General features: G+C 43.2%; 1 long non-coding RNA gene across 1 annotated transcript; it reads left to right on the top strand.

Annotated features, from left to right (window-relative positions):
* Positions 1-22,750: 22,750 nt before the first annotated feature.
* On the top strand, positions 22,751-66,208 carry LOC126100890 (uncharacterized). Its single transcript, XR_007522226.1, has 3 exons — positions 22,751-23,436; positions 23,531-23,588; positions 65,984-66,208. It is a non-coding gene; the product is annotated as an uncharacterized LOC126100890 (long non-coding RNA).
* The last annotated feature ends 5,881 nt before the right edge of the window (positions 66,209-72,089 follow it).

Raw genomic sequence — 72,089 nt, 5'->3', positions numbered from 1 at the left:
AGATGTTCAATTACCCGAAAGTTCCTAAATGCAATGTAACATATAGTGTACAGTTAAAAAGAGGTCACGCTTGATCAAGGTCCGCATCACTTTCCATTTTTAACCACACATAAAGTCTAGGAAAAGAAAGATAATAATATAGTGAATTCGGGTGGTGGCATCCAGGAGGACCACCCCTTTTCGAAGGACCGACACTTTGCGAGTGATCGACGGATTGCGAGGGATCGCCAAATTTCAAGGGAGCTATATTTTACGAGAAATCGAACTTTTCGAGGTATTGACATTTTCAGAGAGATTGACAATATTCGAGAGATCCAAAATATCCGAAGGATGAGATGGTTATTCTTCGAGAGCTCGATATTATTCCAAAAATCGGCATTCATCAGTGGGTCGATAGCCGTCGGGAGATTGATCTAGTTCGAGATATATATATATATATATTTCGGGCGGTAGATGCATGACACGGGATCAATATTTTTCGAGAGGTCTATATTTATCCAGCAGTCTGTATTATTTCGTGTGGTTGATATATAGATATATATTTCAGGCGAAGATATTTTCGGGAGGTCAATATATTTCGAAGGGGCTCTATATCTCGTTATAACGAATGGTTCGAGATATGGATATTTCTCAAGAGATCGATTTTTATCTGGAGAGAGATGTTCTTCTGGAGCACAACATATTTCAGGCGGTAGATGCATGACAAGGGATCAATATTTTTCGAGAGGTCTATATTTATCCAGCTGTCTGTATTATTTCGTGTGGTTGATATTTCTTGAGACGACGATATTAGTTCCGGCCGATAAGTGTTAGCTTACTTGAGAGAAAGGCTAGCAATGTGATGTTCTGGCAATATGTTAGTACGAAAACAAATGACAAAAACGGGAGGTTTACTTACGTTTTTAGTAGAAAAAAATACTTCTCGCGTTTTCTCGTGTAATGTGGTTGCTACACCTACTCTCGTGCAAAACCTTAAGGTCCTAGGTCAACTGCAAGACACTTCAAGCAGTCAGTAATTAAAATTTCGATAACTAAAATTTCGATAACTAAAACATGACCTGGATTACCTGTCGCCGGCCGGAGTGGCCGGGCAGTTCTAGGCGCTACAGTCTGGAACCGAGCGACCGCTATGGTCGCAGGTTCGAATCCTGCCTTGGGCATGGATGTGTGTGATGTCCTTAGGTTAGTTAGGTTTAATTAGTTCTAAGTTCTAGGCGACTGATGACCCCAGAAGTTAAGTCGCATAGTGCTCAGAGCCAATTTTTGGATTACTTGCCGATTACATTAACTTAGAACCTTCTATTTTCTACAGAATGAAGAAACTGGAATCCTCAGTACTTTCCATGAATTCCCAGGAAATGACTATAAACTTTCCCAAGAGAAAGGCGAGAAATTTGATAGTTTTGTGACATCGATAGTTTTCGAGTTATCAATGCCTTCCCCGAGGTCAGTGCTTTCCCAGAGGTCGGTACTTTTCGAGAGATCAACCTTTTTAAGAGATACCGATAAATATCAAGATACCGATAACTTTCGATGCATCGGTATTTTTCGATAGATAGACACGTTTTCCAAGTGATCATTGTATCGGAAAGATCGATTATTTTCGAGAGTTCGAATTTTTCGTGAGATTAATATCCATGGAGGGTTAGATGTGTTTCTAGATATCTACATATTTCGAGAGATCGGTATCTTTCGGAAGATAGATATATTTCTTGAGTTAAATATTCTTGACAGATCGATATTTTACTAGAGATCGATGCTTTTCATTTGACCGATACTCTTCGAGGGAGCGCTAATTGACATGGAACTGATACTCTTCGAGGGAGCGCTACTATTCAAGGGATCAATACTTTTTGGGTGCCAATGCTTTTCGAGAAATCGATACATTTAGTACATCGATATTTTCCTGTGAACAATATTCTTCGTTAGAACGATATTCTACTTGAGAGCTATATTCTTCAAGAGATCGATACACATCTTGAGGTCATTATTCTTCGAGAGATCGTCATTCTTCGAGAAATCTATATCATTATGGAGTACGACATTCTACTAGGGTTCTACATATCTAGAGATCGACATTCTTCTTTTGATCGACATTCTTCGAGGTACTGACATAATGTGATAGAACAACATCTTACGATAGTCTGACATATTTAGATAATCGACATATTTAGATTTACCGAATTTTCGATATATCATCATATTTCCAAATACAGACATTTTTCAATGGATCACGTATATCGATAGGACGAAGTATTCCGATAGATGGACGTAATCTCTGGAGGAGTTCGACATATTTTGATAGGTCGACATTGTTAGAGAGACCATGATCAATGTAATATCTACATGTCTCTAGAGACCGCCATTCCTCGAGAGACCGCCATCTCTCGATAGATCGATTGATTCCAGGAAATCGGCGTGTATCGAGAGATCGATATCACACGAATGGTCGATATACCTTGGGAGGACTGAATCCTTCGAGAGATCGGCATGCTTTGGCGTTCGGCTCCCTTCGAAAGACCCGCATCCTTCGAGAGATCGGCATCCTTCGAGAGATCACCGTACGTCGAGAGATCTACATCCTTCGAGAGATCGACGTCTTTCGAGAGAACGACGTCTTTCGAGAGATTGACATCCTTCGAAATATCGACATCCTTCGAGAAATCGACATCCTTCGAGATGTCGACATCCTACGAGAGGTCGACATCCTTCGAGAGGTCGACATCCTTCGAGAGGTTTTTCCTTTGGTAGTCTCTTTGATTACGGTTATTCCTTTGGTTACGGTTTTTCCTTTCGTCCTATTTTTAGCATTTGCTCTACTCTTCTCAGACTCATTTTGTAGTTTTCTGTTCTAAGATTGTCGATGTTTTCTGGAGAAATCAAAAACTCAGCCAAAGCCCTGGACTTCTTTCTTGCAGATGCAACTTTATCGAGGATGTTGTTGTTGTTGTGGTCTTCATTCCTGAGACTGGTTTGATGCAGCTCTCCATGCTACTCTACCCTTGCAAGCTTCTTCATCATCCAGTACCTGCGGCAACACACATCCATCTGTATCTGTTTAATGTATTCATCTCCAGGTCTCCCTCTACGATTTTTAACCCCCACGCTGCCCTTCAATACTAAATGGTGATCCCTTGATGCCTCAGAACATGTCCTACCAACCGATCCCTTCTTCTGGTCAAGTTGTGCCACAAACTTCTCTTCTCACCAATCCTATTAAATACCTCCTCATTAGTTATATGATCTACCCATCTAATCTTCAGCATTCGTCTGTAGCACCACATTTCGAAAGCTTCTATTCTCTTCTTGTCCAAACTAGTTATCGTCCATGTTTGACTTCCATACATGGCTACAATCCATACAAATAATTTCAGAAACGACTTCCTGACACTTGAATCTATACTTGATGTTAACAAATTTCTCATCTTCAGAAACGCTTTCCTTGCCATTGCCAGTCTACATTTTATATCCTCTCTACTTCGACAATCATCAGTTATTTTGCTCCCCAAATAGCAAAACTCCTTTACTACTTTAAGTGTCTCATTTCCTAATCTAATTCACTCAGCGTCACCCGACTTACTTCGACTACATTCCATTACCCTCGTTTTGCTGTTGTTGACGTTCATCTTATATCCTCCTTTCAAGACACCATCCATTCCGTTCAACTGCTCTTGCAAGTCCTTTGCTGTCTCTGACAGAATTACAATGCCATCGGCGAACCTCAAAGTTTTTATTTCTTCTCCATGGATTTTAATACCAACTCCGAATTTTTCTTTTGTTTCCTTTACTGCTTGCTCAATATACAGATTGAATAACATCTGGGAGAGGCTACAACCCTGTCTCACTCCCTTCTCAACCACTGCTTCCCTTTCATACCCCTCGACTCTTGTAAGTGCCATCTGGTTTCTGTACAAATTGTAAATAGCCATCTGCTCCCTGTATGTGACCTCTACCACCTTCAGAATTTGAAAGAGAGTATTCCAGTCAACATTGTCGAAAGCTTTCTCTAAGTCTACAAATGCTAGAAATGTAGGTTTACCTATTCTTAATTTAGCTTCTAAGAAAAGTCGTAGGGTCAGTATTGCCTCACGTGTTCCAATATTCCTACGGAATCGAAACTGATCTTACCCGAGGTCGGCTTCTACCAGTTTTTCCATTCGTCTTTTAAGTATTCACGTTAGTATTTTGCATCCGTGACTTATTAAACTGATTGTTCCGTAATTTTCGCATCTGTCAGCACCTGCTTTCTTTGGGATTGTAATTATTATATTCTTCTTGAAGTCTGAGGATCTACATCTTGCACACCAGATGGTAGAGTTTTGTCAGGACTGGCTCTCCCAAGGCTGTCAGTAGGTCCAATGGAATGTTGTCTACTCCCGGGGCATTGTTTCGACTTCATCTACATTCTTTTCCATTTCCATAATATTGTCCTTAAGTACATCGCCCTTGTATAGACCCTCCATATACTCCTGCCACCTTTCTGCTTTCTCTTTTTTGCTTAGAACTGGGTTTCCATCTGAGATCTTGATATTCATAGAAGTGGTACTCTTTTCTCCAAAGGTCTCTTTAATTTTCCTGTAGGCAGTATCAATCTTACCCCTAGTGAGATAATCCTCTATATCCTTACATTTGTCCTCTAGCCATCCCTACTTAGCCATTTTGCACTTCCTGTCGATCTCATTTTTGAGACGTTTGTATTCCTTTTTGCCTGCTTCATTTACTGTATTTTTATATTTTCTCCTTTCATCAGTTACATTTATTTCTTCTGTTACCCAAGGATTTCTACTAGCCCTCGTCTTTTTACCTACTTGATCCTCTGCTGCCTTCACCACTTCATCATCTCAAAGCTACCCATTCTTTTTCTACTGTATTTCTTTCCCCCATTCCTGTCAACTGTTCCGTTATGCTTCAGTTTTAATCTACGGTTCATAACCAATAGATTATGGTCAGACTCCACATCTGGCCCTGGAAATGTCTAACAATTTAATACCTATTTCCTAAATCTCTGTCTTACCATTATATAATCTATCTGAAACCTGTCAGTATCTCCAGGCTTCTTCCATGTAAACAACCTTATTTTATGGTTCTTGAACCAAGTGTTAGCTATGATTAAGTTGTGCTCTGTGCAAAATTCTACCAGGCGGCTTCCTCTTTCATTTCTTAGCCCCAATCCATATTCACCTACTACGTTTCCTTCTCTCCCTTTTCATACTATCGAATTCCAGTCACCCATGACTATTAAATGTTCGTCTCCCTTCACTATCTGAATAACTTCTTTTATTTCATCATACATTTCTTCAATTTCTTCGTCATCTGCAGAGCTAATTGGCACATAAACTTGTACTACTGTAGTAGGCGTGGGCTTCGTGTCTATCTTGGCCACAATAAGGCGTTCACTATGCTGTTTGTAGTAGCTTACCCGCACTCCTATTTTTTTATTTATTATTAAATCGACTCCTGCATTACCCCTATTTGATTTTGTATTTATAACTCTGTATTCGCCTGACCAAAAGTCTTGTTCCTCCTGCCACCGAACTTCACTAATTCCTACTATATCTAACTTTTTAACTTATTCATTTCCCTTTTTAAATTTTCTAACCTACCTGCCCGATTAAGGGATCTGACATTCCACGCTCCGATCCGTAGAACGCCAGTTTTCTTTCTCGTGATAACGACGTCCTCCTGATTATTCCACGCCCGGAGATCCAAATGGGGACTATTTTACCTCCGGAATATTTTACCCAAGAGGACGCCATCATCATTTAACCATACAGTAAAGCTGCATGCCCTCGGGAAAAATTACGGCTGTAGTTTCCCCTTGCTTTCAGCCGTTCGCAGTACCACGTTAGCAAGGCCATTTTCGTTAGTGTTATAATGCCAGATCAGTCAATCATCCAGACTGTTGCCCCTGCAACTACTGAAAAAGCTGCTGCCCCTCTTCAGGAACCACACGTTTGTCTGGCCTCTCAACAGATACCCCTCCGTTGTGGTTGCACCTACGGTACGGCTAACTGTATCGCTGAAGCACGCAACCCTCCCCACCAACGGCAAGGTCCATGGTTCTTGGGGGGGGTTGTCTAGGATAGGTATCGGCGAAATATGGTCCAAGAGTTTGCCAGACGTTATTTGAGATTCTTCTGTTGCCATTGTCGAGGTCATATCTGTTGCTTCTGATGGAGACTGCGTGTTTTCCTGTGGATTTTCCGCCTGTTGCGAACAGCCCATTTGTGGTGAAGCTTGTATGTGTTCAAGTCCCTGATCGTTATCCTCGTCGGCAGTTGCTTCTTCCGAGGGATTAGATATCTCCTGCCAGTGCGAAAAACTTGGTCGAGGTGAAGTAGGTTTGTTTTCATGTCGTTCGTTGTTTTCCTGATGTTGATCTGAAACTGATATTAAAAGACGCGTATTTTGGGATGACATCAGGATTAAACGGGATGATTTCTGTGCTTCTGAACCCCGATGTTGACTTCTCTGTCGTAGCTGCTTGTACCCATGCCGTTGTAAGCAGTCCTCCGAACACTAGTCTGGAAATTTTTCCATTTGGATTAATTTTAATGTACGGATTGCAAGCATTGTAATAATAGGATTTCAGAGTTTTAAAAAGTGCTCTGTCTAGCGGCTGCAGATAGTGTGTGGTGTGGCTGGGTAGAGAGAGCAAAATTATGTTTTTTTTTCTTCTGCAAACTCTAATGTATCCACATTGCTGCAATGGGAGCTGTGTCCATCCAAAATAAGCACGACTGTTCCCTCAGGCTTCCTCGGTACAAAATGGTTCCTTAGCCACAGAAGAAAAATATCAGTTGTTACGTACGCCGACTTTTGTGACATGCAAATCGTGGAACCCGGCGGCATACCGTCCTTGTATTCGGCCATTTCATTTTTTCCCTTCAAAACACAAGCTGGGGGTAAAAACACGCCCTCTCCATTGCAGCAAGCGATTACAGATATGGTTTCACCCTTTTCACCGGATGTTATCGCTGGAACGCTCTTAGACCCCTTTGCTGCCAACACGTAACCTGGTCTATTATTCACCTGAACTCCGGACTCATCTACGTTGAATATATATCCCGGCTTATTAAGGAGGTTATGCTCTACCAAGATGTTCTGCAGCAATGAAAAATAGTCTGAAACGTTTTTCGCACTTCAACCCCTTGACCGTGCTTGTGAAACTCCTTCCGATTTGCGGATTGAGAGTTCCGGATTTCTCTTCAAGAATAAATGTAGCCAGTCCATTCCAACAATTTCCTTTTTTCCGTTAAATTTGTGATGTTGGTTATATTTGTCAGTGCAAATCCGAAGTTTTGTAATTTTAAAACTATGTTTTAATAACTTTTTCTCACATTCTTGTGTTGGTACAGGCGGCGCACCCAAAGAGTTTTTCGTAAAGTACCCGTTTGCTAATCGTCTCTTCAGCGTTGACCATGGAACGTGAGACTCCTTTGAGGCTTTATTCATTCCATTTTGCACCGCTTTTACGGCGTTGTTAAGTTGCTCCTCTGTCCAATCAGCACGGCTGGATCCTTTTTAAAATGTAGGCATCTTTGCCTGGAACAGTGGCGATAGTTAGAACATTTACTTTTTTAATCACTGACAAACCAAACTGTACTTGCAAAAAATATATACGAAACTAATTTCTTAATTAACGATTGTATTGAGACATCGGATAAAACAGAATATAACTCTCGCATGGGATAGGAAACGCTAATATTTCATGACTTTTGAAAAACTCTGGTTGGGATGTATCTAAATAAAAGCTTTACACTTTACACATAAGAAAAGTCCTTCACCGTATCACCCTTGCCCGAGATCGCCATTTCTCCCATTTGCTGTGGGTGAAACGGTGACAAGCAGGGCAAGAACTTCAAAACACTAGACGCAATGATCTCTAGGTTATGTAGTACATAAGCAGTGTGAGAAGGCAGAATATATTAAAAAATACCCCGCGGACTACGCTACCTGAAGTAACATCTACAAATGCATGCAGCATATAAAAATTACTTAGCATCGAAAACAGTTTTGTACAAAGTACTTACGTTTTTTAAAACGGACTTGGTTTTACACACGGACACACTGCACAGATGATCAGAGACTGTTGGTATGCAGACATACAGAGGCATCTGTTTAACCAGTAAAGAATTTAAGAAATTCACGATTTCACCCGATTCACCATATCACCCTGACTTACCCTATAGAAAATCCAGGCAACGGTAAGAGATGGAAGACAGGCGTGGTTTAAAAGAGGGAGGGAGTGTGTAATATGACACTGACAGAAACGTTTCGCAGAAACTGTACTTCCTCGTATCGCAAATAACTACCACACGATAAAGACCTTTTGCCTACGGTTTCAGTAACTGTCCTCTGGATCAACAGGAACGTGGATTTTATTCGGTGGCAGCCATTTTCCGACATGGTGAGGTACCGCTAGCAGAAAACTTTTATGCCAACGGACTCAGGGCGCAGAAAGTTGCTCACTTGCAGGTGTAGTTTTCAATATAACAGCTCCACTATACATGTATAATAGTGAGGAGGCAGTGGAAAAAATGGAAAACAAAGTTATCATAGGATCAGTGTGCAATATTTTTGAACTTCACAGATGAAATTTTCTGCTGCTTTGACTGTGGCGAAGGATTTGCGTGACGTGGGGTTCGGGCTGGGGATTGTGAAGCCGTTTGGGCTGCAGGCACGGACCTTTAAAAACAATTGATTGAACATAAAATATTCTTCTCGAAATGGAGAAACAATAATAAACAGAATTTAATTTAGACCCAAATACAGTTCCTGAAGGCACGGTTTAACAACAAAGTAACATCATAAAATACCTTTAGCAGAATGAATACAAAATTCACAAGACTTCGCCCCAGCGAACAGAATCAGTTCAGCATGAGGCGTAGCGCCTACGCATCGCTCCTGTCACTTGTTAGGACGATACCGTTATAGGCATGAGTCATCGACAGATGTCACCAGCTGACATGGACCTGAGTTACAGAGCTGCACGTAGTTGTACTAGTAGGCGCCAGAGGTCAGCAGTTGACAGACAGTGCTAGCAGTCGCAGTCAAAACAATGTTGTAAAGTTACGTTTGATTAATATTTAATGTATTTGCATAATTATAATTGTTTTATATGTATAGTAATTAGCAGTGTGAGTGTTGTATGAGTGAAGAAGAACAGAAGTAAATGAAAATTTTTTTGTTTATTCATGAAGTAACTGTTAAACTATACAGGGGATTTACTATAATTAAATGTGCAGTCAGTTTATGGTACTAATAAATCGTGAGTAGAACTCAAATTAATCGGTAATTTCAGAAGGAGTAATTTTATATTTGATACTTTTCTAAATTTATTTATTTAGCAATTGCCATAGAAAGAAATGTTTTACTATGATTGGTCATTGAAGTAAAGCGCGGGTTAGCGCGGGATAATACTGCAACCTGATTTGCTGTTGGTGATATCAGCCAATCAGAAAAATGCAGGCTCGCGCCAATATATGCTGGGAACAAAGCCTTTGGTGTGATCTAGGTATGTCGGGGCTGAGGGTTCGAACTAGTAACATCTCATTGAAAGCAGCTCCGATGAAAGTACTGTAAAATCGCGGAAAAATGCTAATTACGAGTTCGCGAAGTAGTACAAAGTGTATTTAAGTGAACGGTATAGTGGAAGTCGTGTGGAATTTCGGACGGAATATCAAACTTATTGCTTTTGACTGTTAGTTAAAACCGCGTGGCGTGTTGTGCGATCTAAGACTGGAACAGGTATTACGTGCAGAGCAGAGTGCACAACATTTGAGAGAGCATTTTCATAACTAAACGATCCGGTGAACTCTATTAACTTCGGTAACGGGTGTAAATACCATAAACTGGCTACGTGTGTGATTGTGGTGGGCGTGTGAACTTTACATTGTGTTTCCACTTAGTACGGACTTGGCAGTATTAACTGTGATCTTTATCGTAAAAATACACCTGAAAATTTACATTGCCAAGCTAAAACTTTTATTTCAGTAGCTAGCCACATCCCATTTACTGGACAATTCTATGTATGTTGCGACCTGCAATAGACAGTAGTGGTCTAGTATTTTCTACTACAGCTTTTAGCTAGACAAATGAACACTGCTGGAGACTGGCAGCGCGGTAAAAAGTAACGTGCTGCGCCGCAAACAGCAGTAATAGTTGCTGTTATACATCTCACAGGTAGATGCTTGATAAGCAGTAGTAAAAAACAGGTAAATAAAAACCAAGATTTATTGCAACCACAATAGAGAGGTTTCATACCAAAGGAGAAACTCTCCTCAATAAAAGTAATACTACTTTTCAGACACTAACAGGCATATGCCTGAAACACTTAGTGAGTAAACGTAGTGAGACGTGAAGACTACGCCACTGATAATCCCCAACGATGGAGGTGGAGCGTTCTGCGTAGTCGTCTGACAGACAATTCTCGGGATAACGCTGGAAAGTCGTAGCTCCCGCTGCGATGGCTTATGACCACGCATGAATTGGCCCAGAGTTTCGGTGAAGCGAACTGTCGGCCTGTTGGCTTGCACCACCCTATATACAGCTAGACGCGGAGGAATTCCTGCCGATCCAGTTCCGCACACGTGACACGGTGGAGGAAATGGGTCCCTGGCACGGAGGACCTTTGGTGGCGCTTGTACTGCCGTCTGTCCACGAATCCGGGAAGGCAACGCCTGGTGCATATGCAACCACGTGATTCGTCAGTGTCTGAGGGGTTTCCGATAAGTTTGGGCGAACGTCGCGTACATGGCGGTTACATTATATGGTCCCTGGCTGGCTACAGGCAAGACGATGATGAAATTACAGCAATTAACAGCAGGACACCAAACCAAGAGACAACTTCTTCATTGCACTACCGTCTGGGTAAGTGCACTGTAGAGTGGGTCATGCGAAGGTGAAGGAAGTTTTCTACACGTTTGACAACCGTGTAACTAAGACGGGACTTGTGTACCAGCCCAGCATTCACCCAGTAAGTTGTGGGAAACCGCCAAAATCCACATCCAAGCTGAATGGCACACCGAGCCTCGTCGTCAATCCACTAGATGGCTTCGATCTAGGGATGGTGCACCTCCCTGTCCCATAAGCGGCACTTAAACACACATCGCTATCAGTGCAGGTAAATTAAGAGACAATTAATTAAGGCTACTTACGTTAGCACTCAACTTAATTTTTCTGTAAGAGCGCGCAAAAATTTAACAGGATATAGTGGATGCTCCACTGAACAATCTGTGGTAGGGAGCCTGGGGCTGGGGAAGCCAGCTTAAGGAGATAGAAGGAATACAATCACATTACTGTGTATTTACATTAGGTAACTGCAAATACCATCATTGACACAATGAACGTAACATTTGTACTGCATATGACAAAATATGCTGAAACTGGCGGAATTCAACCTCAAAGCAAGCACGACGTCGGCGAACAAGATTCTGACGCACCCTGAAAAATATCCCTGGTGTGTTTCGGGTCACATCAGACGCAGATACAATTCTGGCAACTAATTCCATCGGCGTATCCACTAGAGTCTTAAACAGAGGTGACGTTATATATCCTCATAGGAAATAATCAAGAGGATTCAGGTAAGGTGACCCCGCAGGCCTTCGAATAGGACCTCCAATTCAGCAACCAGGAAATACAGCACTGGGATGGTTGTGGACGTCCACGCTGAAGTGAGGCGGTGCACCGTCATGTGGTATCCACACCCTCTCACGAACAGCCAAGGGTACGTTCTCCAACAACTTAGTTAGAACTCTTTGCACGAACCTCAAGTACAGGTGGACATTCAGACTGCCAGGTAGAAGTTATGGGTGCATGAGATAGTCGCCTACAATAGTGGCACAGATATTCACAACAAAACGTACTTGATGGTGTGACGCCACTACAGCGTGAGGATTTTGCTCATCCCACACATGGCTATTCCCGGTGTTCGAAGTACCATCACGGTCAAATGAGGCCTCGCCAGTAAACAGTACAAATTGGGGGAAATCTGGTCGATCAATCCATTGTTGGAGCAACCACTGACACAATGCAACCCTTGCTGCAAAGTCAGTCACAAGCATTGCATGGACTCGTTGTGGGTGATATGGATGTAATTGTTGTTCGTGTGGTGTTCGCCACACGCTAGTATGTGCAGGCCCCATTTCACATTCAATACTACAGTAGTTGTAGTGGGGTCCGCTGCAACACATTCCAGCAAGAAAGTACATGTAAATAATCAGCTCAGTTTGTGTAAACTTGTATGCATGTTACATGTAAATAGGCTGGAAAACAGTAATACTAGACCAAGCGGTAGACAAGGTTACTTTTGTAACTGGGTGACCTCTTTTGATGTTAGTCAGTTGTCAGGATGAGCATTACTGCAAAGGGCATTTGATTCTAAAGCAGTATGTCAGGGTGAAAAACACTAAATAAATTACTTTTTCTCTCTTAACAATACGTGGGCAGGGTGGGTTCTTCCTTGGCTCGGGTATGAGGTAGAATGAAACAGCATTTTTACATAAGATAACTTTTATTGAAAGATTTGTACAATGGTTTCCTTACTGAATTGTTCTGGCTGGGAGAGCGGCAGCTGTGTCGTTTGCGAAGCCTTCTGCTGCATGAGCGGCGGTATCTGATTACGCCTGGTGCTGTGTATGTCGTGTAGCTGTTTCACCCAGTTGACTGGAGACGTGCATCGTGAGGTGGCCCGTTTAATTATTGAGAACGAAGTCGTGAATCGGATGGTGATGCCTTGGATGTGGCGTCCCAGTGTTTCTCTTCTCTATGAGGCCGTGTGTGTCAGTGTTGTGCGTCGGCCAGTGGAGTGGCGCGGCGGGGGAAGGCCAGTGTCCCGGACTCGAACAACGGACTCCAGCTTGCCAGTCTTCGGCTGTCAGATCTTCATCACCAGCTCACAGGTGACTGCTGATGCGAGGCCGTCTCCTTCCCGTCCTCACGAGTCATCTGCGTACGTAAAAATCAGTCTTCAAATACCTTCTAACTTCTGTCTTCTGGCGGCGAGGCTGCTGCTTGCTATTCCACTACAGCGGCGGACTTGGTGCTTCTGTGTACGATGTAGTGTCTTCCTGCATGACGGTCTTCAGCACCGACTGAACTGTACTGGAACTGAACTAGAACTGAACTAGAACCGAAACTGAACTGAAAACTACTGTCGGGTCCACTGTGTCTCCCGTATTTATTTACTTCAGTTCACCAGGTGAACGACTTCATGGTCATTGCCTCTTCTGTCACGTTGAAAAGCTTCTCGAAGAATCTTCTTGACATCGGTCATTGGCTCTTGGAATGTAAGCGAGGGCCTTTGATCACATGTGACAATTGAGAAACACGTGAGCCGGTCGGGCGATGCCCTGACGGCTGAATCGACAGCTTCCGCTTATGTGAGGAGGGCGATGGCTTCTGCTGAACTTGCTGACTTGCAAGCGCCGACCGTTGCCACTGCTGTTCTGCCCGCTGTTTGCCAGTGTGTAATTCTTCTAAACTAAACTAAGTTTTTCATTTATTTTCTAATTTCTACTTCACTTCACATTGATTTCACTAATTTATTTTCCTATATTAAGTACCACTCAACAATTTCATATCCCCTTAACCGACTTCTCCTACCCCAAATTGTTCAGTGGAGCACTTTATATGTCCTGTTACATTTTTGTTTGCGTTTATGGAAATACTGTGTATAGATCTACAATCACTCCGATCACCAAGTGATCATTAAAGGAAAGCTGCTTTCAACCATCTGCAGAGCTACCTACGCAAATTTCTCAATTCAGTTCCATGTACAATATCATATACCAAATGGATCACACTCACAAAGTAAAGTAACAAGACAATTTTTGTTAAAATGGCGTAAACAATACCATCCACCTACACAGCGTAACAATAAGATCACTATCTATACAAAAGCACATACTAAATCTATCACGCTGTGTAGTTGCTCCTCTAAACAACATTGCATACAAGCGAACTAGTTGCAACTTCTTCTGATATTGGCCGCAACTTAAGTGCTTGGGGTATGCATGGCAGCTGAAGCGAAATGGTTCGCTGTAATCATAGGGTCAGCCATGTATGTCTGCACTCATGCCCAGCAGCTAAGTGGCTGCAAATAATAATCTACAATTGTGATCCTGCAGTCAAGTAGTACATACATTGGCTCGAACTGTGAATTGATAGAATGCACAGAAATATAAAATAACAGACAAATGCATAATTTATTAAAAATAGTTCTGCTGTAACGTGTGTAATTGATATCGATGAGAGAGAATTGTGTTGAATAATGCTAATTCAATAAAGTGAAACTCAAATAAATGGCAAGTGGCCCTACGATAATGAAGGATAGCACAGACAGAAATACTCTAGTAAAATGCAGTAAAGTTACGCTGAGAGCATTAAGAGAAAGGTAACTGAATCTCGAAGCTAAATAGTCAGCAAAGATACTCGAAAATCATTTCGTGATCATAATTCACGAAATATTCACTAACTCAAAACAGTTCAGAGCTCATCATGGTTAGCACACGCGAGATAACGAGTAGAAACTCACACTTAGTCTATCTTCTATTCGGTAATGCAGTCGGAAAAAGTTAGAGTAACCACATCTACATCATACTGCGCAAGCCACCTAATGGTGTGGTGTGGCGGAGGGTACTTCCGGTACCACTATCTGATCCCTCCAACCATGTTCCACTGGCGAATAGTGCGTGGGAAGAATGACTGTCCGTAAGCCTCTGTATGGCTCTAATTTATCGAATTTTCTCCTCGTCGTCAATACGCTAGATGTATGTGGGGGGGGGGGGGAGGGGGGGGGGAGTAATATGTTGTCTGACTCCTTCTGGCAAGTGCTCGCCCGAACTTTCAATAGTAAATCTCTCCGTGATGCGCAAGGTCTCTCTTGTAACGTCCACCAGAGGAGTTTGTCCAGTATCTCCGTAACGCTCTCTTGCCAGCTGAACGATCCCGTGACGAAACACTCCGCTCTTCGTCGGAGCTTCTCCATCTCTTCTATCACTCCTACCAGATAGATGAACAATACTCAAGAATCGGGCGAACAAGTGCCTTATAAGCCACTTCTCTCGTGGGTGAGGTACATTTCCTGATTCTTCCGATGAACCTGAGTCTGGTGCCTGATTTTCCCACTATCTGTTTTATATGGTCATTCCACTTAAGGTCGCTTTCGATAATTACTCCTAGATATTTTACGGCAGACGCTGTCTCCAGCTGTTTGTCTTAAATAGTGTAGCTGTGCAGTAGTGGATTTCTTTTACTATGTATGCGCAATATTGCACTTATTTACGTTCAGAGTCAACGGCCAGAGTCTGCACCATTCATCAATTCTCTTTACGTAGTTCTGCAAATTCTTACTATCTTCTGGCGTTGCTACTTTGGTATAAACAACTGCATCATCTGCGAATAGCCTTAAAGAGCATCCGACGCTTTCTGCTAGATAATTTACATATATTGTGAACAGCAACGGTCCTATCACACTGCCCTGTTGTACTCCGGATATTACCTTTACATCTGTCGATTTTGTTCCGTAAAGAGCGACGTGGGGAGTTCTGTCTGCAAGAAAGTATTAAATCCAACCGCAGGTCTGCTCCAATACTCCGTAAGCTCGTATTTCTTTCATTAAAAGCAATGTGGGACGGTGTCAAATGCCTTACTGAAATCAAAGAACACGCCATCAACCTGAGCGCCGTTGTCCATTGCGCTATGGATCTCATGGAGGAACAGAGCGAGCTGAGCTGTTTGCGAAATCCTTGTTGGTTTTTATAGAGATGATCATTTTCCAAGAACGTCATAATTCTTAACCGTAAAACATGTTCTACAATTCTACAACAGATTGACGTCAACGATATAGGTCTATAATTGTGTCGATCTGTCTTACGGCCTTTCTTAGAAACTTGAATATCCTGCGCTTTTTTCGCACTGACCATTCAACGTGTAACGTCCCCATAGATAAATTTATCAATTACTGTACTGGTTAACCCCTTACGTTATTTGATTTCCAAACAGCTGAGTAGAACTGAAAGTACTCACACATTTCTCTCTTTACTTACTCTGATCATCACTAAACTGAAACACAATATTTTTTTAGCGCAACGCAATCTGACTTTCAATAATACCTACAAAAGAATGGCCCTGACTAACAATAACCTATATCTTTCATGAATCACTTACCTCACAAAAATCTTTGCTACTCGAACTACTGCAATACAGCGAGCGCCACTACTGCCAGCTAAATAAAAGATTCTAACTACTGAAGGCGCTAGCTACTGATAGGCATAGTTAGCAAATGAAGGATTTTGATAGAGAACAAACAATATATTTACCTAATAATGTTCAAAAGTCGTCATATATATATCAGTTCATTATATCCAGTATTAGAAATTTACTCTTTCTGATGGACACACGTGCAGATCGTCCGCTCTCAAAATTCTGCCATCTCTCTCCCCACATCCACCACTACTGGCGGCTCACTTTCAACTGCGCAACGCTATGCGCTGTTCACATCCAACTGCGCAACACTACAACAGCAAATATTCTAACACTGCAAGCCAGTCACAGACTTCACACAGCACAGTCAGCGATTTTCATATAGAGCGCTACGTGGCGTTACCAACATAAAAACCTAAACAGCTAACTTACATATTCGACTGACTCTGCTGTGGGTTTGCTCTGTTGTGGTCCATTACCTGTCTGCATGTCAAGAGTTAGCACTGTCTTTCTGTTGGAAGGACAACATTACTTCTTCAAGACTGTATGGAAAACACTACTTCCGTGTGCATTTTCTTTTACTGCCCATACCTTGTACTACTGTGATGAATGATCAAGACTGTCTTCATGCAGTGTGAGGACAATTTTTGCTTTAGTCCAACGTATATCAATAAGTGTGTGCATTTGATATCTTTGTTATTGTAATTATGAAAAATTTTATTAAATCATTATTGGCCGCTGCCCAAAACAATTTGTACAATTTTTTGTGGGGAGCATGGTGGCTATATAAGTAGGCTGTTTAGGTTTTTATGTTGGTAACGCCACGTAGCGCTCCATATGAAAATTTCTGACTGTGCTGTGTGAGGTCTATGGCTGGTTTGCATTGTTAGAATATTTGCTATTGTAGTGTTGGGCAGTTGGATGTGAACAGCGCATAGCGATGCCCAGTTTGAGGTGAGCCGCAAGCAGTGGTGGATGTGTGGAGAGAGATGGCAGAATTTTAAGAGCGGACGATCTGGACGTGTGTCGGCCAAAAGGAGTAAATTTGTAATACCGGATATAATGGACTGATATATATATATATATATATATATATATAAACTCCTGAAAATTGAAATAAGAACACCGTGAATTCATTGTCCCAGGAAGGGGAAACTTTATTGACACATTCCTGGGGTCAGATACATCACATGATCACACTGACAGAACCACAGGCACATAGACACAGGCAACAGAGCATGCACAATGTCGGCACTAGTACAGTGTATATCCACCTTTCGCAGCAATGCAGGCTGCTATTCTCCCATGGAGACGATCGTAGAGATGCTGGATGTATTCCTGTGGAACGGCTTGCCATGCCATTTCCACCTGGCGCCTCAGTTGGACCAGCGTTCGTGCTGGACGTGCAGACCGCGTGAGAGGACGCTTCATCCAGTCCCAAACATGCTCAATGGGGGACAGATCCGGAGATCTTGCTGGCCAGGGTAGTTGACTTACACCTTCTAGAGCACGTTGGGTGGCACGGGATACATGCGGACGTGCATTGTCCTGTTGGAACAGCAAGTTCCCTTGCCGGTCTAGGAATGGTAGAGCGATGGGTTCGATGACGGTTTGGATGTACCGTGCACTGTTCAGTGTCCCCTCGACGCTCACCAGTGGTGTACGGCCAGTGTAGGAGATCGCTCCCCACACCATGATGCCGGGTGTTGGCCCCGTGTGCCTCGGTCGTATGCAGTCCTGATTGTGGCGCTCACCTGCACGGCGCCAAACACGCATACGACCATCATTGGCACCAAGGCAGAAGCGACTCTCATCGCTGAAGACGACACGTCTCCATTCGTCCCTCCATTCACGCCTGTCGCGACACCACTGGAGGCGGGCTGTACGATGTTGGGGCGTGAGCGGAAGACGGCCTAACGGTGTGCGGGACCGTAGCCCAGCTTCATGGAGACGGTTTCGAATGGTCCTCGCCGATACCCCAGGAGCAACAGTGTCCCTAATTTGCTGGGAAGTGGCGGTGCGGTCCCCTACGGCACTGCGTAGGATCCTACGGTCTTGGCGTGCATCCGTGCGTCGCTGCGGTCCGGTCCCAGGTCGACGGGCACGTGCACCTTCCGCCGACCACTGGCGACAACATCGATGTACTGTGGAGACCTCACGCCCCACGTGTTGAGCAATGCGGCGGTACGTCCACCCGGCCTCCCGCATGCCCACTATACGCCCTCGCTCAAAGTCCGTCAACTGCACATACGGTTCACGTCCACGCTGTCGCGGCATGCTACCAGTGTTAAAGACTGCGATGGAGCTCCGTATGCCACGGCAAACTGGCTGACACTGACGGCGGCGGTGCACAAATGCTGCGCAGCTAGCGCCATTCGACGGCCAACACCGCGGTTCCTGGTGTGTCCGCTGTGCCGTGCGTGTGATCATTGCTTGTACAGCCCTCTCGCCGTGTCCGGAGCAAGTATGGTGGGTCGACCACACCGGTGTCAATGTGTTCTTTTTTCCATTTCCAGGAGTGTATATATATATATATATATATATATATATATATATATATATATATATATATATAATGACTTTTGAACATTAAATTATTATATCCCGATGCTTCTGCATTTGTGACTGGACTAACAGCTCCGACTAATTGTTCTTCCATTCTTGCTGGTTCAAAGGGGGTTAAAGAAAAACTATCACATGACATAAAAGCATTACAGTGCTTATCAGCATTAATATTATACCTTTGAATTACATTTTGAGCAGTACTTGTAATAGGAAAAATATCAACATTGGCTACTTTTGGAATTTTGAGAAAACCTAATGTTGGTGTATAAGTATAATCAACAATAACACTTCCTGTTCGTGCATCGGCAGCTACTTCAGAAACACAAGATTGTACACATTTCCAACCCCAATTATGTAAACCCTTATCTTTTGAGCTAGAAACACACGCATAATAATATTTCAAATTAATGGGTTGTCCAAATTGATGTGCAGGCACTTTAGTAAGAAAGTCTGCTTCATCATTTCTATAACCATACCATGACTTCCAAATGGAATCAAACTGTCGTTTATTATCTATGGCAGTTGTTTCCATAGGTGCATTTGCAGTAAATGCTGTAGGCTTTACATTAATACCCGGTATTTTCAAATTAATCCCCACACTTGTAATCATATTCTTATTTTGATTTAATGTTGCAAGTACTGTATCACTTGAATTAGTCGGAAAAGCAATTCTAGGATTTCGTGCAATTACTTTTACAGAACAATGAACAATTCTACTACCATCAGGTAATAAATCGAATTCAGAAGGTGTCATATACAAAAATGGCCCAGCAACGGGAATTTCTGCCAAAGGAGTAACCATGCATACTACCTTTTCATGTTCAATCACTTTATATGCTAAACCATATGTGAAAAATCTATGTACTTTGCGATATCTTGTAATATTACCAGTACCTAATATAGAAGGAGCAGGCAACGGATCAACACGAGTATTAGGAGAATCACCCAAGTTAGCAGATGGTGCTGCAGTGCCTGTTAACGTTTTTTTTTTTTTTTCCTTAGATCCACCAGATTGACCTGCTGCAGCCTGACGTTTACCTGAATCTACCTGCATTGGCGAACTCATACCTTCGTCACTATCAGAATATGGTACTAAACGTTGTGATTCAGAATGTTGTTGTGTTTCTTCTGGTCCTTGTTCGTCTTCGTCTTCTTCGCTGTCTGATACCTCGTGGTCGACGTGATGTTCGTCTACAGAACTTGTTCCAGTGGCTGAACCAGATGTTGATGGACGGTCGTAATCTATAGGCAAACCACGGCGAACACGAGACATTAGCCATTGTTCATAGGCATAGCGTTTCTGGCCTTCATGCATGAACTCCCAATTAGGCCGTTCCCACGGTGGAATATCATAATTCTGAAGGCAAGAAACGTTAAAATCAAACAATGAAAACCAAAAATATATGATACACAACAAAAGTTATATTTACACACCTGTTTTTTTGGCATTTGGTTGTTGCGGATACAAAGTTTTTCCAATACGTTGTTCAACAGCTGTCTTCAATTTCAAGCCGTATTTTCCCACAAATGAATGCCAATTTCGTGTATGACTCCAGTCAATAGCGAAATCAATTATAGCTTTTGCATCCAACTGTTGAACTCGTTGTCTAAACTCTTCTTCTGTAAATGGTCGTTCTCTTGCTTCCTTTAACAGATTATCGTATCCTACGTCGTGCTCTTTAGCAATGGCATCTGCACCACTGCGCGGTGCGTCTATATTTATAGGACTTCCCGGTCCTACGTAATCACTGCCAGGTAAAGTATATCCCTTGTTCTGTACACGTTCAACTAGTTTTTTAACGCCGTAAGCAGCACCTGCGGCGGCAGCGGTTGTCGCGCCAGCCGCTAACGCTATCTGCCCCGAACTTGTAACACCAGCTGTGCTAATTGCGGCCCCGTCCGTGGCACTTTCAGGTAACAAGGGCACTGTTTCGCTAGCAGTTGCTATATCTGCACTCTGGTGACCTCGTCCACGATTTCGTGGTCTACACTCCTGGAAATTGAAATAAGAACACCGTGAATTCATTGTCCCAGGAAGGGGAAACTTTATTGACACATTCCTGGGGTCAGATACATCACATGATCACACTGACAGAACCACAGACACATAGACACAGGCAACAGAGCATGCACAATGTCGGCACTAGTACAGTGTATATCCACCTTTCGCAGCAATGCAGGCTGCTATTCTCCCATGGAGAAGATCGTAGAGATGCTGGATGTAGTCCTGTGGAACGGCTTGCCATGCCATTTCCACCTGGCGCCTCAGTTGGACCAGCGTTCGTGCTGGACGTGCAGACCGCGTGAGACGACGCTTCATCCAGTCCCAAACATGCTCAATGGGGGACAGATCCGGAGATCTTGCTGGCCAGGGTAGTTGACTTACACCTTTTAGAGCACGTTGTGTGGCACGGGATACATGCGGACGTGCATTGTCCTGTTGGAACAGCAAGTTCCCTTGCCGGTCTAGGAATGGTAGAACGATGGGTTCGATGACGGTTTGGATGTACCGTGCACTATTCAGTGTCCCCTCGACGATCACCAGTGGTGTACGGCCAGTGTAGGAGATCGCTCCCCACACCATGATGCCGGGTGTTGGCCCTGTGTGCCTCGGTCGTATGCAGTCCTGATTGTGGCGCTCACCTGCACGGCGCCAAACACGCATACGACCATCATTGGCACCAAGGCAGAAGCGACTCTCATCGCTGAAGACGACACGTCTCCATTCGTCCCTCCATTCACGCCTGTCGCGACACCACTGGAGGTGGGCTGCACGATGTTGGGGCGTGAGCGGAAGACGGCCTAACGGTGTGCGGGACCGTAGCCCAGCTTCATGGAGACGGTTGCGAATGGTCCTCGCCGATACCCCAGGAGCAACAGTGTCCCTAATTTGCTGGGAAGTGGCGGTGCGGTCCCCTACGGCACTGCGTAGGATCCTACGGTCTTGGCGTGCATCCGTGCGTCGCTGCGGTCCGGTCCCAGGTCTACGGGCACGTGCACCTTCCGCCGACCACTGGCGACAACATCGATGTACTGCGGAGACCTCACGCCCCACGTGTTGAGCAATTCGGCGGTACGTCCACCCGGCCTCCCGCATGCCCACTATACGCCCTCGCTCAAAGTCCGTCAACTGCACATACGGTTCACGTCCACGCTGTCGCGGCATGCTACCAGTGTTAAAGACTGCGATGGAGCTCCGTATGCCACGGCAAACTGGCTGACACTGACGGCGGCGGTGCACAAATGCTGCGCAGCTAGCGCCATTCGACGGCCAACACCGCGGTTCCTGGTGTGTCCGCTGTGGCGTGCGTGTGATCATTGCTTGTACAGCCCTCTCGCAGTGTCCGGAGCAAGTACGGTGGGTCTGACACACCGGTGTCAATGTGTTCTTTTTTCCATTTCAAGGAGTGTATTTGGACGGCGCCGTCGCACTCCAAGATTACTTTCTTCCGGCCTTGTTTCTGGCACCCGTTCAAATTCAACTGTTTCGCCACTCGTATCCAAATCGTCGAATGCTGGATTATCTCCATACCGTATACGAGTAGCAGCATCCTCTCTTTGCACTGTTCGAATATCATTACTGCTACGAGAACGATTTACATTTGTTAATGGAATTCTTTCCGCCATTTCAATGTCTTCCACAGGTCCCGGATATAAAGTTGCTGACCCTCATGAATCGAAACATGACTGCGTCGCGTCGTTTCATGATTCGAGGGTCAGCAACTGATAAAAAGAAAGGGGGTCCCGCGGGTCCCAAGGTCGCGATGGCGGCGGTCCCTGTCCCACTGAGATAATTTGTACTTTTAGGACAATTATCTGAGCAAGCACCCACGCCAGCAAAAGGTTGGCGCGTGTAAAAGTTGTCTTTTTAGAGTGACAGACATGTGAGTATTGATAACTGAAATTGCTTAGCAACCAATCCAGTATATAAGGGGCATGAAATTGTTGTCTTCACAGTATGTCCTCTGAATCCACTGCGAGAACGTCTATTGTCTCTGACGAGCTGCCAGAAATAGTAAGTACATTTCTGTATAATGGAAACTTTGTACAAACTTGCACGAATTGCCGTTTGTGGAAGACTCAAAAATGCCTTGGATGTTTATCAATTGGAGTTACCACAAACTATACGGGAAGATATTTTATTGGAATTTCGTTATTCAAAATTTAATTTCATGTTAAATTCGTATAGACTGCCAGAATGTTATATATTTGATAAAAGTGAAAATGTTCCCACGATTCCTGAAATAGTAAATGATGCAGTAGAAGCTTGTGCAAAAATAAGAGCGAGAATTCCAGTTCCGTGGGAAACACTCGGTTTGATTACAATGTCTTTTTTTGATATTAGTACATTCTGGCAAAGTAGATTCAAAATTAAAGTATTTTTTTACGAAGTTACTTACAAACATTTCGTATATACTATTTGTGAGAATTGTTTATACAAATTATCCGATTCATGGCGAAACCCGCTACTGCAACCACTTCTAATTGCAATGAGAATTAATATGGTAACCAAGGCACCATCATTTTCATATGGTGTAACTTGTCCGCCACATATTAAACAATATAGTCATTGGTGCATGTTTTGTGCAAATAGTCCATTGTTCAGAAGTGTACCTTGTGGTGGCTCGTTAAGCACTGTATCTGATTCAGAGGAAGACGATGAAGGTAAATACATTGTTTGTTCTCCATCAAAATCTTTCATTTGCTAATTATGACTATCAGTAGTTAGTGCCTTCAGTAATTAGAATCTTTTATTTAGTTGGCAGTATTGGCGCTCGCTGTATTGCAGTAGTTCGAGTAACGAAGATTTTTGTGAGGTAAGTGATTCAAGAAAGGTATAGCTTATTGTTAGTCAGGGCTATTCTTTTGTAGGGATTATTGAAAGTCAGATTGCGTTGCGCTAAAAAAAATATTGTGTGTCGGTTTAGTGTTGATCAGAATAAGTAAAGAGAGAACTGTCTGAGTACGTTCAGTTTTGCTCGGCTGTTTGAAAATCAAATAACGTAAGAGGTTTATCAGCACAGGAGTTCATTAATTTTTCGAAGGGAACGTTTCAAACGTCCATAATCAGTCACCAAGGCGAGGGACACAACACATTACCACAGGCACGTCTGACTTCCACCAGGTCTTAGCATAAATTGTCCCCTGAGGTCTTCGCACAAAAAAATCTCTCTCTCCACGTGACTGTAGTGGTGTTCCGGGCCTGTCTGCTTTTCCATTGGCTGAAAGCTCTCCCCCACCAAAATTACACCCATCTTAAGCGCTACGGACACGATTTGACTGAACTTGACCACTTCCCGCATAAACTGATACACCACTAATATTTTGAAATGTAAAAAGTGGTTAAAACGGCTGTGAGCACTATGGGACTTAACTTCTCAGGTCATCAGTCCCCTAGAACGTAGAACTACTTAAACCTTACTAACCTAAGGACAACACACACATCCATGCCCGAGGCATGATTCGAACCTGCGACCGTAGCGGTCGCGCTGTTCCAGACTGAAGAGCCTAGAACCGCTCGGCCACTACGGCCGGCGAAATGTAAAAACGTTATAAACATTCAGGCACACTCAGACAGCTTACATTATTTACAAATAATGATTTTCAGAATGATATTTTCACTCTGCAGGGGAATCTGCGCTGATGTGAAACTTCCTGGCAGGTTAAAACTGTTTGCCGGACCGAGACTCGAGCTCAGGACCTTTGCTTTTTTACGGACAAGTGCTCTACCGCCTGACCTAACTAACACGCAGGAGAGCTCCTGTGAAGTCTGGAAGGTAGGAGACGAGGTATTGGCAGAAGTGAAGCTGTGAGGACGTGGCGTGAGTCGTGCTTGGGTAGCTCAGACGGTAGAGCACTTGCCCACGAAGGGCAAAGGTCCCGAGTTCGATTCTCGGTCCAACACAAAGTTTAATCTGCCAGGAAGTCTCAAAAGTTTGTTTACAAATAAGTCAGTATTCTTGAACAAGTGCACTCACATTAAATGGTAACTGATTATCCCTAAATATTGTTTAAGCAATTATTTAGGGTAGCTTGACAGGAGAAGCGTCTTTTGGCATTCTTTTTAATGGTGTCAGCTAACACAAGTGACTAACAACTTCTTAAATTGCCATAATTTTGTACTAGAGGTTCTCATTAATAATTACATAAAGTCACTGATGAAACAGTAAAATATTCATCAGGTAAATACACAAGTATGACCAGATGTGACGTATCCACGCAACATTCACTTGCTGTCTTATTGTGAAGAATATCATGATCTGAAAAGCATTTACAGAATGAAAATATATAATAAACGCTATTGTTCAGAAATTAAATCAGATTCGGATACTTAGCTTTCAGAGATTATAGATATGGTCCAATGCTGTCATCTGACATATCGTTTGCCGAAATCGCACGAAACATTTATACGTTCTTCATTAAGAGGTTAACTGCATAAATGTTTAGACACTGTAAAACATTACCTTTCACTGGTATAAACATATTGAAGATATTGTTGTGTCATTAGATGCACCACGTTTATCTCAGATGGGAGATGCGTTCAGATTTGCTTAATTGTTTAACTGTTATGTACTGTCGAATTTCAAAGAGCTGTAATTTAGCTATTTTTTCAGATTGTCTGACACTCTGCCTTTTCTTGAAACCTAAGAATGTGAATGTTGAATACTGCTGACTTTGACCACTTCTCTATAACGAGATAGAGGTAACTCACAATATAAGTAATCCAACAAAGACCTAATATTACCATGTATTTATATGTATTACTTGCAATAGGGAAAAGTTCAATATTTTTCTCTTACTCATTGCCAAGTCCGAGAGTAACCAGTGAGCGTTGTTAAATTAGATTTACATATAAAAAGCTTTCCAACTAACATATTTCAATCAGACAAAGGTATCAGCACCAAAGGACGAGTTATGTAAATCATTTACACTCAAACTTTTAGCAACAATATGCACAAAATGCATTCTGTCAGTTCCTCAACCGAAAATTGTATGTTTTTCAAGGACGGCATCTGTGCTGTCCAGGACCAACCGGTAGAACAAAGATTATGCTGAAGTGCAGGGTCTTACTCACGAACACAAGTTTTTGAAATATTTCATATGACAATTCTATGAACTTTTAAAATTTCTACACACTTTGTGGACTTAAAAATGTTTCCAGGAGAATATCCATTAGGATTTTAGTTTTGCACAGTAACTTGGGGTTCAGGGTATTGTGAATTTTTGACCGAACTCATGAATAAATCTGTCATTGCACTCACAGCAATTGAGGAAGCGTGAAATTAGCGATTTTATTTACTAATCGATGCCCCAACTACGTTATGGACGTTTATATTTCGTCAACAATATCCCGCCTGCAATTTTAGTGAGTACCTGGTACTTAATGACACAGAATTCTGGAAATGGTGGGTGTGTGACCTTCTCCAAGACACCAGCGCAGCTACCGATCTTTATAAATGGGCCACGTACAAACTGATAGGGCGCGTGAAAAGCGACAGGTGTTTGGGTTTCAACTTTTGAACTTTTGTTCTCTAAGAGAAATTCCAGTGATTATCGGTGTTTCTTCAAGCATATAAAAGAGCTTGCTCAAAATCAAAGCTTTTTTTTTTTTTTTTTTTTCGTCCTCAGGCCACTGACTAGATGGATGTGGCCCTCTACGAATTCCTCTCCTGTGTCAACCTTTTCTTCTCAGAGTAGGACCTTTAACGTATGTCCTCAGTCAGTTGCTGCATCTATTTCACTCTCTGTCTTCCTCTACAGTTTCTAACATCTTAAGTTCTCTGAAATAATATGGAAGTTTTTCTCTGGTGTCTCAACAGACGTCCTATCATCGTGGCCCTCTTCTAGTCAGTGCTTTCCATGTATTCCATTCCTCAGTGATTCTGAGGACAACGTCTTCATTTTTTACTTTATCAAACTAATTTTCAACATTCTTTCTGTAGCACCACTTATCAAATGCTTCGATTCTCTTCCGTTTGGGAATTTCTCACAATTCAAGTTTCGCTACATGTGTTCCAAACGTACATTCTCAGAAATTTCTTCCTCCAATTAAGACATAAGTTTGATACCACTAGACTTCCCTTGGCCAATAATGCTCTTTCTGGCAGTGCCAGTTTCCTTCTCATATCCTCCTTGCTCCGTACATCATTGGTTATTTTGCTGGCTAAGTAGGAGATGTCCTTAACTTCGTCTACTCTATGACCGCCAATTATGATGCTCGCTGTTATGATTTCTGCTGCATTTCATTACGTTCATCTTTCTTCAAATTACTCTCACTCTACATTCTGTACTTGTTAAACTATACGTTCCATTTAACAGTTCCTGTAATTCTTCTTCACTTTCACCGAGGATAACAATGTCATCAGCGAACTTTATCACTGATATCCTTTCACTCTGAATTTTAATCCCACTGTTGAACCTTTCTTTTATTTACGTCATCGCTTCTTCGATGTATAGACTGAACAGCTGGGGTAAAAGATTGCATCCATGTCCTAAACTCTTTTTATTCTGAGCGCTTCGTTCTTGATCATCCGGTTTTGTTGCTCCCTCTTGGTTTTTGTACATATTGCTTGTTACCGTATTTCCCTATAGCTCGCCCTTTATATAAAAATTTCGAAGATTTTATTCCAGGTCGATCAATCCTATGACCCTGTCTTGATTTTTCTTCACCCCTACTTTCATTATCAACTGCAACATGGGAGCAGCCTCAATGGTGTCTTTACCTTTCCCAAAGCCGAACTGATTGTCATCTAACAGACACTGTCCAAGCCGCTGATAAAACGGAAAAGCTATATGCAGTGAGCAGTGTCTATACTACACTGAAAGTGATGAAACAGGCGCCTGACTGTAATGGCAAGAGAACCAATTTGAGTTATTAGAAGTATTGTTGTATTACTGGAAGAGGAAGTCTGATTCCAGAAGCATCTGCTTTAAGTACGAGGGTCACTCCAAAAGAAATGCACACTATTTTTTTTTTAAATCCATCTTTTATTCTACATGTTTGAAACTTTTACAGTGTGTAGATACATAGTTTAGGAATAATGTTTTCATTTCTCTACATAATTTCCACCCCCCCTCAACTGGCTTACGCCATCTTGGAACCAACGCCTGTATACCCGCACGGTAAAATTCTGGACCAAACTCTTGGAGCCACTGTTTGGCAGCGTGCACAGGGGAGTCATCATCTTCAAACCTTGTTCCACGAGGAGAGTCTTTCAGTTTCCCAAAGAGATGAGTCACATGGGGCCAGATCAGGACTGTAAGACGGATGTTTCAGAGTTGTCCATCCGAGTTTTGTGATCGCTTCCATGGTTTTTACACTGACATGTGGCCGTGCATTGCCGTGCAACAGCAGAACATCCTGCTGTTGCCGATGTGGTCGAACACGACTCAGTCGAGTTTGAAGTTTCTTCAGTGTCGTCACACATGCATCAGAATTTATGGTGGTTCCACTTGGCATGATGTCCACAAGTAAGAGTCCTTCGGAATCAAAAAACACCATAGCCATAACTTTTCCAGCAGAAGGTGTGGTTTTGAATTTTTTTTCTTGGGTGAATTTACATGATGCCACTCCATTGATTGCCTCTTCATCTCTGGTGAAAAATGATGGAGCCATATTACAATTCTTCCAAGAAATTCATCTCCACCATTCTCGTACTGTTCCAAAAGTTCGCTGCATACCGTTTTTCTTGTTTCTTTGTGAGTCACTGTCAACATCTTGGGACCCACCTGGCACAAACCTTTTTTAATGCCAACTCTTTAAAGTATTCTGAAAACACTTCCTTCCTCTATCCCAGCGTAGCGTGACAATTCGTTCACTGTGATGCGTCTGTCAGCAGTCACCAATTCGTTAACTCTCTGTATATTGTCTGGAGTGTGTGGAGTACGAGGCCTGCCGCTGCGAGGACAATCCTCAATATTGCAGTGCCAGCTTTCATCACGTAACCTGCTTGCCCACCGACTTACTGCACTGCGTTCGACAGCAGCATCTCCGTACATCTTTTTCAACCTCTTGTGAATGTTTCCCACTGTCTCGTTTTCACAGCACAGGAATTCTATGACAGCACGTTGCTTCTGACGAACGTCAAGTGTAGCAGCCAGCTTGAAGACATGCTGTGACGGCGCCACTCACAGGAACAGGTTGAACAAAGTTTGAAAACAAGCGGGAAGGATGTATTGTAGGGAAGCAGGCTACTCACGCCATAGTAAATTCACATCAGTCTTTCCATTGTGAGCCAGCCAGTCCGCTGTAACTAGCTCTGACATCATAAATGTTGCGCAATACTTTAAAAATCAAGCAAATAACCTAAAACGTTTCTAGCATGTCAGGAGTAATACTGAATCAATGTATGTTAAATTTCAGTTCAATAACTTTAACCATTTTCGAAATTTGGACGTTTTTCTGTAAAAATCATTGGCGCAACAGAATAGAGCTAGAGACTTAAAAATTTATATTTAGGTTCCTCTTTCATAATAATTTAATAAAAACAGTACTTTGGATTTCACAAATTGAAATTTTAGTGGAAATTCATGATTTTCTGGTTTTTGTCTTAAAAATTAAGGAAGCAAGATAGATTAAGTAGGCTAATAAATAAGGCTAGGATGTTTATATTTAAGTAGAATGGAGATCCGCTATCACCATAAAGATGTGAGAAGTTTCATTTGAATAACTATAACACTATAGCGATAGCATATCTCCAAAGGGCAAGTTCAGAGCTCGTCTACTGCATGCAGTGTAATTAAATTAATTCTCTCGCCCAAAATATTTAACTTAGCCACGTCAAACTTTTATTATGATTACTTACCTGTGCGTTGAATGCACATTTAAAATGAGAGCTTCATCGGCCATCAGCAAAAGAAGCTATGATTTATTCGGTAACTTAAGGTGGTGCATTACTAGCCCAGCGGCTATTCGGGAGAGCCGATTTGATCAGGCGTTCCCTTAGCCCTCCGCACCGCGGCTTTATATATAAGAACGCTGCACGAGAGTAAGGCCCCAGTTCTCTCCAGACGCTGAATAGCACGCCACCTGTGTCGGGAGTCGCGTCGCGTCGGTATCATTGCTATAAACGGCCTCGGATGCCGCATTAAGTTACTCGGGATACGCGTAACCATGAAATCATTTTCGAGTGAAGTGTTAATTCTGGGATGACTTTAATTATCGATTTTCAGTTTTCGTATGTCGTATTTTCACGTGCCGCCGCGGGACAGATATTCTACCATTATTTAGCGTGGCATTTGATGAACATTATCATCAAATTATGGCGAGCATTCATGTAAACATTTAATTTGGACAGTTATAGTTGCATCAGCGCATTAGACTCTGAACTGCTCTGTTAGTCAGATTGTGTGGAATTCTTTTTTTTTTTTCATCTGTGACTTTCAGAATATAACGAAGTTTTTTTTTCACGATCGTTTTTGATTATGAATCCCAGACAATCTCCTAATTCCTCAGAGCTATGAGCTGTAGCTATAAGTATATTTCTCAGATGAAGTGGGCACTAGGAATTCTAATTACAGGCTTCACGTTTTGCTAATCAGTTTCTGGTTGCCAATATTGTAGTTAGAGAGCCAGTGTGGAGAACGGCAAAAGACAGACTAAATAATAGGAACATTTAACAACAATAATTCCTATCAGCCGCTCCACATATGGTGCATCGGCCGGGAAGTGTTTCAACATTCAAACATTTATACAACAGTAAATTTTCTAACCGCCGCCCCACAGTATCTACACACTGTAAAACTTTCACACATGCGGAATGAAAACTGTATTTTTACAAAAATAGTGTGCATTTGTTTTGGAGTGAGCCTCGTATCAGAAATGGAAAGTGCCCTATTTGTTTCAGGTTAGACATATTCTGCAGGCACTTTGCGCAAATAATGGCTTTCAGGAAGATATAAGCAATCAGTCTTAACAAAGGAAACGTCCATCGGGGGAGTATAACTTACTTAAAACAGGTCCTCGGAACGATTACAGCGTAGTTTGACCAACAGTACTAAGGGAAACAGCAGTGGTAACAACTTGTCTCCCACAGATTTCGTTATCTATTTGGGACTCTGGTAACAGAAAGGCAGTTAGCCGCTGTTGTCGGAAGCGATAAAACTTGGAAGTCGCTCTGCCGGCGCTGTTGGCAGACTTATACGGCTGTCGCTCGCTTACCTGGACACCTGCCGGATGGACCATGAGAGTGCTGCTACTGGCGCTTCTCGTCAGCATAGCCGCGGCTGTGGAGCCGACTTCTCTACACGGCACCGTGACAGGTGAGCGGCCGGTACCCAGTACGCCGTGTATGAAGATTTATGAGGTTCTTTTAATATTGTGTGCCGTGTGATTATCTAGTTTGAGGCGAGCTGGTGAAACGAAACTTGTTGTGCCGTTTCAATGTTTTATTAAATTTCTAGCACGCAGAAGTTATTAGCAAGAGTTTTTTCTCTTGCAGGTAATGCCTCAGCTGGTGTCCAAAAGGAGAGAATGAACTAAACAGTGTTACTTATTGAATTTTTTTTTCTGTTGTGTACCACGTTTCCCATTTTCCTTTCCTTTGTGCGGCCTGGACGGTATAAATGAGGGAGTGTGTGAACTAGCAGGAAGCTTTAGGCAGAGATTGTAACACTACGTGAATGGTCGTTCTGTGGTAGGGTAGTACCAACCCCCAAGCGTGAACAAGTTTAGCAGAGACCAAGTTGGCAGATCAGGGCAAAGATGACACGTAGGTGCGCGAATTGGCTGTGTTAGGTTGGCGAGCCACCCCCACCACGTTTGTAAGCGGAACGGTTAGGCGAACTCGGTTGGAAGAGCACTTGTTCATGGGCAGCGGAGCGGTACAGACGCAGAAGTTGGAGTTCTGCACTTTACGGTAGTATTATGTAAGGTATTGGAATGTTTCAAAACTGCTGCTGATTAAGGTCAGGATGGTGGAAGCAGGTGTAACATTACCGGTAAACCCCCTTAAGGGAATTTATTTTCGCTATTTGCTTTAAATTTCCGTAAGAACTTTCGGTTTGTGCCTTGCACAAGCATGGATCATGGGCCCTAAGCTCACGGTCGTCTTTTGGGTCGTGAAGATAGTTATTTCATGTCGTGCCTTTTTGTATGCTCTCTTCTTTATAGTAAAGTTTTGGGGGATTTTTATGATTTTTTCTATGTTTTCTTTGTGTACACAGTTTCCCGCCATGTGGCCAGTTGGAGTAACAGTCATGGCATTAAAGTATAGATCGGTTATCGCTTAGATGTTCAATTAGCTTCAGTACAGTTTCGCTGGTAAATTAGTTCCGTGATTATAAATACGTGCCTGAAATTAAATTTGATGTTAGGGAATGTGTGCGAGCTCATTTTGGCGCGAAACGGGACCAACGGCCATTTATAAATGGAGTTCTACTGATACTTAACCCAACACACACCCTGAGGGTTACTTTGCACTGGGAAGGTGGATTTCCTTTCTGTGGTTTTCCTTCTTAAGTGTGTGCAACCCTTGTATGATGTTTTAAAATTCCTTCCCGATTGTCCGAATTAGTAATCCTACAGTCATAACAGCAAGTTTTGTATACGCAACTCCTTCTGTGTAAATCTTGCTCAGCATTAATGTCGTGTCATAAAAGACGATTGACTAATTACAGAGCATGTGAAGTTGTAAGTTCCATCAGTTACCATGCTGTGAAAGGCGTTATCCTGGACTACATTTCGCGACAAGTCTCTTTTTTACTACTTCAACATCGGCTAGCGCAGCATGGTAGTTGACGAAATTCATAATTTCACATAGGCCCCGGGAATAGACAACATTCCATTAGAACTACTGCCAGATTTGGGAGAGCCGGTCCTGACAAAACTCTACCATCTGGTGAGCAAGATGTATGAGACAGGCGAAATTCCCTCAGACTTCAAGAAGAATATAATAATTCCAATCCCAGAGAAAGCAGGTGTTGACAGATGTGAAAATCAGCGAACTATCAGTTTAATAAGTCACAGCTGCAAAATACTAACGCGAATTAGTTACAGACGAATGCAAAAACAGGTAGAAGCCGACCTCGGGAAAGATCAGTTTGGATTCCGTAGAAATGTTGGAACACGTGAGGCAATACTGACCCTACGACTTATCTTAGAAAGTAGATTAAGGAAAGGCAAACCTACGTTTCTAGCATTTGTAGACTTAGAGAAAGCTTTTGACAATGTTGACTGGAATACTCTCTTCCAAATTCTGAAGGTGGCAGGGATAAAATACAGGGAGCGAAAGGCTATTTACAATTTGTACAGAAACCAGATGGCAGTTATAAGAGTCGAGGTACATGAAAGGGAAGCCGTGGTTTGGAAGGCAGTGAGAAAGGGTTGTAGCCTCTCCCCGATGCTATTCAATCTGCATGTTGAGCAAGCAGTAAAGGAAACAAAAGAAAAGTTCGGAGTAGGTATTAAAATCCATGAAGAAGAAATAAAAACTTTGAGGTTCGCCGATGACATTGTAATTCTGTCAGAGACTTGGGAGAGCAATTGAACGGAATGGATAGTGTCTTGAAAGGAGGATATAAGATGAACATCAACAAAAGCAAAACGAGGATAATGGAAAGTAGTCGAATTAAGTCAGTTGATGCTGAGGAAATTAGATTAGGAAATGAGACACTTAAAGTAGTAAAGGAGTTTTTCTATTTGGGGAGCAAAATAACTGATGATGGTCGAAGTAGAGTGAATATAAAATGTAGACTGGCAATGCCAAGGAAAACATTTCTGAAGAAGAGAAATTTGTTAACATCGAGTATAGATTTAAGTGTCAGGAAGTCGTTTCTGAAAGTATTTGTATGGAGTGTAGCCATGTATGGAAGTGAAACATGGACGATAAATAATTTGGACAAGAATAGAATAGAATCTTTCGAAATGTGGTGCTACAGAAGAATGCTGAAGATTAGATGGGTAGATCACATAACTAATGACGAAGTGTTGAATAGGATTGGGGAGAAGAGAAGTTTAAGGCACAACTTGACTAGAAGAAGGGATCTGTTGGTAGGACATGTTCTGAGGCATCAAGTGATCACAGGTTTAGTATTGGAGGGCAGTATGGAGGGTAAAAATCATAGAGGGAGACCAAGAGATGAATACACTAAGCAGATTCAGAAGGATTTAGGTTGCAGTAGGTACTGGGAGATGAAGAAGCTTGCACAGGATAGAGTAGCATGGAGAGCTGCATCAAACCAGTCTGGACTGAAGACCACAACAACAACAACAACAACAACAATGTAAACGTGCGTCTAAATCGCCAACTTCACTGCTATGTCTCATACGTGCGGTTGCGTAGAGACTGGCCAGAAATGTAAAACTCCGCGAGAAACACATGCTGGAACTCACATTCAGATACTAGCGAATCCTGCAGCTTGCGTGGTTCTATTTCATCACTAGCGGCATCTGTGCAGCGTTCCCATAACGTGGCAAGTGATCAGAACAGTGTTCTGTGGTATTGTGAGAGCATTATGTCGAAGCTAAATGAATTCGTACATGAGCAAATTGCTGAGTCTCGTATTGCGGACGCTTACGTAACAAAGGTAACCGAAGTGTGCGGTGTTCCAAGGGGCACTACATCAAAGTTGCCTACCGCATACTAGGAAGGAAATGAACATACTTTGTACGTCGCGATCCTAATGTAGAATAAAGAATACTCCGACTTATGCTATCCCATTTTACTCAGATGCAGAGATAAGCGGTTCGTCTATTGGAGTGCCTCGTACCTCTATTCCCCCAATCCACACACACAGTGTTCGGCTCACAACATATTTGGACGTGTTTCATGCGTAACAGTTTTATCCATGGGGCTTTCCTGATAGATAGATTCTGTCTGTGTGGTCCAAACGAAGCAGAACTGATTCATTTGCATCAAACAAGAAAGGAAAACCGTTATCTTTGGAATGTAAACTTTGTATGACCAAAGACTTCGATGAAAAAATTAAAATTTGTGAATTGGCTAAGAAGTTTGATCCTGCCCAAATAAACAGCCAGAGAAATTGTAAACTGTAAAGAAAAAATTCTCAATTCAGTGAAACATCCCAGTTTTTGAATACATGTAGCAGGAAAGAAGGATCTGAGTAGGCGGCCAAAACTACACTACTTGTCATTTAAATTGCTACACCAAGAAGAAATTCAGGTGATAAACGGGTATTCATTGGACAAATATATTATACTAGAACTGACATGTGATTACATTTTCACGCAATTTGGGTACACAGATCCTGAGAAATCAGTACCCAGAACTACCATCTCCGACCGTAATAATGGCCTTGATACTCCTGGACATTGAGTCAAACTGAGCTTGGATGGCGTGTACAGGTACAGCTACCCATGCAGCTTCAACACGATACTACAGTTCATCAAGAGTAGTGACTGGCGTATTGTGACGAGCCAGTTGCTCGGCCACCATTGACTAGACAATTTCAGTTGGTGAGGGATCTAGAGAATGTGCTGGCCGGGGCAGCAGTCGAACACTCTCTGTATCCAGAAAGGCCCGTTCTGGACCTGCAACATGCGGTCGTGCATTATCCTGCTGAAATGTAGGGTTTCGAAGGGATCGAATGGAGGGTAGAGCCACGGGTCGTAACATCTCTGAAATGTAACGTACACTGTTCAAAATGCCGTCAATGCGAACAAGAGGTGACCGAGACGTGTAACCAATGGCACCCCATACCATCACGCCGGCTGATACGCCAGTATGGCGATGACGAATACACGCTTCCTATGTGCGTTCACCGCGATGTCGCCAAACACGGATGCGTACATCATGATGCTGTACACAGTACCTGGGTTCAACGGAAAAAATGACGTTTTGCCATTCGTGAACCCAGGTTCGTCATTGAGTACACCATCGCAGGGATTCCTGTCTGTGATGCAGCGTCAAGGTTAACCGCAGCCATGGTCTCCGAGCTGATAGTCCATGCTGCTCCAAACGTCGTCGAACTGTTCGTGCCGATAGTTGTTGTCTTGCAAACGTCCCCATCTGTTGACACAGCGATCGAGACGTGGCTGCACGATCCGCTACAGCCTTGCGAATAAGATGCCTGTCATCTCGACTGCTAGTGATACGAGGCCGTTGGGATCCAGCACGGCGTTCCGTATTACTCTCCTGAACCCACCGATTCCATATTCTGCTACGAGTCATTGGATCTCGACCAACGCGAGCAGCAATGTCGCGATACGATAAACCGCAATCGCGATAGGCTACAATCCGACCTTTATCAACGTGATGGTACGCATTTCTCCTCCTTACACGCGGCATCACAACAACGTTTCACCAGGCAACGCCGCTCTACTGCTGTTTATGTATGAGAAATCGGTTGGAAACTTTCCTCTTTTCAGTACGTTGTAGGTGTCGCCACAGGCGGCAATCTTATGCGAATGCTCTGAAAAGCTAATCATTTGCATATCACAGCAAATTCTTCCTGTCGGTTAAATTTCGCATCTGTAGCACGTCATCTTCGTGGTGTAGCAATTTTAATGGCCAGTAGTGTAGTAGCCAATTTGAAAGTCGTAATTGGTCCAGCTTCACAGAAAGGGGAGAGGCGGCAAGCGCCAATAAGTATCTGTCCAGAGAAAGTCAGGACAGTGACAGGAGACGGTAGCTTTACCATCGCCACCATATTCACCGTAGAAGAGACTGGTCTTTTCTGGAGGAAGATGTCTAAAAGAGCTTTTATCACAACCGATGAGAGAACTTTTCCTGGTTTTAAAGTTGTCAAACATCGACTGGCAGTGATGGTTGTTGCAAAAGCTACTGATGACTGTAAATTTAAAACCTCTCTTAGTTTATCTCTCAGAAAATCCATTACAACTGAATCTGGACTGCCCGTGATTTGGAAGTCGAATGCCAAAGTTTGGGTGATAACTTCCCTTTCTGAAGGCTGCTTTGGTCGTCACTTCATACCTGATGTCGAACGTTATTGCCAATTAAACCCAATCTTATTTAAAGTGATGATATTAATAATTATCGCACCAGGTTATCCTCCTGTTAGATACATTCTCCTGTTCCTCTAACTAATTTCGATCCACGTATGAAAGATTCACTTTTGCCACCGAGTACAAGCAATTTGCTTCAACCTATGGATCAGGTAGTTATTAAAACATTTAGAGGTTACTACAGGAGATGATTGTTTCCGCATCTACATGAAACTATGAGACAAAACGACGGGCTCTCTCTTACAGACTTTTTAAAGCAATTCTACGTTTTACATGCCGTGTCAATTATTGGACGATCCTGGAACGTAATTTCATAAAAAAACTTTAAATGGCGTCTGGAAGAAAAACTGAGTCGATATCTGTTCACCGCTGAAAACCAGATAGGAATCCGCACCAGACTGCAATGAAATTGGTAATTTGATTGAAGAAGGGGTCGATCTTGTCAGACAATTAAGTTTAGAGGCGGATGAAAATGACGTTCAAGAACTGCTGGATTCACACAATCTGGAGCTAACAATTGATGAGGGAGAGAAAAAAACAAACTGATTCCTCTACACCGAGTTCCATCAGATCAGCTGACGGTTGCGAACTTGTCAGAAGGGCTCAGTTTCAATGAAAAAGCGTTACAAATTTTAACAACAATAGACTCAAACGAAATGTGAATAAAAAATGATTAGCGTGCTACAAGGAAATTTTGCGTGAGAAGAGACAATATTTGAATCTTTAGACGAGATTGTTAGAATTTATGAAGCATCCTACATCCCAGTAACTTTGCTTTAACTTGTTGCAATGCATAACAATGTACTGTAGTATCATTTATTGTATTATTGAACAGTTTATTAAAAACTTTTCTTCTCATTTACGTTGTTCTCTTCAGTTGTTGGTTTCAGTTGACCATAAATTGCATGTATTTATATCCAAAATTGAACCCTGACTTTAGCGAATTCGACTAACACTCTTATCGCTCGGTCCCACCTACCGCATGAGCCCGGTGTATCAACGCATTTATTTACTTTTCTATCACGGATGCATATAATCTTTAATGGTGATTAGTTTCGGAACATAGCGTTCACTCTCAAACCATTGCCTGCACAGCTATTATTTGACTGTAACATAATTCCAGGTCAAAGGCTTGTTCATACACTAGATCAACATAATATTGACAGAAATCGACTATACCCCAATATGAATTGGAAATAAATCCAAGGGGAGCATGGTAGACTGTCTAGCTTTTACCGATGATATAGCCATTCTCTTCAACAACGTACTAACTGCTCGAATTCAAATCGAACTTCTAAACGAAACCGCCAAACAAAGGGGACTGCAGATATATTAAAGTTCCCCCCCCCCCCCCTCACCAGTCCACCACCAACCTCAAAACTCCGGAAAGAATAAGGAGACATCAAAAAAGCAGAAAACTTTAAGTGCCTGGGTGAGATCATGATCAAAAAACGGACTGGAGAAAGAAGCGTTTTAGGAACGAATACGTAAACTTTAAATAGCCTACCAAACACCGCACACAATCTGCAACAAAAAATACCTATAACAAAACACATAGATACTGGTACATGAGTATGAAAGGGTTATGAAGCTAGTAGCAATACACATAGCCAAAACCCTGTGGCTAAATGCAAATAGAGACCCCCTCGAAGAACTGGCGAATAAAGAGCGCAGAATCATGAAGGCAATGATGGTGTCCAATTACAAGAACAGCATCCACTTCCTTGGGAAAATAGAAAATGTAAGAGACTCAAACCATGAAAGAGGTGTACGATTTTTGCGGTCACCTCAGCCGAATGTACTGGGACAGGTTCACCAAGAAGATCTTCCACTTTTCTTTATTCAAAACTCAATGCCCTTGTAAGGTGACAGGCAAATGCAACACGTTCCATGAAAACCCTGACTGATAGCAAATCCGGCAATATGTCACATAGCTCCGAATAAATCCTGACATTAAATTAACCAAAGTAAAATGATCAAAGAATGAGCAAATTGAATACCACAGACAAACACAAGAACATCTAAATGCATGTCATACCTTCCCACCATGATACAGACGCAGTTCCGAGGGGAGAAACGCGATCAGAAGCCGAGAGCAGAGCCGTATAGGCTAGAAGGCCCCACGATAAGAGTGGGAGAATGGGACACCCGCATGACCGACCGACCGCCAAGAGGTCAATCCCCCAGCCCACGTTAAAACATAGAGCCCTCCAGAAGAACAGTATAGATCTTACGATAACACTAAAAGGGCCACACCAGCTGCAAGTTTTAGCGTGAGACTATACGCGTCTGTGTTACATAGCAAACATTAAAAACATTGCCCCACCATGAAAAGTACAACGTTTCTCATTGGATGGATATAGTTTTTGTAGGCAGAGCTTAAGGTTAACATTGAGATGTTGATTGCTCAGTTGAAAACACAGCCAGATACCTTTTTCTTAAACCAACTTCGGTAACAGTAGTAGGGATAAGTTCGAGAGAGTTGCTACCGATACGGCGAAGTGTGTGGAGCTGCGCTGCCAGCAGCCCCTGACGCTGCCTAACCACCGACAAGGTAATGAACGCATGCGATGCCGCATAAGAGCTCATAAGGCTTCACTCAGAACTGCAGAAGTCTCATCTGTTACATCCCCTTTACGTAATACTAGTGTCGATCGTCAATTAAAGCTCATGGTGTTCACATTTGCTACTTGAAGTTAAAATCTGAAACTCGATGATTTTTCCGTTATATAATTCTTGAGAAGCCACAGATCAGCCACTGTAATGTACAACAAGTTAAATAAGTAATTAAAGATAATTGAGGGTCACTGTAGACCATTTTTGATAGTTTTCTCTTTTATGAAACTTAATTTAAACCTAGATTATAGATGTGATACGGCATAGGTCATCCTTCGATCCATTATAGAACTTGGAAACCCATTCAGGGAATATTCGTTCACATTTTTGTTGAAGGTAGTTGGTTTTTATCATCCTGTATTAAAATATTCCCTTTTATCAATAGTACAATTTATAAACAATGCCTTGTGAGTAGAATAAAAATTCCAATGGTAAACCTAACTGCTTTTTCGACGTTATTTTACCAGCTAACTAAAAATAGGAAAGCCTTGAACTCCTTCCACTCAATTTAGTTAGTATTAAGATTCTCTTACAGGGAGTGCAGTGGAGCTGACGCTGAAATCATTAAGTATTTGATTATATCATCGCTAGTCTCACTGAACTCTTCTGAACTGTACGTGTTATATGTGGTCTGACGTCTCCTTACCAGCAACAGGTCCCTAAAAAAACGCTCAGAGCGTCGTTGCGTGAAAGTGGTAGGGAGACACGACTTAGAACAAACAGGCACCACGCAGAATGTTAGACCCTTACGATGAATGGAAGTAAAATGTACGGCAAGAAGGCTGCAATTGGTGATTTCTTTATTGTCACGACCGGTTTCGCTGCATCAAAACAGCATCATTAGGTGAAAACAGTGCCACATTAGTATAACAAGACGCCCGCAACGTCCACAGTCAAAAATTAAGCCCCGTAAGAGGGGAAATCGTCAAAATAAATAAACCTGGACATCAGGGCGAATAGCGCGGTGGTGCATCTGTGGTGGTTGCGAGGGTACAACACGAAAAGCGGCCAGCTGCGTGGGGTGTCTTGGTGCGTTACTGTGACACTGTTTTCAGCTGAGGATGATGTTTTAAAGCAGCGATGTTTTAAAGTAGCGATTGTGACAACAAAGAAATCACCGACTACAGCTGTCTTGCAGTTCGTTTTACTTCCATTCACTATGAAGTTTAACAGCTGTGGATGGCCGCATTACAAACTTCTATTTCACAACAATTTAAAGATACTAAAACAAGGCCTCAAATTCTAGCAATTCAAACCGGAAGACGCCTGTGACAGGCTTCTCTTCTCCAAGGAGGTAGCAACGAACGAGCTACACATGGATGATAGGCCAAGAGGGGACGTGGTGCCCCATGGACGGAGGATTGTAAGAAAGCCCAATCACAAGGAATGTAGCTAATATAGGCATCAAAGAAAGCACACTTCACTACCACTGGTTCTAGATGGTCTTACCAAAATAAAAATATAATTGACGATCAAAAAGTTAGCGTTCGATGGCCACAGTGGCCCCTTGCCTACATGTCGTTGCATATATACCGGCCTCAGAGTCGCGCTAGGTTGCATTTACGTTGCAGGAAGGGCCATAAACGGAAACTTTTTGATCGGGTCATGTAGTAATACTAATAAACTACTGGGCATTAACATTGCTACACCATGAAGACGACGTGCTACAGGCGCGAAATTTAACCGACAGGGAGAAGATGATGCCGGTGGTGACACCTACAACGTGCTGACATGAGGAAAGTTTACAAACGATTTCTCATACACAAACAGCAGTTGACCGGCGTTTCCTGGTGAAACGTTGTTGTGATGCCTTGTTTAAGGAGCAGAAATGCGTACCATCACGTTTCCGACTTTGATAAAGGTCGGATTGTAGCCTATCGCGATTGCTGTTTATCGTATCGCCACATTGCTGCTTGCGTTGGTCGAGATCCAATGACTGTTAGCAGAATATGCAATCGGTGGGTTCCAGAGGGTAATACGGAACGCGTGCTGGATCCCAACGGCCTCTTACCACTAGCAGTCGAGATGACAGGCATCTTATTCGCATGGCTGTAGCGGATCGTGCAGCCACGTCTCGATCCCTGAGTCAACAGATGGGGACGTTTGTAAGACAACAACCATCTGCACGAACAGTTCGACGACGTTTGCAGCAGCATGGCCTATCAGCTCGGAGACCATCGCTGCGGTTACCCTTGACGCTGCGTCACAGACAGGAGCGCCTGCGATGGTGTACTCACCGACGAACCTGGGTTCACGAATGGCAAAACGTCATTTTTTTTTCGGATGAATCCAGGTTCTGTTTACAGCATCATGATGTTCGCGTCCGTGTTTGGCGAAATCGCGGTGAACGCACATTGGAAGCGTGTATTCCTCATCGCCATACTGGCGTATCACCCCGCGTGATGGTATGGACTGCCATTGGTTACACGTCTCGGTCACCTCATGTTCGCATTGACGGTACTTTGAACAGTGTACGTTACATTTCAGAGATTTACGACCCGTGGCTCTACCCTCCATTCGATCCCTTCGAAACCCTACATTTCAGCAGGATAATGCACTACCGCGCGTTGCTGGTCCTGTACGGGCCTTTCTGGATACAGAAAATGTTCGACTGCTGCCCTGGCCAGCACATTCTACAGATTTCTCACCAATTGAAAACGTCTGGTCAATGGTGGCCAACCAACTGGCTCGTCACAATACGTCAGTCACTACTCTTGATGAACTGTGGTATCGTGTCGAAGCTGCATGGGCAGCTGTACCTGTACTCGCCATCCAAGCTCTGTTTGACTCAATGCCCAGGCGTATAAAGGCCGTTATTACGGCCAGAGGTGGTTGTTCTGGGTACTGATTTCTCAGGATCTATGCACCGAAATTGCGTGAAAATGTAATCACATGTCAGTTCTAGTACAGTACATGTGTCCAATGAATACCCGTTTATCATCTGCATTTCTTCTTGGTGTAGCAATTTAAATGGCCAGTAGTGTAATTTAGTAATACTAGTATTACTGTGGTTTAGTCAGTACTGTTACCGCATTACGTACACTCAAATCATGTTTTAAATCAGTAATGCTGTACTATTAGTTTGTTACTGTTTGTCATATTAAATTTTTATAGTCAATAAAATTCTTCAACAGTTAGTAATACACCCAGAGGAAGGCGTCTTGCAGTAGTCGCCGAAACGTCGGAATTTTATAGCTGACAATGCGCTCCAAACCCAGAAGAATTTTGTTGACTGTGACAACGCCTGCAGAAGCCTACGTTTACTTCAAATTTTTATTGTTCCTCGGGTAACTGTGATAAAAAAAGTATTCTATAAGAGACAGTCAAATGAAAACTGAACACCCGCCGTTACACAGTCTACGCGACAGATGGCCACCGCTATTGCTGCGTTTCAAGATTGCCACGGTTGTGGTAGGTACGGGACCCGCATAGAGCCACATCACAGGTGCACGCAATTGTTTGGTTACAACTTCCTTTGCTGGCGGATTCGTCTATTGTGTTCGTCCAGGTGTCATGATATCGGGCAGATAGCGCCTGCAATTCCACTATTCTTCAGACAGATGTGTAGCAGATACGGCCTGCATTCCTCGCCCGCTCGCTGCGGCGACTCCGGCGATCACACGGAAACAAGTTCCTCTGGCGCAGAACCACAATCGGAAGAAGACCACGCCCCAGCGGTTTATACGGGAAACACCGCAACATCCTCCGCACAGGCCGGATCTTTCACCGTGTGATTTTAACATCTTTGGTGACCAGGAGAAAGACATGCGTGGACTGCGGTTTATGTTGGAAGGGGAAATGCAAGAGTAGGTGCGGTTGTGGTTCTGCAGCGGCCGATTGCGTTCTACGAAGCAGTAATTGCTGTCAATGGGATAAATGTGTTAATGCGTGTGGTGACTACTTTTCAATGGAACCATTCCATGGCCCCGCTGTGGCGTGTCTTTGGTTTTCATTTGACTGCCCCTCAGCTATGTTCTACAGTTCTCCAATGTGGGAGAGCTACAAGGCCTTATTCTTATCAGGTTCAGTTAACAAGTGAGTAAATAAAGAAAATATCCGGATCTACTGGTCGAGATGGTTCCTCGTATGTATAGGGAGGACAAATTGCGATCACAGGTTGCATAAACATCCGCAGAATGAAAAATTGGTCAGTCAGTTCGTTCACCCTCGTAGACAATTACTGAGAGGTATTTTTATCTGTGATACTGGTATTCTATCTTAGCCCTTGGATACAAGGTGATATAAAAATCATAGCATCTTTCCTACATTTACTCAAGAAACAACATTGTGATATATCAACACAACCGAAGTTTTACCGTTACACTGTTTTCTTAAGCAAGGACACGGTTGTGGATTTGTTTAGGTAGACTCTGACGCCTTTGTTATTTTAAACACACGATATCGCCTCAGCGGGAAGCCTATTATCTCCATTTACAGATAAACTGTTAACGGAGTACTTTGAGGACATCGCCCTGAACACGACTCCTGCAAAGCCTAGTTGCTTTTGTCGGTACGTCGACGACACATTCGTTGTCTGACCTCATAAAGGCGAGAAGCTGAAAGAATTCTTGGACCACATCATCAATATCCGTTAACGCATCAGGTTTATCTTCGTAAAGGTGGACGGTGCTTTGGCATTCCCTGACGTCCTTGGTCGCCGGAAAGCAAATGACTGTCTCGACCACAGTGTTTATCGAAAACCTGCCCACTTGGACCATTACCTGCGCGTTACCAGCTACCACTACTCAGCACAGAAACTTCCTGTTCAGGGGACCATGATACATCGAGTGGAAGCCGCTTCAGGCGTTGAAAACATACCGAAAAGACTGAGCCACTTACGGAAAGTATTAAAAGGAAACAGCTAAGACTTACTTACTTTTAAGAGCTTCTCCGCTCTTCAGCAGTTGCCCTGTATTCCCATCCGCTAGCTTTCACGATGATTGCAGCCTTCCTCATCATTCCAATTACTCCCGCTCTCCATGTTAATCTCTGCCGTCCATGCTTCCTCCTTCATGGTGGCGACCATTCCAGGATTACTTTTGGCCATCGTCTTTGCTCCATTAGCCGTACATAGCCGTGCGATTGAAGAGCTCTATTCTCAATTCTTTGCATGACTTCATATGCTCCATATCCATTATCACCCTAATTTCCTTATTTCTTCTACGTTCTGTCCTAGATATCCTGGCTACCTTCCTTATTCCGCCCATCTCTAGTGCTTGTACTCTGCATCTATGTCGCTACCCCAGGGTCCACCCTTCTGCACAGTATGTTAGTACACCTTCCTCTACCATTTTCGGCATCCTCTTCTTTGTTCCTCTCTCCACAGAACTGGTTTTAGAAGTTTAATTGCTCCTCTTTCCTGCTGTTCCCTGCTTCACAGTTTCCCGAGGAATGGACAACCGATCCTGAGTATTTAAACAGCTTTACAGTTTTAATGGTTCCTTGTGACAGTATTATATCCCTTCCATCTCCCCCCACCACCAGATATTCTGTTTTGCTCGTATTTATTCTAAGTCCGCCTCGTTCAAATGCTTCCATTAACTTCTTTATGTGTATTTGACATCCTCTCTACTTTGTACTATCAGTTCATGATCATCACAAACAATAATTTTCAGATAGTACCATGTTGAGAAGGAAATCCCATACCTCCGCATGACTGTTTTCACCGTTTCAATATATTCTGCATATATATTTTAAACAGGGGTCTGGGACATACTGCCGCCCTGTCTAAATCCTTTCCATGTTTGGAATGTCTCATTCAACTTTCTCCCTACTTTAACGGATGCATACGATTAGTGGTACATTCTTTGAATTGGGTATTTTTGTTATGCTTCTACACCTATATACTCCATAGCTTCCCACAGTCCATTTATGGCTACAGAATAGTACGCTTCTTCTAAATCCATATTATTATGTGCACTTTCTGACTCTTAGAACAGATCTTCGCACTTATTTGTCTAAGGCTAAAAACATGACGCATACAAGATAGTCCAACTGTAAAACCTGCCTATTCATCTTGCAACTTTCCCTCAACATTTTTCCCTCAGTCTCATCTCCATGTTGTTTCTCATTACAGCGGTAAAAATTTGCTGATGGAATCCATGCCACTAATTCCGCTATAATTATTTGGGAGCTTCTTGTTTCCATTTTTGTAGATAGCAGCTGTGTATTATATATATCACTCTCGTGGTATATCCACTCCCTCCACAATCTGACTCAACAATTTACATACAAGTCTCACTATTTGAGGGGGCCCTCATTTCCATCACAAGTCCTCCCAGTCCACTTACCTTTCCTTTTTTTACCATTTTTAGCATTTCTTTTACCTCTTCTTGTAGAAGGGCTCTGTATTACTTAATTACTGCTATGTTGTAGACTTCTGTCACGAGGTCACTTCTTTTTAACCAAAGGTTCTTCAAAGTACTTTTTCCACTATCCAATAGATATAGACTGTATTGTGGGTGCTCGATTGCTAACGATTTTCATCTTCCTTATCATCGTCCATACCTCTGTCGATCTCCTGTATACAACCCACTGCTCTATTTCCACCCACACAAAAAGTCTTTACCATTTCTCTTCCTTAAACTTTGTTGTTAATTTCTTAGCCCTCTTTTTATGTGCCTAGTCCTCTTCACTCCCAGAGATAACCATATGTGATACAGTATCTTCTTTTTCTCCACCACTTTCAACAACTATGTGATCGTTCATACGGTTCTCTTCTCTCCCTTTCCCTTCCTAAAGTCTCCTCCGCTGCTTCCTTCATTGACTGCTTCAGGAAACTGCATAGTTCATTGCCAGTCCAAGTCCTCCTCCACTGCATCCAATCTTAGATTTAATCCTTGCTGATACAAACTATTCACACTTTCTTCTTGTAGCAGATGGATCCTATATTTGGATCCTCTACAGTTCTACTTCCAGGATTCTCCTCTTACTCCTCCTGTTTCATTTTGGTCTTAATGGGAAAAGCAAGTTTTGAAGTAGCTGTAATATGATCGGAGCCACACTCTGTCCCTGTTACTACCTTTACATCTTGCACCTTGATTACCCTCTGCCTCCACACTATTACACAATCTATAGTTGATTATACGATCCTAGACGGATTGGTCCAGGTGTACTTATGTAGTTCTTTATGCTGTAATTGGCCATTCGTAGCAGTACATTTCTGAACCTTACAGAAGTTAATCAACCTCCTTCCGTTATTGTTGTGTAGATCCTCTCTGCAAAGTCCTGTAACCTCATCATTTAATCATTTTCCAGTTCATCCGTTTAAGCCCCCATGATCAACAATTTGTCAGCCACTTCTTGTGAGTCACCAAATAAATCCCTCATCTTCTCGTTAGGACCAGACGCGCCAATTAATTCCAGTTATATTACATGAAATTTTATTGTTACATTGACTATCCTTCCAATCACTTCTTTCCCTTTAATTACTCCTTGTTTCCATTTTCTCTTTATCAGAATTGCTACTCCTGATTTTGCTCTTTCGGTTTTTTTCCACACCATTCGAAAAGAGAATATAGCCTCAAATTACTTCCTGTCCAGATCCTTTCTCTTTAGTTCTTGCCATTTTTGTACTTCAATTTCTTTAATATTATTCTCAATTTTTCCAATCAAGCAGCGTACATTCCATGTTCCACAAATCAGAGTCCTTGTTCTTAACCACAATCGATGCCTTTTGGTCCGTCCAGGTTTTTTAATTTGTTTGGGAAACGTAGCAAAACCTATTTTTGTCGGAGTCAGATGCCAAAAAACCGGCAAACCCCCAACATGGAAGGCGAGGATATTTTCTCAGGTTTTACTCCTCAAGGGAGACTCCCTCCACTGACGCTAAGAATCCCTCAAATCCTATGTTACCATTTTAAGAAAGGAACACTCAGGACTTGGTAAAGGAAAAGATGGGACGTTTGGAGATACTCTTTGTCTGGATCCTCTACGAGAGGCCAGTCCGGCCTATGGCTAAGCAACAGGAAAGATCAGTCGGCTGCCAAAGAGACAGAAAATCGATTCAGTCTTCTGGCTTGCAGCAAAATTTCGAAAACTCATAAGGCCTGTGGAAGATGATGTAGGCCTCAGAAAGCCAGGCATGTCAGAATACTGTGTGGATGTAGGTAGTTCTGTATTGAACACACTATGTCGTCTAGTATATGAGAGTAGTTTCCGCCTGTGTAACCCTGAGAAATAAGCAGGAGCAAAGCATACTCTGGAAAGCAGACGCCGAATTTGGTATAGCATCATACAAGGAGCGATCGAAATCTACATCTCTGAAAACACCTTCAATAAACACGGTGGTCATCAGCTTGGTACCCAGCCATCCGATGGCTGAAGAGCGCACGGCGGTCGCTCAACCAAAACATGGGCTGGACACCAGTTGTCATGGGCGGTAGCGCCGCTGTAGAAGGGCGGCAGCGGCAGCCAAACATCAGTCACCGCTGGACACTGGCCGAGGCGTTCCCGATTAGAAGCTCTTGGATTTTAAATGACTTGATGCGGTTAGAAGTCAGGGAGAATTTTGTCAGTATGTTTCTCTGCTAAGGCCATACGTAATATAAAAATAGATGTACTGAATATGTACCTTTGTGCATATATCTTTCATTCTCAGGCAACAACCACTTTGGGGGTAAGAATCACCTACCGAAGTTTGTTCAGGAGATGTGTAAGGTGTCAGGCAAATCTAACACCTTCCATGAAAACCCTGACATGATAGCAAATTCGGCAATATGTCAGATAGCTCCGAATAAATCCTGACATTAAATTAACCAAAGTAATATGATCAACGAGTGAGAAAATGGAATACTACAGACTAACACAAGAACGTCTAAATGCATGTCAGAGCCCTCCAGAAGAACAGTATAGATCTTACGAGAACACTAAAAGGGCCACACCAACTGCAAGTTTTAGCGTGAGACTATAAGCATCTCTGTTACGTAGAAAACATTAAAAACATTGCCCCACCATGAAAAGTATAACGTTTCTCATTGGATAGACCGAATTTTTGTAGGCGGAGCTTACGGTTAACATTGAGATGTTGGCTGGTCAGTTGAAAACACAGCCAGAAACCTTTTTCTTAAACCAACTTCGGTAACAGTAGTAGGGATAAGTTCGAGAGAGTTGCTACCAAGACGGCAAGGTGTGTGACGCTGCCTAACCACCGACAAGGTAACGAACGCACGTGATGCCGCATAAGAGCTCATAAATGCAGAAGTCTCATCTGTTACATACCCTTTTTACGTAATACTAGTGTCGATCGTCAATTAAACTTCATGGTATTCACATTTGCTACTTGAAGTTAAAATCTGAAACGCGATGATTTTTCTGTTATATAATTATTGAGAAGTCACATCAGCCACTGTAATTTACGACAAGTTAAATATGTAAGTAAAGATAGTTGAGGGTCACTGTAGACCATTTTTGATAGTTTTCTCTTTTATGAAACTTAATTTAAACCTAGAGTACAGATGTGATATGGCATAGGTTATCCTTCAATCCATTATAGAACTTGGAAACCCATTCAGGGAATATACGTTCACATTTTTGTTGAACGCAGTTGGTTTTTATCATCCTGTATTAATATATATCCTTTTTTTAATAGTACAATTTATAAACAATGGCTGGCTGCAGTGGCCGAGCGTTTCTAGGTGCTTCAGTCTGGAACCGCGTGACCGCTACGGTCGCAGGTTCGAATCCTGCCTCGGGCACGGATGTGTGTGATGTCCTTAGGTTAGCTAGGTTTAAGTACTTCTAAGTTCTAGGGAAGTGATGACCTCAGATGTTAAGTCCCGTAGTGCTCAGAGCCATTTGAACCATTTATAAACAATGTTTTGTGAGTAGAATAAAAATTCCAATGGTAAACTTAACTGCTTTTTCGACGTTATTTTAGCAGCTAAGTAAAAATAGGAAAGCCTTGAACCCCTTCCACTAAATTTAGTTAGTATCAAGATTCTTTTACAGGGAGTGCAGTGGATCTGACGCTGAAATCATTAAGTAATTGATTATATCATCGCTAGTCTCACTGAACTCTTCTGAACTCTACATGTCATGTGTGGTCTGGCGTCTCCTTACCAGCAACAGGTCCCAGGTTCGAACTAGTCAATTCCCTAAAAAACACGCTCAGAGCGTCGTTGCGCGAAAGTGGTAGGGAGACACGACTTGGAACAAACAGACACCACGCAGAACGTCATAAATAATGAGGAGCGTGGAAAACTGCCTCATCGGCCGCGAAATGGAAACCACAGAACTCGGAAATCAGAACTGTTGTATTTGCAACAATTATCTACAACTTCTAGACGTAGTCGCCGCTCCGACTTAGACATCTGTCGCAGCGTTGTACCAACTTTCCAATACCGTCTCATGGAAAGCAGTCTGCTGTGCTTTCCAACACGTTTCTACCCTAGACTGCCGCAGGTTGTCTGTGCCAGCACGTTGTCTCCATATCCAGCGGTTCATCTGAGCAGAGATGAAAATCACAGGGAGCCAGGTTCGGGCTGTATGGTGGGTGATTAAACACTTTCCACCGATAGCGCTGCAGGATCGTGTTCATTTCCCCTGCAGTGTGCGGCCGATAAGTGTCATGGAGAAGTAAATGCATGACAATTACGTTATGTGGAGTTGCTTGAGGTGAAATCTCCTGGCAGGGCCCCATACTTGGCGGGAGAAATGGTGCGCTTAGAACTGAGAAGAGCAACGCGTGATGTCATCTATGGACATATTAGAGACACCGCCCAACACATCAGTAGACCTGTGCAAAGCTTCATCAGCTTTTTACTGTGGTTTCCATTTAGCGACCGATTGTTCCTTACTTTGCGAATAGTCCTCGTATATCATGGTACCACGCATAGTTCAGGAAATATGACTTCATAAACATTGAGATACGTGAAAAACTGCTGTATTGTGCGTGACGTTTAAATTTATCACTCCTTTTCTGAAAGGAGACCGGGAATTACCACTTGCAATTGTACTCTCTGAAAGTACCTTCTGGTTAGTAAGTCTTACCATTACCCATTGAAGTATTTAGATTCATATTAAGTGCATACACTCTACATACACTGATGTGGCAAGACATGTGATGGTGATACGCACATATAGAGGCGATGGTAATATCGCTTACATAAGGTATAAAAGGGAAGTGCATTGGCGGAGCTTTCATTTGTACTTGGGTGATTCACATCAAAAAGTGTCAGACTTGATTATGGCCACACGAATGGACTTCAGACTTTGAACGCGGAAGGTAGTCCGAGCTTGATGTACAGGACATTCCATTTCCGAAATCTTTATGGGATTCAATATTCTGAGATCTGGAGTGGTCAATGCAATGGTCAATGGCATTCACATGACAGAGAGCAGCAATATTTCTCTAGAGTTACCAGTACTAACAGACTAACAGCTCTGCATGGAATAACCACAGAAATAAATGTGGAACATATGATAAATGTAACCATCAGGACAGTTTGGTGAAATTTGCCATTAATGGGCTGCGGCACCAAACGATCGATGTGATTGCCTGTGCTACCAGCACACTCTTAACACATTTTTCAGACAGAATCAACATACGTAGCTGTATGTAAAAAAAAATATATGATAGTCTGGAGACAAGACGTCATAAACACTGAGATGCGTGAAAACTGCCACACCATGCTCGACGTTTAAGTTTATCACTCCTTTGCCGACCAGGGTGGCCGAGCGGTTCTAGGCGCTACAGTCTGGACCGCTACGGTCACAGTTTCGAATCCTGCCTCGGGCATGGATGTGTGTGATGTCCTTAGGTTAGTTAGGTTTAAGTAGTTCTACGTCTAGGGGAATGACGACCTCAGATGTTAAGTCCCATAGTGCTCAGAGCCATTTGAATCATATTACACCCTTACTCGCGGACAGCCTCCTTGTGGAAGCTGACATTCCTCCATTGCAGCTCCAGTGGCAACTGGACCTTGCTAATTATGTCGCCCACATTCATAGTTCACCTCGTCCTCCAAACTACAGTCTCCTTTTCCCTAACACGGCGATCCACCTCCCGCAACGATGTCCCCCATTTGGAACCCCCCCTCTCCCCTCCCCTCCGCCCACCCGCCGTCCGTGTCCAGTTGCTTTTAATGAACTCGACCCTACCCCTCTGCCACCTTTCATGCGGGGGGGTCCACTTATGTACACCCCCATGGTCCATACCTCGGTCACTGCTTCGGCTGGACCTATCACAAGGCCCAAAGGCTCCATTATTTTAAAGAGCTATTTATTTTTAAACATCTAGAGCTGAAAGACGGCAATATACTCAATGATCAGTTGAACCTTGCCTGTAGACAATTTTTGGAAGGCTTTAAACCCGTATTATTTAATTCATAACATTAATGTTGATAACCTCAGTAGTCTTTTTCCTCAGGAAGCTATAATGCACTTTTATATCTCTAAGCTCACTACCTTTTATGCAATGTGATTTACTCATGATGTATGGCTGCCACTACACCGGCCCTCATGTAATTCTCGCTTATCTTGAAGCCTCGGATCCCAGTGAATGTTTAATAACTAAATTGTGGACCAGGTTTCGTAATTTATGTCTTAAGATGCCATTACTGTTTATGCTTAAAGTTTTGACTTATATACGTTCTGTGTGCTTCACTAATATGGTGATATAATTTTTTTTTTTTCTTTATTGGCAGTTTTAAACCCGTACAAACAGGCAGGCTGTCAGCAGCATGGTACGCCGCTCTTCAGCCGTAGAGGAGATAAGAAAAAACAGAAAGAATACACAAATGCGACATAACGGTGGTTAATAAAAAGGAGACACAGAAAGACAAACACGGAGCCGTTCACACTCGACGATAATTCACTACAAACTGTTGTCACGACGCACGAACACTGAGGATGGCGATGGCACAGGTGAACGATGGAGTACGACGGCAACACTGAACACTAAACACGACGGCACACACGATACACTGATGGCGATGACCTCCGGCGCGCGAATGTTCACTCAGCGTGTACGAGTCCGGGGACCTGCCAAGAGTGGAGGTGAAGGAGGAGGAAGGGGAGATGGGAGAGGGGAGAGCAGAGATGCCATGGGCAAAGGAGAGAGGGGGAGGGAGGAAGGGGGAGGGGAAGCCCGGAGGAGAGGGTAGGAGGGAGGGGGGAAAGGAAAGAGAAGGGAAGGGAAAGGGGGGGAGGGAGGGTGCCTAAAGGAAAGGCCACAGGAGGTTGGGGGGGGAGGATCAAAGTTGATAGGAGGGGTATATGCAGGGGAGGAGGACATCGTCAGGGAGGGGGAGCTGGCGGAAGCCACCTTGGGAGAGGGTAAGGAGGGTGGAGAGATGGAGACCAGGTGGGATGTGGGAATACAGGCGCGGCAGCGGGCGGGGGTGGGAGAGGATCGGGGACACGAGCGGGTGAGGAGGATCAAGTTTACGGGAGGTGTACAGGATCTGTATCCTTTCAAGGAAAAGGAGGAGGTGGGGGAAGGGGATGAGATCATACAGGATCCGCGTGGGGGAGGGGAGACGGATGCGATAGGCAAGGCGGAGAGCATGGCGTTCAAGGATTTGGAGGGATTTATAAAAGGTAGGGGGCGCGGAGATCCAGGCGGGATGGGCGTAACAAAGTATAGGGCGGATGAGGGATTTATAGGTGTGGAGGATTGTGGAGGCGTCCAAACCCCACGTACGGCCAGAAAGGAGCTTGAGGAGACGGAGGCGGGAACGTGCCTTGGCTTGGATTGTCCGGAGATGGGGGGTCCAGGAGAGGCGACGGTCGAGGGTGACGCCAAGGTACTGAAGGGTGGGAGTGAGGGCGATAGGACGGCCATAGACGGTGAGATAGAAATCAAGGAGGCGGAAGGAAGGGGTGGTTTTGCCTACAATGATCGCCTGGGTTTTGGAGGGATTGACCTTAAGCAACCACTGGTTGCACCAAGCAGTGAAGCGGTCAAGATGGGATTGGAGAAGGCGTTGGGAGCGTTGCAGGGTGGGGGCAAGGGCAAGGAAGGCAGTGTCATCGGCAAACTGGAGAAGGTGGACGGGGGGTGACGGCGGCGGCATGTCCGCCGTGTACAAAAGGTACAGAAGGGGGGAGAGGACGGAGCCTTGGGGCACACCGGCGGAGGGGAAAAAGGTGTAGGAATCTGCGTTATGGATGGTGACATAGGAAGGACGGCGGGAGAGAAAGGAGCCGATCAGACGGACGTAGTTAATGGGAAGGGCAAAGGTTTGGAGCTTGAAGAGGAGACCGGAATGCCAGACGCGGTCATAAGCGCGTTCGAGGTCAAGGGAGAGGAAGATTGCGGAGCGACGGGAATTAAGCTGTTCGGAAAGGAGATGAGTGAGGTGAAGGAGAAGATCGTCAGAAGAGAAGGACGGCCGAAAGCCACACTGGGTGACGGGAAGGAGGCGGTGCTGGCGGAGATGCTGGTGGATGCGGCGGGTGAGGATAGATTCCAGGTCCTTGCTGAAGACCGAGGTAAGGCTGATAGGACGGTAAGAGGAGACGGCGGACGGCGGTTTGCCAGGCTTAAGGAACATGAGGATACGGGAGGTTTTCCACAGGTCGGGGTAGTAACCGGTGGACAGGACTACATTGTAGAGCCTGGCCAGGGTGGAGAGGAAAGAGACAGGAGCTTCACGAAGGTGACGGTAGGGTGATATAATTTTATTTTGGCTGTATATGCCACTGCATGTAACTCATGGCGTATGCTCCACCTGCCTTTTTGATGTATGTTTCTACGTTACTATTTCTAAGGCTCCCACATTGTTATAATGGGAATGTTAAACGCTTTCATTTTATTCACTGTCACTCCATCTAAATACGCAACTAATATTTATATTGTACATGTTGCTTCAGTACGCCAATCGGCACATAGTACGCGACCTGAGCGCCACCTGTCCTGGCCGCATTGCTACCACGCAGGCCGATTTTACTCAGTTGCTTATACGCTCTCCGACTTCCATGTACTTAATTTTATTAATCTGACGAACCCTACTCTTAGGGCTATATTGTATTTGAACTAATGGAGCTATGGAGATGTTTGTAAAAATTGCAACGACGTATCATGCCATGTTAATGTAATACTGTAAGTACAAGAAATTTATCTCATATTTTGTAACACAAGATCCTCCTAATATATGTTAAACTCTAAACTTGACCTATGTGTATACCTTTAATACAAAACATGATGTTCATTTTCCTCAGGCCGTCTTGTGAAGAAGATAGGTTGAAACCTAGGTAAAGATTACTTTATCCTTTGCAACTGGTCGGCTGTTTTTCATCTTATTCCCAAAGGCTCCGTTCCACTTGAGGCCCTCCGCCGGCGATTTCTCTTCCTTCTTAATAAGTCTGAGGGCTCAGAAATAGTCTACACGGATGGATCAATGGTCGACGGTCTTGTTGGCTTCGCTTGTGCTCAAACTGGTAATACTGAACACCGCTCCTTGTCGGATGGCTGCAGTGTTTTTACTGCAGAGTTGGTAGCTATCCTTAGCGCTCTTGAGCATTTTCGCTCCTACGCCGGTGAGTCCTCCGTCATCTGTAGTGACTTCTTAAGCAGCCTACAAGCTCTCGAGCAGTGCTTCCCTTGACATTCTTTGGTAATAACTATCCAGGAGTCTGCCCTTGGGAACAACGGACGTTCAGTGATCGTCATTTGGACCTCAGGACATGTCGGAATACCAGGCAATGAACTTGCTGATATCCTGGCCAAACAGGCTACCGGTAAACCAACTCTGGAGATCAGCCTGCTGGAGACCTCCGATCAATCTTCCGCCGCAAAGTTTTCGCGATCTGGGATACTGAATGGCGCACCATCAGTACCCCAAATAAACTCCGTGTTATCAAGGAGACAATGTATGTGTGGCAGTCATCCATGCGAACCGCTCGCAGGGACTCTGTTGTCCTTTGGCGGTTCTGCATCCGCCATTCTTGGCTAACACATTGTCACTTCCGTCGCTAGGACCCACCTCGGCGCCACTGTGACTCCCCTATGGTTGTCGTCCACATCTTGTTGGACTGCCCCATTTTAGCCATTCTGCGGCGGACTTTTAACCTTTCCAGCACGCTACCTACGGTGTTCGGCGACAATGCCTCCACGGCCGATTTAGTCATCATCATCATCATAATCATCATTATTTAAGACTGATTATGCCTTTCAGCGTTCAGTCTGGAGCATAGCCCCCCTTATACAGTTCCTCCATGATCCCCTATTCAGTGCTAACATTGGTGCCTCTTCTGATGTTAAACCTATTACTTCAAAATCATTCTTAACCGAATCCAGGTACCTCCTCCTCGGTCTGCCCCACTCCTCCTACCCTCTACTGCTGAATCCATGAGTCTCTTGGGTAACCTTGCTTCTCCCATGCGTGTAACATGACCCCACCATCTAAGCCTGTTCGCCCTGACTGCTACATCTATAGAGTTCATTCCCAGTTTTTCTTTGATTTCCTCATTGTGCACACCCTCCTGCCATTGTTCCCATCTACTAGTACCTGCAATCATCCTAGCTACTTTCATATCCGTAACCTCAACCTTGTTGATAAGGTAACCTGAATCCACCCAGCTTTCGCTCCCATACAACAAAGTTGGTCGAAAGATTGAACGGTGCACAGGTAACTTAGTCTTGGTACTGACTTCCTTCTTGCAGAAGAGAGTATATCGTAGCTGAGCGCTCACTGCATTAGCTTTGCTACACCTCGCTTCCAGTTCTTTCACTATGTTGCCATCCTGTGAGAATATGCATCCTAAGTACTTGAAACCGTCCACCTGTTCTAACTTTGTTCCTCCTGTTTGGCACTCAATCCGTTTATATTTCTTTCCCACTGATATTACTTTCGTTTTGGAGATGCTAATCTTCATACCATAGTCCTTACATTTCTGATCTAGCTCTGAAATATTACTTTGCAAACTTTCAATCGAATCTGCCATCACAACTAAGTCATCCGCATATGCAAGACTGCTTATTTTGTGTTCACATATCTTAATCTCACCCAGCCAGTCTATTGTTTCAACATATGATCCATAAATAATATGAACAACAGTGGAGACAGGTTGCAGCCTTGTCTTACCCCTGAAACTACTCTGAACCATGAACTCAATTTACCGTCAACTCTAACTGCTGCCTGACTATCCATGTAAAGACCTTTAATTGCTTGCAAAAGTTTGCCTCCTATTCCATAATCTTGTAGAACAGACAATAACTTCCTCCTAGGACCCTGGTCATATGCCTTTTCTAGATCTACACTCCTGGAAATTGAAATAAGAACACCGTGAATTCATTGTCCCAGGAAGGGGAAACTTTATTGACACATTCCTGGGGTAAGATACATCACATGATCACACTGACAGAACCACAGGCACATAGACACAGGCAACAGAGCATGCACAATGTCGGCACTAGTACAGTGTATATCCACCTTTCGCAGCAATGCAGGCTGCTATTCTCCCATGGAGACGATCGTAGAGATGCTGGATGTAGTCCTGTGGAACGACTTGCCATGCCATTTCCACCTGGCGCCTCAGTTGGACCAGCGTTCGTGCTGGTCGTGCAGACCGCGTGAGATGACGCTTCATCCAGTCCCAAACATGCTCAATGGGGGACAGATCCGGAGATCTTGCTGGCCAGGGTAGTTGACTTACACCTTCTAGAGCACGTTGGGTGGCACGGGATACATGCGGACGTGCATTGTCCTGTTGGAACAGCAAGTTCCCTTGCCGGTCTAGGAATGGTACAACGATGGGTTCGATGACGGTTTGGATGTACCGTGCACTATTCAGTGTCCCCTCGACGATCACCAGTGGTGTACGGCCAGTGTAGGAGATCGCTCCCCACACCATGATGCCGGGTGTTGGCCCTGTGTGCCTCGGTCGTATGCAGTCCTGATTGTGGCGCTCACCTGCACGGCGCCAAACACGCATACGACCATCATTGGCACCAAGGCAGAAGCGACTCTCATCGCTGAAGACGACACGTCTCCAATCGTCCCTCCATTCACGCCTGTCGCGACACCACTGGAGGCGGGCTGCACGATGTTGGGGCGTGAGCGGAAGACGGCCTAACGGTGTGCGGGACCGTAGCCCAGCTTCATGGAGACGGTTGTGAATGGTCCTCGCCAATACCCCAGGAGCAACAGTGTCCCTAATTTGCTGGGAAGTGGCGGTGCGGTCCCCTACGGCACTGCGTGGGATCCTACGGTCTTGGCGTGCATCCGTGCGTCGCTGCGGTCCGGTCCCAGGTCGACGGGCACGTGCACCTTCCGCCGACCACTGGCGAGAACATCGATGTACTGTGGAGACCTCACGCCCCACGTGTTGAGCAATTCGGCGGTACGTCCACCCGGCCTCCCGCATGCCCACTATACGCCCTCGCTCAAAGTCCGTCAACTGCACATACGGTTCACGTCCACGCTGTCGCGGCATGCTACCAGTGTTAAAGACTGCGATGGAGCTCCGTATGCCACGGCAAACTGTCTGACACTGACGGCGGCGGTGCACAAATGCTGCGCAGCTAGCGCCATTCGACGGCCAACACCGCGGTTCCTGGTGTGTCCGCTGTGCCGTGCGTGTGATCATTGCTTGTACAGCCCTCTCGCAGTGTCCGGAGCAAGTACGGTGGGTCTGACACACCGGTGTCAATGTGTTCTTTTTTCCATTTCCAGGAGTGTATAAAGCATAGGTACAATGCCCTGTTCCACTCATAACACTTCTCCATTATTTGCCGTAAGCTAAAGATCTGGTCTTGATAACCTCTAAGAGGCCTAAACCCACACTGATTTTCATCCAATTGGTCCTCAACTAATACTCGCACTTTCCTTTCAACAATACCTGAGAACATTTTACCCACAACGCTGATTAAAGAGATACCTCTGTAGTTGTTACAATCTTTTCTGTTTCCATGTTTAAAGATTGGTGTGATTACTGCTTTTGTCCAGTCTGATGGAACCTGTGCCGACTCCCAGGTCATTTCAGTTATCCTGTGTAGCCATTTAAGACCTGACATTCCACTGTATTTGATGAGTTCCGACTTAATTTCATCCACCCCAGCCGCTTTATTGCACTGCAGTCTATTGACCATTTTTTCCACTTCCTCAAATGTGATCCTATTTCTATCATCATTCCTATCCCATTCTACCTCAAAATCTGAAACATTACTGATCGCATTTTCACCTACATTGAGCAACTCTTCAAAATATTCCCTCCATCTGCCCAAGGCATCCACAGGATTGACCAGCAGTTTTCCTGACCTGTCCAAAATACTTGTCATTTCCTTCTTACCTCCCTTTCGAAGACTGCTAATTACACTCCAGAATGGTTTTCCAGCAGCTTGACCCATAGTCTCCAACCTGTTTCCAAAGTCTTCCCACGATTTCTTCTTGGATGCTGCAATTATCTGTTTGGCTTTGTTTCTTTCTTCAACATAACTTTCTCTGTCTACCTGGGTTCTGGTATGTAGCCATTTTTGATACGCCTTCTTTTTCCTTTTACAGGCTGCCTTGACTGTATCATTCCACCAAGCTGTTTGCTTCATCCTACTTTTACACACTACTGTTCCAAGACATTCTTTAGCTACTTCTAGTACTGTGTCCCTGTACCTTGTCCATTCCTTTTCCAATGACTGTAATTGACTACATTCAACTAACTGGTACCTTTATGAGATCGCTGTTATGTACTTGTGCCTGATTTCCTTATCCTGAAGTTTCTCCACTCTTATCCTCCTACATATGAACCTGACCTCCTGCACTTTCGGCCTCACAATCCCAATTTCACTGCAGATTAAATAATGATCAGTGTCATCAAAGAATCCCCTGAATACACGTGTGTCCCTCACTGCCTTCCTGAATTCCTGATCTGTTATTATATAGTCAATGACAGATCTGGTTCCCCTGCCTTCCCAAGTATACCGGTGAATGTTCTTATGTTTAAAAAAGGAGTTTGTGATTACTAAGCCCATACTGGCACAGAAATCCAAGAGTTGTTTCCCGTTCCTGTTGGCCTCTATATCCTCTCCAAATTTACCCATAACCTTTTCATACACTTCTGTTCGATTTCCAATCCTGGCGTTAAAATCACCCATGAGCAGAACACTGTCCTTGTCCGTTACTCTAACAACTACTTCACTGAGTGCCTCATAAAAACTATCCGTCTTATCTTGATCTGTCCCTTCACAATGCGAATATACTGACACAATCCTAATTTTCTTGCTAGACACTGTCAAATCTATCCACATCAGTCGTTCGTTTACATACCTTATTGCAACTACGCTGGGTTCCATTTATTTCCTGATGTAAAGCCCTACACCCCATTGTGCTATTCCTGCTTTGACCCCTGACAGGTAGACCTTGTATTCTCCCACTTCCTCTTCTTTCTCACCCCTTACCCGAATGTCACTAACAGCTAAAACGTCCAGCCCCATCTTACTTGCAGCCTCTGCCGGCTCTACCTTCTTCCCAGAGTAGCCCCCATTGATATTAATAGCTCCCCATCTCATTACCATTTGTTTTCCAAGCCGTATCTTAGGAGTCCCTGGTTTGTCAGTTAGAGGTGGGACTCCGTCACCTCCAAAGGTCTGAGGCATTTTGCTCTGATTGTTGCCAGCATCATATTTAAAGTACCAGGGAAGCAGGTTGCTAGCCTTACTTGCCCCGAGTCCTATTGGGTTTTACCCCTAACGGCTGAGGGACTAACCGGTGGATTTGGTAGTCTTTGCCGTATGAGCACAAAGGTGACCACGACTCAGAATATGTCCGAGATGCCCAGCCTTATTCGAAAGTAACTGGTATCCCGACTGTCGGGACCACTTACTTGCCCGTGGTTCATGAACTAGGACATGACTACAGAAACCCACACCATGAACCACTTTAGTTTAACGTTTTATTCGTGAGGGGGATTTTTATCGTACAATCTGAGGTTGGTAGTCTTGCCTTCTCTCCTAGGTCTCTACCCTAACGCCCTTTTACCTCTTCGTTGCTCTTTCTTTGATTTCGTTTGCCTTGGTGTTCAGCTTTTCGCTACGTGTGTTCTTCCCGCCTTGTCCTTTAGGCTGGCGATTTTAGTACGTCGCAGAGTGCCTCGCTTATTCTTTTTTTGTCCTTGCGGTCAGCCAGCCCAGACCATCTGCTATGTGATTTTATTACCTTTCTCTACCTTTTTTTTAGTGTCCGTTTTCCCTTTGCTTCGTGTCTTTCGGTGTGGTTCCCCGTTACTTTTACGTCCTTTTGCTATCCCCAAATCCTTTGTTTCTAATAGTTTTCCCTTGAGACTTGTTTGCTTGAGGAAAATGGGAGTGGTGACCATGTAGTTTGGTCGCTTTATACCCCAAACCCACTAACCAACCAACACCATTGCTACTATCTATATACGCAACATATTTCACTGACAGTATTAACATACGCCGTTCATTGTTCCCCCACAAATAATTCATTGTACTACTCATAGTTGGAACGTAATGACTTCATAAACACTGAGATGCGTGAAAAATTGCCGCATCATCCATGAAGTTTTAATACATCATTTTCTTCTTTACTTCCTATAACACTCGTACAGTCGAGATAAATTAAGGAAATCGCTGACATCTGGCAGCGCTTTTGACAGCTTTCAACTGCGAAATGCAAATGACTATAGGCGAAAATGATAGCTGCCAATACAACTACGAAGAAGCATTTCCATAGATACGTTTGCAAAATTGCATTGTAGACACATGAAGCAGGTGCGCCCAACGTACAGAAACTGTCCGGGATAATGTTTCGTAATTTGGATACTGTTCCATAATTTCGAATGTGTTTTCACGAATACTTCCAATCCATATGTGGCATACATCAAACCAGTGCTTAACAGTATTACCACCTGAGCCCCCATCTGACTCTGTTACTCGCTCCTGTGAACGGGAACGCGTTATGCAGATCTTGGTTACTCTTGCGTCCATCTAGAAAAGATCACCTGAAGATGCCTAAATAAGGCGAAACACATCGTTGAAAAATAAAAACTATAATTGCAAACAAGACTGTTTTTAACCAATACTTTGGAATGGTGTTTTTCTCGATACTTTACTACAGACACAGTTCATTCTTTGTTTTCATGTCTAATAGCAAACTGGAAAAATGAATACTCGGGCAGTGCCGAGTTCGTCAGCTAGTATCGTATAAACGAAACCAGTCATTTGCAAGGAAAGCATTTATCGAAAAGAAGAGTTTGTGAACTTCGAATCTAGAGTTAAATCGTGGATTTCACCGAAAGAATTTTTTTCCAGTCGAGCCTTTTGCAGAAGTGAAACGTAAACGATAAACGGTTAAGACAAGGAGAATACAATTTTTTTTAAATATGATGCTACAGAAAAATGCTGAAGATTAGATGGCTAGAGAGATTACAATGAGGAGATACTGACCGAATTGGGGAAAATAATTTGTAGCATAAATTGACGAAAAAAGGCATCGGTTGATAGTCACATATCCTAAGACGTCAACGGTTGGACGATTTGATAATGGAAAAAAAGCTGGGGGAGGGAGGGAGATAAAAAATTGTACAGGAGCACAAAAGGCTGGAATACAGTTCACAGGTTCAAACGGATGTAGGTTACTGGAGGTATGTAGAGACGAAGACACCCTCACAAGATAGACCAGCGTGCAGAACTGCCGCACGTCAGACTTCGGGCTGAAGTCGACAACAGCGACGGCGTATGACAAAACCAGTCGGTGTATGCCTCTCACTTGTTCACTCTTCACAGCCAGTTAAGATTAACAGCTTAACATACACACACACACACACACACACACACACACACACACACAAAAGTCAACACGATGCGCATGTGGCGACTGAGAAAGAACTACTACTGTTTGGCGTCTGGCCCTGCCACCGGATTCGCTGGAGTGACAATCACAAGGTCTGGGACAAATTTGAAATCTACATCTACATGGACAGTCTGCAAATCACATTTAAGTGCCAGGCAGACGGTTCATCGAACCACCTTCACAATTCTCTATTATTCCAATCTCGTATAGCGTGAAGAAAGAACGAACATCTATATCTTTCCGTACGAGCTCTGATTTCCGTTACTTTATCGTTGTGATCGTTTCTCCCTATGTAGGTCAAAAACATATTTCTGCATTCGGAGGAGAAAGTTGGTGATTAGAATTTCGTGAAAAGATTCCGTCGCAACGAAAAACGCCTTTCTTTTAATGATGTCCATCCCAGATTCTGTATCATTCCTATGACACTCTCTCCCATATTTCGCGATAATAGAAAACGTGCTGCCCTTCTTTGAACTTTTTCGATGTACTCCGTCAGACCTATCTTGTAAAGATCCCACACCGCGCAGCAATATTCTAAAAGAGGACGGCAGTTTCCTTGGTAGATCTCTTACATGTTCTAAGTGTCCTGCCAATAAAACGCAGTCTTTGGTTAGGTTTCCCCACAACATTTTCCATGTGTTCCTTCCAATTTTAGTTGTTCGCAATTTAATACCTAGGTATTTAGTTGAATTTACGGCTTTTAGATTAGACTGATTTATCGTGTAACAGAAGTTTAACGAATTTCTTTTAGCATTCTTGTGGATGACCTCACCCTTTTCGTTACTTAGGGTCAACTGCCACTTTACGTACCATTCAGATATCCTCTATAAATCGTTTTGCAATTTCTTTTTGATCTTCTGATGACTTTATTAGTCGAAAAACGACAGCATCTGCAAAAGACCTAAGACGGCTACTCAGATTGTCTACCAAATCGTTTAATTAGACATGGAACAGAAAAGGGCCTATAACACTACCTTGGGGAACGCCAGAAATCACTGCTGTTTTACTCCATGACTTTCCGTTAATTACTACGAACTATGACCTCTCTGACAGGAAATCACACATCCAGTCACATAACTGAGACGATATTCCATAAGCACGCAATTTCACTACAAGTCGCTTGGGCGGTACGGTGTCAAAAGCCTTCCGGAAATCCAGGAATACGGAATCGATCTGAAATCCCTTGTCAATAGCAGTCAATACTTCATGTCAATAGTGAGCTAGTTGTGTTTCACAAGAACGATGTTTTCTAAACCCAAGATGACTGTGTGTCAATAGCCCGTTTTCTTCGAGGTAGTTCATAAATATAGAGAGGTCTTGATCGCACAATTCTTTATTAAATGTTCGGCGTTTCAATATTTCGTCATCAGACTCAATCTTTGGAATGAAATGTAGAAAACATTAATGACAGAGAATATTCTTAAATGTGCGTCTAAGTACGAGTATTCCAATATACAGAAATTTCAAATAGTACCGTACTTACATAAAAACCAAACTTTAGTACAAAACTCACTAAAGTGAGCACATTGACAGAATACAATACATATCTCGTGTAGGCATATTTGGGAGTTCGTCGTCTATTCGAATAGAACGAGTGCCAAGCTAAATGCGGCGATTGAACTATCAAAGAGGTAAACGAAGGCCAGTAGGTGACGCTAGAATTGACCATGGAAAGCAACTCAGAGAGAAACTTTGCAAACTTATATACACTACGACTAAGTACATGTCAGCACCACGTGAACAAATTTGACAAAAACATTTATGCTACTTTTACGGAGGAGATGCTAATACCAAGTGCGTCATAGGTAACGTCGTAAAGAACGTTACAGAGGTAGTCTATAGTCATTACTCAAAACAGAACAGAACTGCAACCAATAACAATATAAGTAATGAGTAAAACATACGTGTGAAGGATAAGTTGACAACCATCACAAAATAAAATGTACGCAAGTATCACTTTCTTTTAATCTCTAACTTAGTGATATATCGTGTAACTGTCCAGCTGTTATCTGTTTACAGCCACCACTAAAAGAAGTATTACGTGAGTATGACCAACTGTAATCATTTACAGTAGTGGAAAAAACAATGGATGACATACGATATAACCATTTAAGTAAGTCTAGATGCGTGCCAAAAATGAGAAATAAAATATTACAATTTTTCTTTATTTTATATTAACAACGGAAAGGTATAATATCGAAAATTTATAACCACTCTATTGAAGCAGATGCATGAGGACATCCAAAAACGTCCTAGCATATTGTGGTTAAGGATGTGAAGTTAGGAACATTGGATGACCAAAAAAAACTGATGCCTAGGCAATCGTAAGCCTGAATTAGCGGTCTTACTATTTCGTACCCAATTGTTTCCTTTCGGACTTACACGGAATGCATCGCGAACATGTATAACAGTTCGGCATTGTAGAGCCATGCACAGTGAAGAGGCAAAGAAATTGACAGACCTGCCTAATATGGTGTAGGGCCCTCGCGAGCACGTAGAAGTGCTGGAAGATGACGTGGCATGGAGGATTTGACGCCATGAATCCTGCAGGGCTGTCCATAAATCCGTAAGAGTACGGGGGGACGGGAATGGAGATCTCTTGTGAACAGTACGTTGCAAGACATCCCAGATATGCAGAATAACGTTCGTGTCTGGGAACTTTGATGGACAGTGGCCGTGTTTAAACTCATAAGAGTGTCCCTGGAGCCACTCTGTAGCAATTATGGGCGTGTGGGGTGTCGCATTGTCCTAATGAAATTGTCCAAGTCCGTCTGAACGCACAAGGGACATGAATGGATGCATGTGATCAGACAGGATCTTACATACGTGTCACCTATAGGAGGCGTACCTAGAAGTATCAGGGGTCCCACATCACTCCTGCAGCCCACGCCCCACACCATTACAGAGCCTCTGCCAGCTTGAACAGTACACTGCTGACATGCAGGGTGCATGGATTCATGAGGTCGTCTTATACCCGTACACTCCATACAATCTGAAACGAGACTCGTCCGACCAGGCAACGTGTTTCCTGTCATCAACAGTCCAGGCGCTACAGTCTGGAACCGCGCGACCGCTACGGTCGCAGTTTCGAATCCTGCCTCAGGCATGGATGTTTGTGATGTCCTTAGGTTAGTTAGGTTTAAGTAGTTCTAAGTTCTAGAGGACTGATGACCACACAGTTAAGTCCCATAGTGCTCAGAGCCATTTGAACCATCAACAGTCCAATGTCGGTGTCGACGGGGCCAGACGAGGCAAAAAGCTTTGTGTCGTGCAGTCATCAAGGGTAAAGGAGTGGGCCTTCGGCTGCAAAACCCCATGTCGATGGTGTTTCTTCGAACGGTTCGCACGCTGACACTTGTTGATTGCCCAGCACTGGAATGCGCAGCAATTTGCGCAAGTGTTGCACTTCTGTCACGTTGAACGATTCTCTTCAGTTGTCGCTGGACCCGTTCTAGCAGGATTTTTTCCCGGCCGCAGCAACGTCGGAGATTCGATATTTTGCCGAATTCTTGATATTAACGGTACACTCGTGAAATGGTCGTACGGGAAAATCGCCACTTCGTCGCTACCTCGGAGATGTTGTGTCCCATCGCTCGTGCGCCGACTATAACACCACGTTCAAACTCGCTTAAATCTTGGTAACCTGCGATTTTAGCAGCAGTAATCTATCTAAAAACTGCGCCTTATTCTGCCCGTTTACATATCTCTGTATTTGAATAACCATGCCTGTACCAGGTTCTTTGTCACTTCGGTGTGTACAAAATGAGCTCGTTGGATTGATAGCAAAACCCAAACTTTCATCTTTCGTAAAATTAAGCACAATGGTCGCCTGCCTCTACCATTGAAGTATTTTTACATCAAGTAATGGAAACCACAAGGTCATTTTACACACTTTACAATGACGCTGGCACATCTTGCTTTGTTTCAGCGGAAAACTGCACAGCCGGCGACTTCTTTATGAAGAGGTGTGAGTACTGCATCTGTCTTGGAGGCGGGCAGGCGGCCTGCACCAAAATCTACTGCGGAGACCCCGGCGGCGCGCAGCCGCTCACGTGACCATAAGAGGCCGGGCACGTGACTCCCGGGGAATGCCCCAGGCCTCACCCGCTCATCATCAAAGCCTTACGTGATACGGATTACACTGGATAAAGTATTCCTAAATCTTCCATCGTGGAATGTCACTAATAGTAACGAAATAAAAGCAATATCCCACAATCTGTCTTACACTTGAAACCTTCCCGTCTCCTCTATATCTCTTTTGTTACGCAACCTTCCCTTCTACAGTAACCTATGAAACCATCCCTTAGGATTTCTATCTCTTGCTTAATAATAACAAATGAAATCTTCCCTTCGAAATTAATTCTCTTTCTCAATCTTCGCATACAAATTTAAATGCTGCTTATTAAAAGTGATAGTCTGATTATTTCGACGAAACACAGAATGTGTCGTCGTCGTGGCCCTCAGTCGTTACCTGGAATAACCCAAAACTGTTCCTTACCTTTTTTACTGTTACTGGATCGCCATCTGACTGCTATATCGAACTGCGACATGAATATACTTACTCTGTTTTACTATACTCTATTAGCTGCTGGTGGGCTGTCATAATAAGTGGCTGTATTTATTAGCAAAGCTGACGTTATTCTTTAATAGCAAAGCTGACTTTATCCTTTAATTAATTTGACTGAAGTTACGTAATTCATAGTTAAACTTTTTCTTGCCAACAATAAAATTTTGCAAAATTTTACGTTGATGGTTTTTGGGATGGGTTATAATCAGTAATGCAATATTGCTGGCAAAAATTATTTATATTCTGAATGAAATGATTTTACAAACGTTCAAATGGGACTTACTTTTTACAATAATCTTACAACTAGCATTGCGCAAACATCCCTTCAGTTTCTCAAAAAAATAATTCAATAATATTAGTTCTCTTATGATAACAAATAGTTAGCTGATGTCTCTGTACATACGTTTATAATCTCTTGTAAATCCCAGCTGGTGGCTGGCAGGCACACCGCTCCTCTCAACCTCTCGCTTCAGACCTGCTACCGACTCGCTTCACATCTCGCTCACTGCTGACTGCCTACGAACGCTAAAATGTCGTCTCTCCTGCCAACAATGCTTTCTGGCGCAGACAATCCCTGCTACCTTTACAAAATGTATCAATGCGCGGTCTTTCCCGCTCTTTTCTTAAAAATGTATCCATACGCGGTCTCTCCCGCCCTTTTTAAAATTATATCAATGTGCGGTCTCTCCTTCCCACAATAGTTTGGTGCAGACATTCCCTGCTACCACAATCATTTCCAACATCACAACTATTAATTATTCTTACTTAATCCTATTAATAAAATACAAACATTCATAAATTGCGGTTTGGCAATAGAAATATACACGTCTTACACACTCTTACTATGGAAAGAGTTTAGTAGCGCAAAAAGAATAATCAGCCACAACTTAGATCCTTACGTCATATTTTGAAATAAAGAAAATTCTGGATTTCGAAAAACTAAAATTTTCCTACTAAGGCATGTAACAATCCGATAGCTTGCTCCAGAAGGGATTTAGAACATCCAAAGAAGAGTGGCACGTCTCACTGCAGGTTCGTTCAGTAAACATGAGAGATTTACGGAAGTTCTCATCGAACTCTGACGACCGACTCTGAAAGAGAGGACTTGTCCAGAGAGATTTAATGCTAATATTCCAAGAGTGCACCTGCCGAGGAAGCAACAAGCACCATGCCACTTCCCAGCACATGCATCCAGCGAAATAACTACGAGGAGAAAGTAAGAGACCAGAAGCACTTTGTGTTTGTTTCATATAAATTTTAAACGTAAACATTTTTGCCCTAGCATTCTCCAATGATGAAATGTCATTCTTACCAAAAAACAAAAAATTTGATCTCAAACGAAAGTTTACAGACAGCTTCATTCCACACAATAGTTGTGAATGTGAAACGAATGGCGGAAAATGGTATTAGCACAAAAAAATACAATCCACGACAAATCACGTGGTTGACAGTATAGAGATAGCAGATGTGGCTATGTCTCCAAGCACATAAGGCGACACATTTTTCCCACCTCTTATCCCTGTGAGAGCTGTGTGCTGACCACACGACTCGCTATCCGCATCGTCATCTAAGGATGACATGGCGATCGGATGGTCCCGATGGGCCACTTGTGGACTGATGACGGAGTGCGTTTTTCCTTATCCCTGTAATGGCCGAATATTATATAATGGTTTAGATGTTTAATGTAAGTGGCTGAACCAATCTCACAACTAATGCCTCTGGCTAACTGATCGGTTTTCATCAAACTTCGGGCTATAATTTTCAATTTGATAAGCATTATCACCAGAGCCTAGCTGCAACGTGCTCAGTACTTGCAACTATCTCCACTTGAAACGAGAACGTCTACCATAACCACAACAACGCTAATGTTAACGATATCAGCTTTTTTTGCAAGGATATTAAATCGTCGTTGATAATCCGTGTCACTTGGCACCCATGGTGCACATCGCATTAAGCGTCCTCTGATTTTGGACCACTTCGTAATAAAACTTCTTTTATACAGCGGTATTCAGAAAAATACCGAATGTGAAATAAGTGGATGTTCTACCGTAATTAAGCACTGTAATCCACAACGTGTGGACTCACTAACACTTGACAAGAGGCGACTAACTGACACACGCTCGAAACTTGCCATTAAACCTCAATAGTCTACTCATTTAAACAAACAGTCTGATGGGCAGGCCAGAAGAAATCACGTATGTTTTTGTTATTACAGTTATCGTAGAAAATTAAAGGAAAACACTAAGCAAACTACGATTACAACATTACTACTGGCTGCTGGAGACGTATTCACAAACAACTACTAAGATTACGAGGCCATTTACACTACAGCTCATTGCCTTGGGAGTACGCAGCTGCCCCTCCAACCTAATAAGAAAAACATCGACTACGAGCCACGCAAACAGAGTTCAATCCTACCGCATGTAATGCCACTTCCTCGGACGAGAAATGAAAATCAAAAATTAGCTCCAAAATTCCCAAAGATTTCCCCAAAACAAGTTCCAAATTCCATGAAAAATGAACAGGCAAACAAATTTCCAGTTAACGCTATTATTTGGATATTAACCAGTAACTGGATCAGGAATCTAATACTCAGTAATTTATTAACATACGAAAGAAAGAAAGGATTCCAGTAAAATCAAACTCAAAATTCAAAATCATAGTAAATCACAAAATCGTTACAATTAAAATTCGCAAAAAAACCCAACGTTCCCAAAGAATAATCCGTGTGAGTACTCTTTGCGATTAGTGAGTAATGGCTAAGGATAATTCAGTCCATTGTCACTACGTTACGAGAGTTAGCAGAAGCAGGTCATACTTTTGAATGCTCGTATATGTAGGTAGGCGCAATTATATATATATATATATATATATATATATATATATATATATATATATATATATTAGAATTGATTATTACGATCTACTATGACGCAGTGGAACGATACTTCGACTTCAAATATTACGTTATTTATAATTCAGATACAGGACTTGCATCTGTTAGACAGAAGTGACATTTAATTAGATAACCTGAAGTTAACACTATTTAGGAAGTGAACACAGATAGACAATTTCATTCGTAATAACTAATGGACTATGGAATTTGGTGATAGTTACGAAGCATATAATTTGTAATTCCCCCCAACACCTGGGAAAGCTTCTTCCTCACGGCTCTGTTAGGAAGTGACTAATATTGTGTAATAAACCCGCATATCGTGTCAATTCACGCAATTATCATTCAAGTATTACAATATTATTAAATAGAATTAAATATTTGACTGAAGCGCTCGGTGCTTATATAGAAACTCCTTGACTTTAGGAATTAATAACACTGTTACGACTGATTATATATTTGAGATTACAACCAGTACATAGGGAATTTGGTGTCGCTGGAACTAATTTGAACTTATCATTAATATTTAAACAGCAACAGATAAACCATCGATTATAAACGATTTAGTTACGACATTTGGTGAAGTAAATATCTCACACAAGTCGCGAGTTCAGTTCATCAATGTTCTGTCCGTAACGTCGATACCGATACATAAGATAGAACAATCTCATTGCTCTACCGCTGAGTGTCAGCCAAGACCGAAGATCCGAAAAGGACGTTACACGCACCACACGCAAACAGCGTTATAAATTTAGTATCAGTGTGTGACCAGCCAAAAGATGTGATGGATATGGCACAGTAAGTGCTGCCAGAGCCACTTGCAGTGAAATCTCAAAACTGTTTGCTTCCGACCCTCTTCTATTTCCAACTGAAAACGCCAGGTGGCTATACATTCCAAACTCTTCCAGTATCGTTGTACTTTCGGTTTGCGGGTCTCTTTCGCTTTACCGGACAATCTCAAAATCTACTAAAAATGTGAATATTAAACATAAAAAGCTGCAGAAATGGCCGAGGATTTAACCAGTGGGAGAAAGTCACGGAAATGCTGAAGAGTGTGAGCTGGCGCACGGCTGAAAACAGTTAATTGTACAGAGGAGGAATGTTAATTTCAAAACGGAATTGCTGGTTTCGGCCATCATCAGCCATCCTCAGCTCCAAAAGCCCAGTAAATTGAAAAGTTAAAAGTGAAGTTATCCAGATTGCGCGATTCACTCCTATCACTATGAAAACAATGTTGTCACTTAATATACACGAGGAGGGTCCTATACCAGTATATAAAGCTAATCTCCACACGCTTATGAAATTTCAACGATAATGGTCTGCTGCCTGACGAAATCGAGTCCATTGCAATATTGGGCCAACTTGTTGCCTCCATTCTAACTACATGTCCAGCCCATTGCAGTCTTTTGCTTCTCATCACTCCCAGGATGTTAGGCTCCTTGTACAGGTCTTATAATTCTGTGTTATGGCGTCTTCTCCATTCTCCAGTAGTCTGATATCGGACTGGTCCAAATATTTTCCCGAGGACCTTCCTTTCAAATGTAAGCAGTCGATTAAGATCTTGTTTTTGGGAGCTCCAAGTTTAAGAACCATAAAGTACTACTGGCATTATTAATATCTTATGCAAGCGTAGCTTTAGTCGTTGAGAGACACTTCTACATTTTAATATGGGGTCTAGAGAGCGATAACATCTCTTTCCCACCTGCAGTCCTGCCTATATCTCTGCTTCAGTTGATGTTACTTCTGTAAAAATTGATCCAAGATGTTTGAACTCTTTCACATGTTTATACCTGGTGTGGTTCGCAATTAAATCTTGAGAGTTTTGGATCTTTCTTTTTATGGTCATATACTCAGTCTTTTCAGAGCTAATTTGTAGACCAATCTTAGCTGGCAGTAACTCCAAGGTCTGGATGCTTCGTTTCAGATCTTCTTGTGTGCTCGCTAATAGTGCAATGTCGTCTGCATAGGCCAGATATGTAATGTGTTCATTACCAATATGAATGCCCTGGAAGTTTTCTTTGTTGAAATCCCGCATTACCTTCTCAAGTGCCAGGTTGAAGAGGACAGACGATATAGCTCATCTTCTTGGCGTAAACCTGTTACAACTTGGAAGCTTTCTATCATTTTATTGACTACCTTAACCTGAAGTTTTGTATCATTCAGGCATACCTCTACCAGTCTCATCAACTTCTTTGGCATACAAAACTCTGTCATAGTTCTAACCAGGCTAGGCCTATGTATTCCAGTGGTCGTCAAACCATGCGTCGCAGATAATGTTTTCGTGCGGTCCGCGACCCTCCTCGGCTTCTCACGGGTAGCATAAGTTATGTACTTGTCTAGCGTAGCGGTATTTTGTTTACGAAAACTGCGTAGAATTGTGATTAAAGTCGGGGAAGTAATTAGGTGACTGTAAACCATCCACCACTTTCATTTAACGCGCCACTTCCCGTTGTTCCGCTGCTCTAAAGGCGTGAGCCGCCTGCTAGCCAACAATGTAAGCCGTGCATCAAAAGCGCCGCGTGCCCATGGCCGCTCGTTTGTCGGCAGGCTTGTCCCCCAGCCACCTCATTGTTA

Source organism: Schistocerca cancellata, chromosome 9 (assembly GCF_023864275.1).
Source record: "Schistocerca cancellata isolate TAMUIC-IGC-003103 chromosome 9, iqSchCanc2.1, whole genome shotgun sequence".
Taxonomy (NCBI): Eukaryota; Metazoa; Arthropoda; class Insecta; order Orthoptera; family Acrididae; genus Schistocerca; species Schistocerca cancellata.
The sequence above is the reverse complement of the archived record's forward strand: the minus strand, read 5'-3'. Positions and strand labels throughout refer to the sequence as shown.